Source organism: Balaenoptera physalus (assembly GCF_965194825.1).
Source record: "Balaenoptera physalus genome assembly, chromosome: 9".
In the NCBI taxonomy this organism is placed as follows: Eukaryota; Metazoa; Chordata; class Mammalia; order Artiodactyla; family Balaenopteridae; genus Balaenoptera; species Balaenoptera physalus.
In genome coordinates, this window is record NC_138888.1 from 960,064 (window position 1) to 1,031,290 (window position 71,227).

The following is a 71,227-nucleotide window of genomic DNA, read 5'->3' on the forward strand; positions in this document are numbered from 1 at the left end:
ACCTTAAACTTATACAGAGAAGTATGTCAATTATATCTCAATAAAACTAAAAAGGAAAAATAATTTTAAACTTGAAATGTGCATGAGTATCTAATGAGGATTGCTTATAACAAAAAGAAATAATAACATAAGCTATAACATTAAAAACATACCTACAGAAAATGAACTGCATTAAAAAATGTGCAGAAACACTATGGAACATTGCATCTGACGAAATTCTAATATTACACATTTATGCATACTTTACTGTGTTGTTTCATAGAAAAGGATTTGTTTAAAACTACAGAAAATGTGGTTGCTTTTACAAATGCTGCTTGGTATTTTCAATCATTAATCTGCCATCAGCTCAACAAATCACTTGTACTTAATGCATGTGTCACCAATGTTAACAAAAATAAATTTAACCATCAAAATTAAAAATATTCTATCCAAATCCTGCACAAAGAAGTAGTTTTCTTTTTTTAACTGATCTTTTTCTTACTTATTTGGCATGTATAAAGCAATAACAGAACCTGCACTGCTATTGAAAATGTTAAATTTTACCATAAAGTAAGAAAGTAGTTTAGGTAGACAAGTGTTAAGAATTTTTTGAGGTTTTTCTATGTAGAAAAATACATTTATATACTTAGCATATAAGTAATTTCTATAATTTAAAAATAATAATTAAAAATAATTATATCTTTCCCTAAAGAGCTTAATAGTTATCAAAGACTTTTGCCTATGTTTTGTCATTTTAAGCCAACCAGACTCTTGGATGAATATTTATTAAAAATTTACTTTATTGAAGTATATTCGATTTACAATGTTGTGTTAATTTCTGCTGTATAGCAGAGTGATTCAATTATACATATGTGTATACTCATTCATATTCTATTCCGTTATGGTTTATCACAGGATATTGTACATAGCTCCCTGTGCTGTGCAGCAGGACCTTATTGTTTATCCATTCTCTACACAATAGTTTGCATCTGCTGACCCCAAACTCCCACTCCACCCCATCCCTCCCCCACCACCTCCCCCTTGGCAACCACACGTCTGTTCTCTATGTGAGTCTGTTTCTGTTTTGTAGATAGGTTCATTTGTGTCATATTTTAGATTCCACATATAAGTGATATCACATGATATTTGTCTTTCTCTGTCTGACTAATTTCACTTAGTATGATAATCTCTAGGTCCATCTCTGTTGCTGCAAATGGCATTATTTCATTCTTTTTTATGGCTGAGTAGTGTATTCTATCGTATATATGTACCACATCTTCTTTATCCATTCATCTGTCAGTGGACATTTACGCTGCTTCCATGTCTTGGCTGTTGTGAATAGTGCTGCTATGAACATAGGGGTGCATGTATCTTTTTGAATTATAGTTTTGTCCATTGAATTATAGTGTATGCTCAGGAATGGGATTGCTGGATCATATGGCAACTCTATATTTAGTTTTTTGAGGAATCTCCATAGTGTTTTCCATAGTGGCGGCACCAGTTTACATTCCCACTAACATTGTAGGAGAGTTCCCTTTTCTTGGATGAATATTAAATCATTCATTCATCTATGGTTCCGTAAGAATATATTAAATCATCACCACATGGCAGGCACCTGGGGGGATGCTGACTTCCCCTGGAGAAGAAGCATGACTTCTACCCTCAAGAAACTTACAGACCAGTGTAGTGGGCGATTCGGAAGGATAAATCAGGGTGAAAGGGTGACTACAAGGTGATGTGGGATCATGAGAAAGTGACTCTAACACAGTCCAAGTGGTCTGGAGAGGCTTGTAGGAAAGAAGTCTCATCTAACCTGAGACCCAGGTCAACCAGGCATGGGTTCAGGTGACTGGAGGGACAAGAATATGGATGGAGAACTTTCTAGGCAGAGAGACAAGATGTCCAGATGACCACAGGGTGCTTCAGGACTTGACTTTGAACTGCTGGAAGGAGTAAGAGGTGGCCTAGGGTCACTGCTTTCAAGGCCCACTTTTCAAGAGAGAGCAAAAGAAGGCAAGCGCTCCATGACCTTTTCCATTAATATTTTACCAAATTTAACCTGATAGAAGATTAAAGTTCAATGTTTGACGATTTAGTGAATTATCGCCATTGAATTAATTAATATTATTCAAATGTATAAATAAATGTGTTAGTAGAATACCTATATGTTCTTAAACATCAATAGGGAAAATATTTCTACAGGTAACTCCATTCTCTGACCATACTCTTATACTCTCAGTCCAGTGATGCACTGGTAAATGTTTGTCAACCAGCTTTCAAGAGAAATAGACACAAACAAACACCCTGATTTCCATGATGTAGCCTCTCCCAGTGTGGAGAACTACAGTCTGCCAGTTTGGCACTAACTGGTTCATGATATTCTGAAAATTTTACAGCTGGCTTTCACACAGTGGAACTAGCCAATTCTAGCATGTTATTCAGTTTCTGCTATTTTTTAGACTTTAGTGAGTTATAATTACATGTAATAAATTTCACGTATCTAAACTGTAAGATCTGATCATCTGTGACATTTGTACAGCCACAAAGCCATCATCACACGCACACAATATCCCTGACATATCCTTCTCCCCAGACTCCTCCCCCTGCCTCTTTGTAAACCCAACCTTCTCTACCCCTCCATCCACTTTCCCCTCCCAAGGCCACTGTTGACCTTCGTTCTGTCACTATTGATTAGTTTGCACTTCTAGAGTTTATGTAAATAGATTATGAACTTTTTTGTCTGGATTTTTTTCACTCAGCGTGACTATACTGAGATTCATCCATGTTGTTGCATATATTATTAATTCATTTATTTTTATGAATGAGTAGAATTCCACTAAATGGATATACCACCTCTTTACTTAACCACTCATCTGTTGATAGACTTTGGGTTGTTTTCTGTTTGGGGCTATTACCTAGAGCTGTTATGATCATTCTTGTACAAGCCAAGTGGAAATTTGCTTTCATTTATCTTGAGTAAATACCCAGGCATGAAATGGTCAGATAGTGTGACAGGTGTATGTTTAACATTTGAAGAAATGGACAAACTGTATTCCAAACTGTTTTCCAAAGTGGGACTTTACCTTCCCAACAGTAGTGTATGAAAGTTCCAGTTCATTTCTTCCACACCTTGCCAATACTTGGTAGGGTCAAGCTTTTTAACTATTCTGATAGGTACATAGTAGAATCTTATTGAGATTTTAATTTCCATTGACCTGGTGACTGACAGAGCTGGGCATCTTTTCAACCATACTTAGGGGGAACTATTCAGTCTTTTATCATTAAGTATGTTGTTAGCTATAGATTTTTATAGATGCCCTTTATCAGGTTGAGGAAGTGTCCTTATATTCTTATTTCCCTCTTGTATTTCTATTTTCTTTCTGCCTGATAGACTTCCTTTAACATTTTGTATATTGCAGGTCCATTGGCAATTAATTCTTCCCAATTTTGTATGCCTGAAAAAGTTTTTGTTTTACTTTTGTTTCTGAAAGATATTTTGTCTGGGTATAGAAGTCTAGGCTGATATATATAATATAAATTAAATATATATATTTAATTTCAGTACTTTAAATATTGGACTCCATTTTCTTCTCAATTACATTGATTGTTTCTTATGAGAAATCTCCTGTCATTATTAGTTTTGTTCCTCTGTATGTAATGCGTTGTTTTTCTTTGGCTCTATTTACATTTTTCTCTCTATCACTGATTTAGACAATTTGACTACTATGTGCATTGGTATAGATTTTTTTGGTCATTTTACTCATGATTAGGGTTCATTGGGCTTCATCAATATGTGGCGTCTTACTCAACACATTGGGAAGTTTAGGGAATTATAACTGTTTTGCTCTCTTCCTTCGGGGACTCCAGTTGCAAGTATGTGAGTCACTTCAGGTGCCTTATAATCCACTATGCTCTGTTAATTTTTCTATATCCTTTGTTCTCTGTGTGTTTTCTTATAGATAGTAGCTTTGCTAGGACTTCAAGTTCACTAATCTCTTGTTTTTTCCCCCCAAATAAGCACACATGTATTTTCATCTCACACATAGTTTTCATGTCTAAAGGTTCTATTTGGATGCATTTTATACCTTCAACGTATCTACTTAACTTTTTGAACATGTGGAATACAGTTATAAAAACAGTTTTACTGCCATTTTCTGCTATTTTCTAACATCTGCATCAGTCCTGGGGCAGTTTTATTGAGTCGAATTTTCTTCTTATTGTAGGTTCTATTTTTTTTCATTATTGCGTATACAGTACTCTTTGATTATATACCAGATGTGAATTTTACTTTGTGGCATGTTGGATATCCCTATATATATTCTTATATTCTATTCTAGTTTGGGATTCATTTAAGTTGCTTGAGGACAGTTTAATCTTCTCAGGCCCTGCTTTTAAGATTCATGAGGTGGGATGACAGCAGCACTTGGTTTAAGGCTACTTAAGGCCAGAGCTTTCTGATCATTGTACTCAATACACCATGAAACACAAATAAAACTATAATGACATATCACCTCATGCTCATAGTATATATATGCATATATATGTATATATATATACACACACATACATAGTCACTATAGAGTGACTATTATAAACAAACAAATAGAAAGTAACAAGTGTTGGTGAGGATGTAGAGAAATTGTCACCCTGTGCACTCTTGGTGGGAATGTACAATGGTACAGCCACTATATAAAACCAGGATGACAATTCCCTGAAATTAAAAACAGAATTACCGTGTAATCCAGCAATTCGACTCAGTATGGTTCTTTTAAGTCCTAGCCAGAGAGATTAGGCAAGAAAAAGAAATACAAGTCATCCAAATCCGAGAGGAAGAAGTAAAATTATCTCTGGAGATGACATGATCTTATATGTAAAAAACCCTAAAGACTCCACACACACTCACACACAACTGTTGAAACTAATAAACAAATTCAGCATAGTTGCAGGATACAAAATCAACATACAAAAATCAGTTGTGTTTTTATACACCAAATAAATTATTTGAAAAAGAAATTAAGAAAACAGTCCCACATATAATAGACTCAAAAATAAAAATAATAAAAACGAAATTGTATAGATAGGAATATGAGCATATTTTAAAGATTCCTAGAGATAGCTGTAGATGTGTGTACTAGGTATTAGGAGAAATACAAAGAAAACATTGAAATTTGAGTTAAATTGTATTATTGTCATATGATGCTCTTATACCATTGGCTTGCTTTGGGTGTTGGAGAGTCCAAAACTTATTTTGTTTTACCCAATTTTACTTAGGTTTTGGATCACCAGCTTTACTTTTGAATTGACAATTTCAGTTTAAAATATGTACATTACTGTACTTCTAGATTCTTTTCACCATGCTAGGTGCTTTATCAAATTAATAGAAATTTAAGTTAAATCAATTAATTAAGAACTTCTTATGTGGACTTTTTTTACTGCTCTTCTGAATGGGGAAAATAAAATATTTTATACAAATTTACAAGCAAAGAAAATTTCTATTATTTTCCATTTTTCAATAGCTTCAAAAATTGAAAGAGTGAAATTCATAGGATAAGAAACACTTTCGGGATCAAATGTTTGAATTAAAAGAGTTTCCTTTTATACTGCCTTAATAATATCAGCTCACTTTTGATTCATCCTGTTCACTGAAGGGTCAAGATAGTCATTGAGGAATAAATTCATTCTCGGTGTGAGTATTGTTAGACAGCTCATTACTAACCCGTACCCAATGAGAAATTCCATTGATCAGAGGAATCCTTTGGCTTTCTCTTCTTTCAGTCTTTAATTTTTGTCCATGTAAGTTGTGATAGTTAATTTTTTGTGCCATCTTGACTGGGCCATGGGGAGTCCAGACATTTGACCAAGCTTTATTCTGTGAAGGTATTTTTGGATGTGATTAACATTTGAATCTGTAGACTAAGTAAAGCAGATTGCCCTCTCTAACGTGGGTAGGCCTTAACCAATCAGCTGAAGGCCTGAATAGAATGAAAATGCTGACCCTCCCTTGAACATGAGGATACTCTCCTCGCCTGACTGTCTTTGAAGTGGGACATCGGCTTTTTCCCCCTTTTGGACGTGACTGAAACATCAGCTCCTCCTGGGTGCCCTGAGTGGAAAAGCACCCTCAGTTCTCCTGGGGCCAGGACTCTGGACAAGGACTGGACTTAAACGATCAGCTCTCCTGGGCCTCAAGCCTGATGACCGCAGATCTGAAACTTGTCAGGTTCCATAGTGGTGTGAGTCAATTCCTTATAATCAATCTTTCTGTATATATGTACCTCCTATTTGTTCTGTTTCTCTGGAGAGCCCTGACTAACACATAAGGTTTGCCAAATACTATTTGAAATGATCCAAAACTGAGTAGAAAACGAAGACCCTGACCCTTCTTATGAGGTCATGCAGCTTAGGACATCTTGCAAAATTTGGCCTTATCACTAACTTGCAAGGGCATTGAAAAGAAAGGAGATGCTTCTAAACTCTTTTCTGTGATTGCACTTTGCAAAAGGTTAATCTTGCTCAATACTGGGAGCCATATTTACATCTGTCGTGCTAACTGGGATATTTTATAATCGCTGGGATTCTTCTGCCCTTCCTGACTGAATTCCACAGCAACAATGCATGCACATGTGCACACACCAAGTGAGCGGCGAGCACAACGCCGGTTGGCCTGAAAATCTTTCCATTTCGTCTCTTTGCTCAGATTCCTGCTCCCTAATTACAAAAACATTGTACGAATGTCAGTCACGTGCATCTGTTTGTGGAGACCCATCGCCAGGCGTGCATTCTCCAAGGACACAGCGCACACTGATTCGGCACAAGTCCTTTCCCCTGAAAGACGTTGAGCAAAACCCTGAAGAAGTGAAGCAAATTCAGGGAAAACTCTGCAGAAACACCATGTTGACACAACGCCCTTCACTGACCCTTTGTGTTGACGGCCCAGGGTGTCTGTGGTGGTCATGTCCATTTGGGGCCCTGGTGCGGCTGGGAGACCCTGGTTTCCTGTGTATCGTGTATCAGAGTTTGGCCATCTTTAGGGTTTGAGGAAAAGAAAAGCACCGGTTGTCTGTATGGAGTTACTCGACATCAATGTGCGTGATAAGATCCTTATCAAAGGAAACTAAGCGGATACTTTGTCCTTGCCGCTCTGCTGAGGGCGGGGGTTATTCTTCGGCATCAAGAACGGGGGACCTGACAGGTGGATCGGGGGCAGCTTTTATCGGAGGTTCTGGGCGGAACAGAGACAGCTGCAGCCACCTTCTGGAGGGTTCCTTGGCAGACGCCTCGGTGTCCCGTGTGGGACCAGTGACAATGCTCCCACGGGGCAGTGGGTGGACCAGCGTCTGCCTCCCTGAGGGGTAGGACCCTCCTCACTGATGCCGGGTTTCCCCCCGCTCCCGAGGAAACGCCCCCAGACTGTCTTCCGCTCCCTTTTCTTTCTCCCTCTCTGCATTCCCTGCTTTATCACAATCCAATTATGCACCTGCTGACTGTCCCCCAGGATCTCGCTTGAACATTGGTTCCTCGTTAAGCAGCTTTCTGGTGCTGGCTGCGGGCTGATGTGGAGCCTGGGCTGAGAAAACGGCATTGCCGGCGTAGTTCTGAGGCAGAGCAGCCCTCACATCGCTTTAGATTCTTCCTGATCAGCAGTAGCAGCGGCTGAGACTTGGCTTTCAGGCCTGTAGACCGCCTCTCCACCAGGCGCAGCGAGGAATTCTGTAGGAAGTAGCCCTTTGGAGCCTGTCAGCCTCTTCAAGCCTCAGCCTCACGCCTGCAACATTCCCAGAGACCAGCCTGGTCCAGGCACAGGGTGTATATTGACTTTATACTGATTGACTTAGCAAAAGAAAAAAGATGTTAATCAATGAACTTCTGCTGGGTAATCAGAAGTCCTCCTCTGACGCACAAGGCAAGGATAGATGGGATTCAGGATGGAGTCACCAGGGGAGCCCCCATCCCTCCCGCAGTGGCGCCGAGAGTGGGCGTCTGTGCCCACACCCCTGGGGCACGTCTCCCAGGCTCGGGCCACAGCCCTGGAGAGGGGGTGGGTGAGCCCCTGCTGTCCTGGACCCTCTGTTCTCCTGGAGGTCACAGGCCAGTGAGAGGGAGGCACCCCCTCCAGGAATCCGCAGATAAGCTCAGCGTAAATGGCGTCCTGAGAGATAAGAGGACAGTGGGAAGTGGCGGGTGCAGAGAGGGCTCTTGGCTGGGCCTGGAGGAGACTTCGAAGCTGAGACCTGAGCTACTTTAGCAGAAAGAACCAGCCGTCTGACAGCTGTCGGGTAAGTGTTTCGGGCAGAAGGGGTAGCAAGTTCAAGGTCCCTGAGAATAGCATTTGAGGCACAGAAAGGTGACGGGGTGGGGGAGGGGAGCCCAAAGGAGACAAGAAAGGGGGAGGGGGAGGGGAGGCGACGGAAGTTGGGGAGGGAGGTCACTGGGGGGGATGTCAGCAGGGCACTCCGGGTGTCACTCCTGCAGTGTCCCTCCAGTCACTCTGGGAGATGACTGCAGGGGGGCAGGCACAGCGGTTGAGGCTCTCTTGCCCCTGCAGGTGGCTGAGGGTTTGCGGGGCACCAGGCACTTCCCCAGCCCCCTGTGGGCTCACAGGTCCCTGGAGAGGTACTGGGGCTCCCATTTCGCTGTCATTTAGTCGGTGCAGAAGGGCTGACTCCTGGGAGCTGCGCGAGGTGTGGGGCCCCGGACTCCGCATCCCAGCGGCTGGCCGGCCTGGCCCTCGGCGCCAGCGGAGTCTGGGGCTTCTGCAGTGGGAGGGACAGACGGGGAGAGTGACGTCTTGGCCCAGGCTGGGGGTGGGCTGCTGCCAGCCTTGCAGATGTGGGATCCGGAGTTCCAGGGAGAGGTGAGACCAGGATAACTCACCAGCCTGGGCTCGAGGAGCCACGTCCTCCGTGGAGGGTGGATGAGGAAGGCTTCTGTGCACGTGGGTTTCCATCCGATGGCGCGTTTGAACAGAAGTAGGACAGGTGAGTCTACAGCCAGACGGGGCTGGGCCTGGCTGGGGTGAGGCCTGAAACCCGACAGGATGGCCGGATGAGTGAGCCCGGAGGCCAGGGGGCCAGCCAGGAGGAGACCTGACACCGGGAGCTGAGCGTCAGGTGTGGGAGTGCAGGACACAGCCGAGGGAAGGGGTCCAGCACGCTCGGAAAGCGCCGCCTGGCCTCACCCGGCCCCGCGCTGCTGCAGCCAGGTCCCCGTGATCCCCGGGGTCCCCCACTGGATCAAGAACCTGCAACATCTGTCTTTTCACAGTGTCTCGGAGGGTCTGTAAAGCAGCAAACACGGGGAGAGTGCAGAGATGCGGCGTTTCGTAGCTCAGAACGCTGATGGGAGGACAGAGCACAGCCCTGGGCCCAAGAGCAGCCCCGGCTCCCTTCCGGCTGTGCGGTGGGACTAGAGCTTCGGGGGTCACTGTGGCCTCTCTGCCCTCTGGCCTGGAGCCATAAAGTGGTGTCCCCTGCTTGGTAAGCATCCCCACCGCGTGCTGGGGACCCTGGAGGGGGACCTCGTTCCACCTGCTGACGTTGCCAGAAGAGCACAGAGCCCTGGGCCGGCGCAGAACCGGGCTCCGACTCGGTGCGTTTTGCAGTGTGCCTGTCTCACGGGGAGGAAGCCGAGGCCCAGGGCGGGGCGTTGGCGGTGTCGCAGACGGCTTGGGGCTGGATCCAGGCTTTCTGCTCTCGCTGCCTCATTTCACGGCCTCCCCAGCTTCTGCCCGGCCTCACGTGGGCCGAGGCCGCTGGCCACCTCCTCAACCCCTAGCATTTCTGGGCGGCTGCTCCCTTCCCACCGGGACTGGAAATAACCCGCGACCTCGTCCTGTCTGGCCTCCATTCACGGGACCCTTTGTTCAGGAATCCTCTCCTGCTCCCGGCGCCCGCACCCTCATGTCAGAATCACACGTGGTTGTTTCTCCTCTGCTGTCGGGCAGGGCAGAGCGAGTTCCAGGAACCCTCCGCCCACAGGAGGGTGAGAAAGCCCTTTGCTGACTCAGGGCCAGGAGAGCATAAGAGGAAACAGATGCCTGCAGCCGCGGTGTCTCCATCCAGGGCTCCCAGCTCCCTGCGCCCGGCTCCGGTCCTGCGCCCTCGCCAGCTCCGCCCCTGCAGCCCCACCGGCTCAGCACTGTGAGGGTCAGGTGGTCCCGGCCCCCCGCCCTCACCTCCAGACCCCCTCGGTTCCCGCAGAGACCAAGATCCCGGAGCGAGGGGTCCTCGGAACGCCCCAGGGGGCCGCGCTGGGCTGACCCTCCTTCGATTCCACCCAAACCTCACCTGCTCAGAGTTTTCACGTCAGAAGAGCTCAGAGGTCATTTTGTTGGTTTGTTTGTGAACCCACTGGCTCCTTCTCTAGCTCAAAAGGTATTTACGGCGCATCTGCAGCACTTGGTACAGAGCAGACCCCGTCCTCTGGCCAACGGGCCCGCGTGTGCCAGGACCGTCCTGCATTCCTGGTGTATCCCCTGCCGCGTCTCCTTCAGGGTCCATGGCCATCAGGTGACGCTCAGGTGTTCATTGTGACTGGAAGTCGCTGACAAACAGGGAGCTGCCAGGAACGAGCAGGGATCTCACCCTGTTTCCTTGGTACGTAAATTCTAGTTTTGCTCCAGAGACACGAAGACACCTTTTCCAGAGGCTTCTCCAGGCATCTGGAGTCAGCGGCGTGGCCCCCTAGGCGTTTGCTCTGGTCCCCTCTCCATCCCATCCGTCCTTCCCCCTCCTGCCCCAGGGGCCACGTCCATCTAAAGTCCAGTGTCTGGAGCTGGGCACCTGCCCGGTGGGGCTGGACGGGGGGAATTATACCTGCATTGGGCACTTCTGTGGGAACACAGCCCGGCCTAGGCACCTGGGGTGAGAGCTGCACCCCATACCCCACCCTCTGTGTAGGATGCCCTAAACAGGGTGATGTTTGATCCTGTTGCAGGAACCTGCCTGGACCCCCATCTGTCTTCCTCATCCCAGAGCCCCTGATTCCCAATCAGATTCAGAGTCATCGCCAGGTTGACCCCGTCCCCAGCTGGGGATGGCCACTGGCCCAGTCAGTAGCTGGTCCTGCTGTCCTGACGTAGCTTGCCTCACTCCACTCCCCCTGGGCCTCCCACAATGACTGTGAAAATGAAAGTTTCTGGAACCTGGCAGTGTATCTGCGTTGGTCTCCTGGGGCTGCTGTAACAAAGTGCCACAAACTGGGTGGCTTGAAACAACACTGGTGAATTCTGTCACCATCTGGAGGCTGGACCTCTGAGGTCCAGGTGCAGGCAGGCCTGTGCTCCCTCCGGAGGCTCTGGGGAGGTCCTCCTGCTTCTGGGGCTGCATGATCCTCAGGTTCCTTGGCTTGTGGCCGCACCCCTCCCATCTCTGCTTCTGTCCTCACATGGTCTCCTGTGTCCCAATGTCCTTCTTGTTATAAGGACACCAGTCACTGGACGTAGGTCACCCTCCTCCAGTACGACCTCATCTGCAGAGACCGTGTCTCCAAACAGTGTCCGGTCACAGACTCCAGGTGGGCACGCACTGGGGGATGTGAACCAGCCTGCTTTGGCCCTTCGTTCCCCTCTTCTGTTAGATGCACACTTTCCTCATCCCCGAACACTGATATTCTGCTCAAGTGTCTGTTAACTCTTCAGAATTCCCGTTTGCTGGCTGTGACCGACTTTGCTTTGTGGTTCGTGGTCACACGTCCCTCTGTCCCGTGGTGACCGCCCAGGACCTTCTGTGCCTGCCCCACCCTCCAATGCGCCCTGTGCAGCGGAACTGCCGAGTCCAGCTTCCCCTTTGGAAGAAACCTCTTCTCTGGAGCCCCAGCAAGGTGGTCCCCCTGGCCAAGCGCTCCTCTGACCTGGCGCTGCTTGTGGTCTGTTCTCCTCATCAACCACGAAGGTGCTGAGACTCCTGCTCACCCCGTGTGCTCCTGAGGCGCTCAGCACAGCAGGACTTCCTGTCTTAAAGCTCGTTGGGTGAGTGGCTGTCAGACGGGTGGGTAGATAAAGAAAGGCACTGACGGCTCCGTCTGCTGGCAGATGGGGCGTGAGGGTTTAACCACCGCTTTCTGGACAAGGAACAGCCAACCTGTCAGCAAAGTCAGGTCAACTAGCAAATCAACAATTCTCCACTAAAAAGGCTTTAAGGGAAACTGGGTTATACATTCTTCTTTGGAGTCTGAGATAACATCAACTTAGTTACATAGAGTCCAGATTTTTTAATTTAAATGATGACTGTGTCACCAATTAGTTGACCAAAAGCAAGATATCTTACCTTGAACAAGACATATACTATATATTCTTTGAGTCAAGTTTCTTCTTTCTCTGTACATCAGAAATTGATATTGTTTACCCGGTAATAAATGTACAGTCACCATAAACAAAGGCTTTCAGAAAATGCAAACAGTGGGCAAAGGTCATGGTCCTGCTCGGTTACAAGCCCTCTCCCTGCCCCACTCCATCCTCCAAACCCCCAACGACGCCCTGGCTAGACTGCAGTGTGGTTGGCTCTGTGTGCACCTGCTGCCCCTCTGTGGCCCCCACCTGGCAAGGACCCAGGTGTAGAGGGTGCAGGTCCCTCAGCAACGTTACCCCATCAGATTCCAAGGTGGCTTAGAGCAAACTCCCTCTAACACCCTTTAGCTGAGACTTGACCTGTTGACTGCTGGCCACACCGCTGCCCGGTACCTCGGAGGTCGTCAGCCCATGCAGCCGACCACACCTCCTCTTCTGTCTGCGGTCCAGCCTGGCCTTGGGGATGCCTCGCCTCCTCCCTCCATCCACCTGCTCCTCATCCAACCCCTCCTCCGCCCATACCTCCACCACCCAGCCCTCTTTCTGCCCACTCCACCCCTGACCCCCTCCTCATCCACCCCCTCTCCCATCCATCTCCTCCCTCCATCCAGGGTCCAGCCTGGCCTCAGGGGATGTGTGAGCTCTGGGAAGTGGCAGGGAGTCTGGCTGTTGCTATTCTTCCTTCTCGAGGCTTCCTCCTGCACGACCCGCTCATCGGGCTGTCCTGGTAAGCGAGCTTGTGGAAGCTGACCACGGCTTGTTCATGCCGCTGGGAAAGTCTGTGCCGGAGGCTCTTGGCCGCACACTGGGCGTCCCCAGGGAGAGGCCATCCTAGGGGGTCCAGGCTGAGCTCATGGAGTAGAATTTGGATGAAAATAATTCCCCATCCTGTTTCTCTGTCATCTAGGTGATGTGTTGACTTCCTTTTAGATTAAATATCGTACTTTCCGCACATGATAAATGAATTCATCCATATAACTTCATCAGTAGGTGGACTGATCATTTCCACCCACTTACTCTTTTGCGTTTTATTGATTGTTACTTATTTGGTTTAGAAAGACCATTCTCACTTTGGGTAATGTGAACCAGATCTGAAGCCTACAACTTGCATTCTTTCTCCTAAGCAAAAAGGGGAGTTCCAGCCAATCTTGCTGGTTTTATTTATAGCATTTTATTTCCTGAGAGAAGACAGGAAAAGTCAGTCTTCCCCTCACTCATCTGGCTTCTCCTCTGTGGTCCCCCAGCTGCGGGTCGGAGCAGGGGCGGGGCTACGGGTGTGGGGGGAGGCTGGACCGGACCGGTGCCCGGTGCTCCAGCAAATGCGAGATCAGAGGAGGAATTATGTCATTTCTCCGAAGGAGTGAGTTCAGCGTGCTTCCGCGTGTGTCTGACTGACAGCCCCACACAGGACCCAGCGCATATAAGGAGCGCCTGCTTCCCGGCGGGTGCCGAGCTCTGAGCCCAGGTCCTCTGCTGAGTGAGGCTGGGTCTCCTCCCGGACCCTCATACCTCCGGGACCCCATTCCCAACTCCGAGAGAAGTCATCCCTGCAGGATTTCCACATACCAGGTAAGAGCTTTTTTAAAATTTACCAAAACATTTCATTGTAGTTTAATTTTCAGAAAAGGCTCTTTTTGATTCTAAGAGGGGAGAAGGAGAAAGTGCAGAATAGGTTTAAAGTAAGGAGGGGGCATGCCTATTAGCACCTAAACAGCAAACCTGTCTTCACCGTGTATTTGTGCTGCTCAGTTGGAAAACTGAGGCAGGTAAACTCCTTTTGAGCGCTTTATTTGCAGGAATGATGCTGTGACCTTCCCGGGCTTTCACATCACCTGAGGATTCTTGTTACTTTCGTGCATGTACCTGCCTGGAAACTTGGGCAGAGGCTTCTGTTTTCAGCTACAAAATAAGACGTTTCCACATAAAGTTTGTTACTGAGGTGCGGCCATGAGAAAGAAACTAGAAAAAAATTGTTCCTCAGAACGTGGAAAATAAGCAGAGAGGTTATAGAGACAAATCCTAAACATTTTTCACAGCTGACAAGTGTTTTTGAACGTTCTTAATGAATAATATTTAGTAAGTCTGTGAAGAGTGTTCTGACTGTCCGTGGACTCCAGCTGTTCTTGAAAGTTTGGGGAATAATTTGCAGATGAAAAGGCAGCGGGGAATTAGCGTGACTTCTGTAAATCCGAGTTGGGTTCCTTTGGGGAAATCACGGCACTCTCGACCGAGGGAAGGAGGTATTTCTCAGTGAAGTTATGTTTGCTTTGATTGTTGATATAAAACGAATTTTAAAAGATCTTTACAAGTTCTAATGATATTCTGTTGCAGACGGCTTTGGAAACCTTTCCTTTGGAAAAAATATGACCTTAAGCAAGCACTAAATGTGTGAAGCGAGGCGTAGGATATGGGAGTGTGTGTTCCCATCCCTATGGCGTGTGTCACAGGATATCATACGTGTTGCCTTCTAAGAACACAGGATTTGATAAGGCTGTACCAGCCATACCCGTGACTCCGACCCTGCTGTGTTCTTTTTTGCTGTCGCGACCGCCTGAGATAAGATGGGACAGATGGCAGAGTGCCGCTACTTCTGCTTAGAATCAGAGGATTTGATTTTGTTAGCAACAGAGTTCAGTGTACTCCCTTGAGGCTGATAGGAAGCTGAGTCTCCAGAATTTGGAAATTTACATTTTGGATGGAGCTTGTCTTTGCCAGAGGCAGTGGTCACTGCTGTCTGCAGGGGACAGAGGTGCACATGTGGCTGAAAGGGGAAAAGACCCGAGCTTTGCAGACGTGCCTGCCCACCGTTTACTCTGAAACACTTGCGTAGTGTTCACTGAGTGCCAAGTGCTAGTCTAAGTCCCTTACGAGGGTTCACTCGTGCAGCTCAGCCCTCTTGAGTCCTAGTAACATCCTTACTGTCACTCGTACTGCGCTGGGTGGTCATGGGACAGCGCATTCCAACTAGCAGCCATGCGCCCTGTGCTTGCTGGGCTTCATAAGCCTTTACAGACACTAACTGGCTTGATTTAGTTCTCACAATAACCCCATGACTAGAAAATTTAAATGCCTATTCTTCATTCTACAGAGGAGGAGACTGAGACCAGAGAGGGTAAGTAAGTTTCCCCAGGTTGCACAGAGGATGCCTGACAAGGCAGCTCTGAGCCCGGCCCGGCGGGGGCTTGCATGGGTACACAGCTGGCTCCTTGATGTGCAGGTGGAACTCAGCGAAATCTGGACTTGCTGTGGAAAGACTGAAAGAAAGTGTCTGGATCCCAGGGGGAAACCTGAGGGTCCTGCGTGGACCCCGCTTCCCCAGCGGATGGTCCCCATCTTGGGGGGAATGGGTAGTTCCAGGTTCCCAGATCCTTCTGGAGAGGGGACTCCTTGGATTTCTTCGTCACTGAGGAGCTCAGGATCTTTGAAGCCCTAAGCAGGGAGGGGTGAGGGTCTCAGCTTGGCTTCGTCTCAGCGGGACGCAGCGTATCGCTGGAGGGGCGTTGGGACCACGTGCTCAGCGGGGAGACCAGGAGGCCGAGCAGGGGTTAACGGTGGAACGGGCTCCTGGCCAGTCTCTGACTTCTGGGCCAGTGTCTGCTGAGCCTGCCAACTGAGAATCCTCAAGAATGGAAAAACAGGCCTCAGGAAAATAGCAAAGCAAAGTAAAAATGATTACTGAGTAGAAGGCTATTTTTTTTTTTGTAATTATGATCCACCAAACTAAGTTTACTTCTGACTCATATACAGTTAATATTTATTCTATTTAATTAAGTCATGTGCAACTTTCTTCTTGGCTATTTACACAAAATGTCTTCATAGGTTATTTTCCCCAAGCTGACATTTTTCTGAATTCAAACTTCCTGGGTTTACATCCTGGCTACACCTTTCAGCAGCATCATTGCTCTGGGCAAGCACTTAACTTCTCTGAACTCCACTTACCCGTCAGTAAAATGGAGATGATAATAATAGTTGTTGCCTCCTAGGTCATCATGAGGGTTAAATAATATGAATATTTAGGACGCCATTAGCACAGTGCTTGTCAGCAAATGCTAGACCAGTGAATACCAGCTACAGTTAGAAGAATCCATTGGAAAAGCACATTTCCTATCTAGCTTTAACTGACCACAAATCCATGTGTTTCGGATTTTCCTATACAAATTCTTTTTAAATGGTCGTATGAGTAAAAATTCCGATGTACACTAGACGTTGAGGTTATGTATTCAGAAGTAACGGGTCTGATTTATCTGCAGGGGTCCAGCTGGGCAGAGGCAGGATGCTGTGGCCGCTGCTGGTGCTGGCCTTCTGGCCCTGCGCTCGGGGTGAGTGTGGACCGCCCCCCCCCCCCGGTGACCTGGGCTCCTGGAGCAAGCCTCACCTGCGGGAGGAGGATGGACAAAGTGGAGGCCTGGATGGAGCACCTCACCTCTTGGAACCTTCTTAACTTAGTTTAAGATAAATCCTCAATTACTTTTGAGTCCATACACCAGGAAATCATTTATTTTTGGAAAATCCAGGTGGTAGAGAAAGATACCCTCCGACCTGGAGATGCAGTCTTTTGCTGGGTGCTTTTCACCTTTTTTCGTATGTGATATTTACAACATACTAAACTTTTTGGTGTTTTATAACTTCTTTCCTTCCCACTTTTTTTTTTTTTGCTCTTAAAAATGTATCAAAAATATTTTTCCATGTGTTTCTTTTCTTACAACATGATTTTTAATGACTGTATAATATTCCATTAGAAGGTAACCCCCAGTATTTTTAGGTCAATTCCCGTTTCCTTTACACATCCCATCTACACTAGTATAAATGACGCCTCATGGAATACTGTCGTGAATACATATATCCTAGAGTTTGTGATTATGTATTTAGGATAGCTTCCCAAAGTAAAATTGCTGAGTCAAAGGTTTTAATTATTTTAAGGATTTTTGATATATGGGCAAATAGCTCTATCGCAGGTAGTAAAATGACACTTCTATCAACAACACTATGTATTATAATGCTTTAATTTGCCAAGTATTAGATGGAAAGTTATTCTCTGTTTAAACTTTCTGTTCAGAAAATCATTGTGAATGACTTAAAGTGTTGGGGTTTGGTGAGGTCTGACAGCGTCTCTTTCCAGTAGTTTAGACGGTGACTTAAGACCATTCATTTGTGGCCTAATGGCTCATTGCCTCTCAGATGCCCCCCTGCAGGGTGAGCTCTGAGTGGGAGCACGTCTTCCTACAAAATGAGGGATTCCCACGTGACGAGCTCAAGTCAGCTGATCTGTCTAAGAAAGCGACATGAAATGTAATCGCTTTCTAGTAACGCGCCAGTGGCAAGACCGGAGGTGCACGTCCCTGCAGGATGTTCTTCTGGGCAATCAGATGCTAGAAAGAAGGTCGCCTTCGAGCTTCAGCTCTGGGTGGAAGACAGGGAAAGGCAGGCGGCCAGGGTCCTGGTCCGGGAGCAGGGGGGACCGGGCATGACCCGGACGCTGCATCCTTCCTGGAGGAAGGCTGGCTGGGCAAAGCGTCAGCTGGTCTGAAGAGAGGGCCCCTGACTGGTCAAGGGTGGAGCCGGTCCTGCGGAAGCAGATGTCTGGGGAGGGAGGATAGCGGGGGGTTTCGAGGAATAAAGCCCTAGCACCCCGGTGAGGAAGCGGGGGGACTTGGGGCCCCGAGCTGAGGATGCCTGCACCTCCTGCTCCCCGTGACCTCCTTGCTCTGCTCCCCGGGCAGCCGGCGACCAGGACGAGGACACCGCCTTCGATCTCTTCAGCATCAGCAACATCAACCGCAAGACCATCGGGGCCAAGCAGTTCCGGGGGCCGGACCCCAGCGTGCCCGCCTACCGCTTCGTGCGCTTTGACCACATCCCTCCGGTGAGCGCGGAGCATCTGGATCGGATCGCCGAGGCCATGCGGCAGAAAGAGGGCTTCTTCCTGACGGCCAGCCTGAAGCAGGACCGCAAGTCCAGGGGCACCCTGCTGGCACTGGAGGGCCCAGGCGCCGCACACAGGCAGTTCGAGATCGTGTCCAATGGCCCCGCCGACACCCTGGACCTCACGTACTGGGTGGATGGCACCCAGCACGTCATCTCCCTGGAGGACGTGGGCCTGGCTGATTCCCAGTGGAAGAACATCACCGTGCAGGTGACCGGAGAGACCTACAGCCTCTACGTGGGCTGCGACCTGATGGACAGCTTCACGCTGGACGAGCCCTTTTACGAGCAGCTAAAGACAGAGAAGAGCAGGATGTACGTGGCCAAGGGCCCCGCCCGAGAGAGTCACTTCAGGGTAGGTTCTGCGGGCCGCAGCCTAGGGCCTGGGGACCCCAGTGAGGGCCCCGCTTAGTGCGTTGCCTTGTTGAGGGGTCGGGTGTGGCCTTGGCGAAGCAGACACACGTGCACCTACCTACAACAAGCTCCACGTGCACAATGCACACCCACTGGCACATGCAATCATGTACACGTGCACACACTATACACGTATACACACGCATGCACACACACTCATAGACACTCTTACGTGCATACACAGCACACACGGCTTTCTGCACCAGGAATGAGCAGAGCCAGCTGTCACAGGTGCCTTTTCTTAGCTGCACAAATGGTCACCGATTTCCTGATTGAAGATTGATTTGATGATTGAGGAATCAACCCCATTCAAATGTCTCTATAATCCCAGACCCCCAGATTCCAGTTCAGTACTGACATGACAGGATGACAGGAGAGCAAACTATGTTTTCTAAGGAAGGGGCTATTGATTTATGAGGGAATAGTTCCATGTTCACCTCAGTTAAAAATATTTTTTACAAGAGGATCTTTCTAAATGCAAGTGTTTAGAAGCTGCAGTGGAGGGTTAGTAACTATTCTCCCCCAGGTGTGTGTGTATTCTTTGGAAATAAATGTATGGTTAGACTCAGTTATTTCAGTAAAGGCTTAGAGATGCTGGTCGTGGTCTCTGGCCATTGTCAGGAAGCCCCCCAGGCCCACGTGGCCGACCGGCCTGGCTGGGACGAGCCCCTCGCTGTCACAGGGCAGACGGCCTGGTCTCATAGCTGTACCGTGTTTTCCGTGGTTGGAGCACTGCACGTTCCCGAGACCGACGGCCGCGTGCGGGAACACCAGGCACCCTCAGAGTCCCCTGCGGAGAGAGTGTGGCCCCCGCTGTCCCCTGAGCGTGTTCAGAAGACAACCCTTGCCATCCCTCTGGGGGCCACCGCCCCTTCTCTAAGACACTCTTCCTTCTCCTCGGGTCAACCCCACTGTCTGCCTCTTGCCTCAAACGAAGCTTCAAAGTAACATATACAGATAACCCATTAATGAGATTTCAGACCTGCTGAGGGTAAAAGCGCAGAAGAAAATGTTCTCACTGCTATAAGGTTACATCTTGTATTTTTGAAATATCGTTTAATGTGGCATCGAACATTTGCTGTTTATCCAACTCTGTTTCTTTCCTTGTACATTTCAGGGTTTGCTGCAGAACGTCTACCTGGTGTTTGAAAACTCTGTGGAAGATCTTCTGAGCAAGAAAGGTTGTCAGCAAAGCCAGGGAGGTAGGTGTCTGAGCTGCGTGTGGTGCCCCATGTCCCACCTCTGATGGGTTCCTCCTTTGGTGTGTGGGGAGGGGCCGGTGGCACATAAGTAAACATGTTGGAATATGTTTCAAGTGCCGCCATGGCCTTGAATGAGTTCGCTGGTCAGCTTGGATGTGTTGGCCTCTGAAACAATACATTGCTTGAAGGATTAATTATGAATATATTTTAATTATCCAATATAATCCATTTTACATGCCAAAAAATAAATCCCTGGCATTTTAACATGATTTTAAATACATGCAACTATTCCAGTTTACTGATGTGTGAAGATCATCTTAATAAGATAACACCACAGATGTTTTTCCAACCTGGTTTATGGAAGTTTTTTATACTATTCACAACTGTTGATACAGCCTTATTATGAAAATGGACGCCACTTGAATCATTGACAGATAATCCCACGCTGTCTGTTGATTGCATTTTGAATTTACATTCAACCATAATTTGTCAACATTGTCTTGAGCATTTGATATTTGAAGGTCACTATGCCGGGCTCTTTGAATGCAATGTGTCATTTCATCTTCAAAACCCCTTGAGCTGGGCTCATCCACTTTCCTCACTTTACAAATAAAGAAGCGAGGTGCCAGGAGGGCCCGCTAATTGTCGGGGGAGTGGCCTGTGAGCATCGGAGCAGCGCACCTCCCGCCCCCAGGCTGAGTCCCACACAAGGGGCTCTTATCTGCCACGTGATCCCATTTTCCGATTTACTTCCATTAAAAGCCTTCTTCATGTCAACTGTAAGCAAATATAAATTGTCCTTGTATGGATCCTTGCGTAAGGACACGTAGGATTTGATGTCTGTAATGCGCAGTTGTGGCTTTGTGACCCAGCCCTTGACCCCGGAGCGGGAGTGCTGGCTTGACGTTTCAGAGCCCGGAGCCCCGAGCGCTGGCACCGCAGGCAACACCCGAGTCTTTCCATCCAAGGCCGTGCACCTTTCAATCTGTGCGTCTTTCAACAGTTGGCCAGTTGAGTTCAGGGAAGGAAAGAAATTAAATTGTGACTTTTGGTGGCCTGCGCAGTGAGAGGACCTTATAAGGCCTCCTGTCACACACCCTCAGCTCCAAACTCGCTGAGCACCACAGCCTCTGAAGCTCTGGACCACATCCCATCCCAAACCGCCAGCTCCGGCTGAAATGCCAATATCAGCCCCTTTGGATTAGGTCATAGTCTTTTTTTGTAGGGAGGTGAGGTCATAAAAAAGCAAAAGTTCTAAAAAGGCTAAGACAGTACTAACTGACATCCCACAGGACACAGAAAGAGGAGGTGGTCCCGGGGGCCCTGATGGAGGGAGACTTGCTTGTCTCTAGATAAGAGCTTAGCATCCTTGGAAGTGGTCACCCGGCGGGGTGGGCACGTCTCTGTGACAGAGAAAAGGAAAGGGGCCACTTGACCCTCGATGGGGGGCGGAGAGTGGACGTGGCCCTCACCCCGGTCCCTGCCCTGCATGCCACGAACGGGGGGTGTCCTATCCTGAGGAAGGGCCCTGCCCATCTTCCATGAGACAGTCGTGGGACTTCCAGGCACTTTTGTTGTTGCTGTATTTTTATTCTTCTACATACATGTAGTGATTAATATGCTTATGTCTGTGTGGTTATATATGGTTTTAGGTCTGGTGAGTCTGAGGTATCAAGGTGAGTTGCAACAAGGATTTACAACCAAGTAACAAAACTCGATCATAGACTGACAGAATTATAACATTGACAAGTTGTAACCCAGTAATGGAACGTATCAGACAAGACAGCTGAGCATCACTGCGGAGAGGACACTGGGGCTGGCTTGTCGGCCGCACCCCAGCTGGCCAGGCTCCCCCGAGGGCGACACCCGTCTCGGCACTTGCCCAGATCACTTTTGTAACTAGTGGCATAGCCGCGTGTGTCCCACGTTCAGGGACTTGCAGGGGCTTGTACTATTTCTGGGGTAGTGAGCTCTGAGCCCATGGTTGGGATTCTGCCTTTCGGGGGTCTCGTGAGGCCAGCAGAGAAATGACGAAATGACTCATTTAGCAAGAAAAGAACTGAATTTGCCTTAATGCAGTAGCCAAAAGAAAAGGTGTTTGGGATGGAAAAATGGGATAAATGAGGAGTGAAAGGAGTTGTCGGAATTTATGGAGAATACGGGGCTGGAAACAGGTTTAGGGTGGGGGACCAAAAGAAGGAACTTATCTTAGATAATAAATTATATAAATATTTATATAAAAACAAGAGAAACAGGAAATTGTTGCCTCTAATGAGTTTGAACACGATGCAGGATGCAGATGTACGTCTCCGAGGCGTTTTGCATTTTTCCATCCCTGAGCTGAACTTTCGCTCTGCTGATGGGTGGTGTCTCAGGCTCAGTCCCCACGGTGCTGTGCGGTGGGCAGTGTCCTTTGGTACAAGCAGGGCCGTAATGGGAAACACCCCCACCAGCTCTCGGGTTCTTGGGCACCACGTAGCTCAAGTGCTCTGGATAGCGCCCTGCGGGCCCGGCCAGGCTGTGGCCAGAGGCCGGCGGGCTCACTCTTCCGCGTCTTCCCCGCAGCCGAAGCCAACGCCATCAGCGAGAACACGGAGACGCTGCACCTGAGCCCCCCAGTCTCCATGGAGCACGTGGGCCGGGGCGAGGACAAGGGCCCGGAGGTGTGCGAGCAGTCCTGCGAGGAGCTGGGCAGCATGATCAGGGAGCTGTCTGGGCTGCACGTCATCGTGAACCAGCTCCACGAGAACCTGCGCAAAGTGGTGGGTGCCCGGGGACCCTCCTCGAACCACGAGTAACCTCGGCTGTCCACCATTAGCCAGCACTATCCACCACGACCCCCCACTAGCCACTGCTAGCCAGGAGTAACCACCCGGCTCCCTGGATGAACAGGCTGGCGGTCCCGGATGTGTGGTTAAATGCCGTGTGGCTAGAGGGCGGGAGAGGGATGCTTCTGGAAAATGTGCTCACGGGCCACGGCCTTCCTCTCAGTCCTTCAGCCCTGGGGATTCGTCTCCCAGGAAACAGAAAGCCTGCACACGGAGGGAGGCATGTTCATTTAAAGAATGGCGTTCAGAGTGGACCTGTCCCCGAAGGCACGAGGTCATAACAGGCAAATTGGTTTTCCTCTCCACAGCACGTCTAGGGGGAGAGCACGTGCCTCGTCTTAGGAAGCATGCTTCAGGGCTCAGAGCAGGTTGCTGGCAGCAAGCAGCCTCTGCTGGCCCATCCTCCCGTCATGTCATCCTCAGGCTGAGCTCAGCCCGAAGGAAGCTTGTGCCCTGGGGTCGGGGGCACAACCGAGGGAAAGAATAACAGAGGGGAGGGGTCCCCAGGCCCCTGAGGCTCTGCTCCACCCAAGGGCCCTGAGCGGGTTCTGACTCGAGTCCTGGATGGGGCACTTCCGCTCCAGCTAGGGCGCTGGCTGGGCAGTACCCATGATGAGTGTGGCTTCTGGAATGTTCTACCATGTGCTGGGCAGGGACAGGAGCCAGAGTGGGAGTAAGACCACCCTCCCCGCCCAGCGCTCACCACTTCATGGAGCCTCCAGGGCTGGGGGCGCCGAGACCAGGGACACCTGCAGGCGGGGGCCCTGCCGGGCGGGAATCTTCATAAACGTGGAGGACTTTCCCCCGAGCTGCACGTGGCGTGCGACCTGCAACTCTCCGGCTGCTTGGGCCGACGCAGCGCCTCGGCCCTGCTGGTGCCGGTGGCATCCAGGTGGTCCTGGCGGGGGAGGGGCTGCAGACGGGAGGCCGAGACAGGAGCGGGGGAGCCTTTGCCCCCGACGCTTCTCTCTTTCAACTGGAAAGAGCTTCGGGAGAAGTTTACCTACATTGGAGTCGGGGATTAAGGACATTCGCCAGTTCCCTGAATCACACAAAAACATCAGGATGGTGTGTTTCTGTCCATTTTGCGCCAGAGGTGGGGGTCCATATCTTTTGGGTGATTCTCAAAGCGCCCAAATCAGAAACGTTAGCGGGAGCAGGGTGCCTAGAAGGAGGGAGGTGACCACACACGTGCTCAGGGGACAAATGGTGTAACTTTCACTGAGTTGATTTTTTTTTTTTAAACTTTGCATTGTTTCCTGCAGTCTGTAACCCCCAAGACAGCAGAGCTTATTTATGTCTGTTTGCCTTTGCCGTTGTGCTATCAGAGCCGTGTCTGTCACGCTTGGAAGAATGGATGAATTCAAGAATTGAAGCTTAGTTTTCAGCTGCAGGTGGCGGGAGGGACCCCACCCCCCGTGGTCCAGCATGAGGCTCCTTCACGGCTGGACGCCCTCCATCCGCCCGTGTACGATGGCTGCATAGCCGTGCTGCGGCTGTGCTGACCCCTTTCCCTCCTCTTTGCAGTCAAGTGACAACCAGTTTCTCTGGGAGCTCATTGGAGGACCCCCCAAGACCAGGAACATGTCCGCCTGCTGGCAGGACGGCAGGTTCTTTGCGGAGAATGAAACCTGGGTGGTGGACAGCTGCACCAAGTGCACCTGCAAGGTGAGAGGGGCACACGGTCTCCTGGCGGCGGCCCGGGCTGGGGGCCTCCCGCGCGCTGCTCCCCGTGCCGCGCGTGGGGCGTGGGGAAGGGGGCCACCTCCAGGGAGGCCCGAGTCGGCCCCGTGCTTCTGCGCCCAGAGAGCCGGGGAGGGTGCAGCCAGTGTCACCCGGTGGCTGGCCGGCCCCCCGCTTGTTTGTGTTTGATGCCACTCCGTCCTGCGAGGGCCTCGGGTTTGGCACAAGCCGATGGGGGTGGGGTCACTGCCCACGACACGACATGCCACTTGGTTTCCTTATGTCCTGCCACCTGGTCTCCACCGCTGGGGGCCTGGACACCGGACGCCGCTGCGACCTTGCGCGTCCTCCCGCCCGCAGCGCGCGGAAGGCCCGGTGCCCGCGGCTCTGCGGACGGAGAAAGGAGCTTGCGGGCCCGGCGAGAGACGCGCCCGCGTCCCTGTACCCAGCGGGGTCTGCGGGCAGAGACCTCCAGCCTTCCTGCCGACCTTCCAATCCAGCCCTGGGTCAGTGTTCACGTTCCTAAATGAGTGACATACACGCCTCTTTTCCTTGTAGAAATTTAAAACCGTTTGCCACCAGATCAGATGCCCTCCCGCCACGTGCGCCGACCCGTCGTTTGTGGACGGCGAGTGCTGTCCCTCCTGCTTCCACGGTGAGCGCCCGGCGGGCGGGCGGGCGGCGGCCTCGGCTCCAGCGGCCCCGGCCGTGTGACCGTGCGGGTCTGTGTCGGACGGTCCCGCAGGGGCCGGGGCTCCGAGGTCCTCCCGAAGCGCCCGGATGCTCGTGGCTCCGGGGTCGCGGCGCCCCTGCTCCCCCTCAGCCTTCCCTCCTGCGCTGGTCCAAAGCCACAGCCCCCGCCTCTGTTTGGAGACCCCGTCCCCCTCCCCTAGCTGACCCTGGAGCATCTGCGCCTCCTTCACACCCGGCTCCCCGCCCCTTCCTCGTGGTGTCATCAGCAGCGTTGACTGAATTGGGTGGTTTCTCTGAGAACTGCTCCGCGTGTCCTGTCTGTCTTTCGCTGTCTGGTCCTCATCCTGGTCTGGGGGCCTTGAGCCTGGTGACCAGGGTGGGGCTGGGCAGCTTCCCTGTTCGGGGAGCCCACGGACATGAGCACAGGCTCCGCCCCTCCATGAATCCGAGCAAAATGTGGCTTTTCCAGGTTTCAGATTCTTAATCTGTAAAATAGAGAATGAGTGTCCCCATGACACAGGGTTAGTTTTAGGATGAAAATAAACAGCACGATATGTACAAAAGTGCCTGACATATATTAGGTGTTAAACAGAGACCAAACCGGACATGCTACAGAGAGTAACAGTGTAATTGCGGGAGCCTGAGGGTCCACGTTTGCCCAGAGGGAGCCGTTTCATGTTGTTGAGTAAAAGCCCAGGAAAGGTCTCCTCAAGTTCTTCTCTTCCTGCTTCTGAGACGTTGAATCGTAGCATGTTCACAGGGTTCTTTCCTCGCTGAATGTGACAGCAGGGTGATGGTATCTTTACTATTTACCAGAAAGATCTCTTGCATTAAGGTACATCTTTTCTGTTATTTAGAGATTGATAATTTCCTGTGAAGAATTTCTTGGCAAGAAATTGCCTTTTTATTTAACTTGTTCCAATTTAAAGTATTTGGGATGAAATTTAGTGTCCTGTAATTTCAACCAAAAATTGAAGTTTCATCACCATATATAAATCAGCACACGGAGGTTCAAGCGGAAGCAACTCACATCTTAGCAACTCCAGCGAAACCTTGTGCAGGCAGTGTTCAGCGCTCTCCTTTGTGAAGCCGTTAGAAACATCCACAGACCCCTCTCCTGCCTGTAGACACTGGGTTTCTGGCCAAGCTCCTCGTACACCCCCCTGCTTCCCCTTTCCTGGGAGGGCAGCCCCTGAGCTCCGACCCTGGCACAGACGTGGGGTGGTCTTGGTGTCTGCCCCCTGCCAGCATCCACCTGGGGCATCCAGCTTGGACCCCAGGGCTGGGCTCTGCTGTGTGGGGCAGTCCCTGGGGAGGTCTGATGGGCAGTGGTGTTCCCCCCAGCAGACGGCGAGGAAGGCTGGTCCCCATGGGCGGAGTGGACCGAGTGCTCTGCCACCTGCGGGCCTGGCACCCAGCAGAGGGGGCGGTCCTGCGACGTCACCAGTAACACCTGCCTGGGGCCATCCATCCAGACGCGGTCGTGCAGCCTGGGCAAGTGCGACCACCGCAGTGAGTGTCAGAGGCCGGGCCGGCCCGGGGTGGGGGACAGGGCCCAGCCCCAGGGGTCTTGGGGGTCCTGAGAACCCCTGCTGCTGCCCTTTCTGGGAGGTGCTCCACCCGGCCCAGGCATCCTGCTCTTCCCCACCTGGGCTCCCCGCTCCTGCCCGGTTGATGAGCAAACTCCCCGGACGGGTCAGCCCCGGCCTTTCACTCAGCGCCCTGAGCCTCTGATGTCCTTGTTCCCTCCACGCGCTAGTCCGGCAGGATGGTGGCTGGAGCCACTGGTCGCCTTGGTCCTCCTGCTCTGTGACCTGTGGGGCCGGCAATGTCACCCGCATCCGGCTCTGCAACTCACCAGTGCCGCAGATGGGCGGGCGGAGCTGCAAGGGGAGCGGCCGCGAGACCAAGGCCTGCCAGGGCCCGCCCTGCCCGGGTGAGTGCACAGCGGCGGGGACCGGGCTCGGGGCCGGGCTTCAGCAGGACACAGGCGCGGCGCGGCCCCGCGAGATCAAGGCACTGGGATCCCCTTGGTCGGCTGGTTTCTGGAAGCTGGGCCTTGGGGTGGATACCAATCGCGGTGCTCAGCTCTGACCTCCCCTGAACAAGCTCCAATTAATCCACAATGGAGCAGAAATAGGCCAGGACCGAGGGGGAAGCGACAGCAGGCATAGGAGGGGGTCTCAGGAGGCGGCCTCCCCTGCATCTGGGGCATCTGGGGCCTGGGTTTGGGAGAACACGTGCTCCCCGCACCAGGCCTGCTCTGGGACTTGGGCAGGGTCTTCACCCGGAAAAGGCTGTGCTGTGATTCTTCTCCCTACTGAGTTATCCATACTGATGATGAGTGACAGCCATTTAAAATGAAACTCAGCTCCACACAGCTTTTCAGACGTGAGCACCTCTTTTCCGTGGCACGGGTGGACCCGTAGCCAGAAGTCCCCGGTCAGTGGACCCAGGTTCTGGGCGCAAAAGATTGTGTGATTTCCCTTCCCGGAGACAAAACAAAAACAACTGAACTGTCATCATCTGCATCCCTCCCTGGCCATACGGTCCCGAGAGGACTTTCCTACCAGGTTTCCTCCACGTGTGGAGACATGGCCTTATCCCAGGCTCTTTGTCCTGAGCCCCCAGCACAGGCCGCGCCCCCCGAGTGACCCCTCTGTCCTCTCTCCCCCAGTCGACGGTCGGTGGAGCCCCTGGTCCCCATGGTCGGCCTGCACGGTCACCTGTGCCGGAGGGATCCGGGAACGGACGCGCATCTGTAACAGCCCGGAGCCCCAGTACGGAGGGAAGGACTGCGTCGGAGACGTCAAGGAGCATCAGATGTGTAACAGGAGGAGCTGCCCCGTAGGTGGGTGTGCACGGATGGGCCCACAGCCTCCAGCCTTTCGGCCGACGGGCGTCTGTCGTGGGGTCTGGACGCTCCAGCCGCAGGCGTCTTTGAAGACACCACTGGGTTTTAATTCTGATTAAATGTATAAAAATCCTTGGAAAATACAGAGAAGAGAAATCAGTTCTACTCACATGAAGTTTTACCCTCTGCTCTATGTCCCTCTGGCATTTTTACATAAAAGCAGAAAGCATGCCGTGCAGAGTGGAACATCGTAGGTAGTGCGGTCACAGTGGACGCGTGCCCCGTGACCCCCTACATCTCCGATGCTTTATCCTTGGGGGTGGTGGCTTTGGGTGGCTGTCCCCAGCATCTTCCTAACCCACTCAGTTTCGCCACAGCTGAGCCCCAGAGTGTGTGAAGGGCATCACCCGGGCCTGGCGTGTGGCTTCATTACGGCGCCGCCTGCTGGCAGCTGCTGACTCTGCCCTGCTTCCTCCACGCAGACGGCTGCTTGTCCAACCCCTGCTTCCCCGGAGCCGAGTGCCGCAGCTTCCCTGACGGGTCCTGGTCCTGCGGCTCTTGCCCGCTGGGTTTCCTGGGCAACGGCACCCACTGCGAGGACCTGGACGAGGTGCGTGCCCCCTCCCCCGGCGGCGGGGCGTCCCTCGGAGGTGGGGAGCGCGGGCTCACGTCTGGCCTGCTGGTCCCCGCAGTGTGCCGTGGTCACCGACGTGTGCTTCACGACCAGCAAGGCGCACCGTTGCGTCAACACCAACCCCGGCTTCCACTGCCTGCCCTGCCCCCCGCGCTACAAGGGGAGCCAGCCCTTCGGCGTCGGCCTGGAGGCGGCCAGGACGGAGAAGCAGGTGAGCGGCTCGGCCTTCCGCGCTCCTGTGAGAGACAGCAGGGCAGTCAGGCGGGAGCTGGGACTGGAGCGTGGACGGGACGGGAGCGGGCACGGCGGCCGGGGGGAGAGATGGTCTCACTCTGCCGGCTAGCGCGACCCCACCCGCAGGGGCCACAGGGCTGAGTTTTCACTCACAACATCCCAGAGGGCCAGGGTGGGGACTCGTGGTCTCCCCGTGACCCCAGGCGCCACCGGAGGCCTGACGTGACCTTGCTGTTGCTCGGGCCCTTCCAGGGGAGCAGAGCCCCTGGTCTCTGGACGCTGCCCCCTCCTCAGCGTCCCGTGGGCGGGCGGGAGCCCTGCGCCCTGCACGCGGCCCTCCCGTCGGGGTCGGGGTCAGGGTCAGGGTCAGGGTCAGGGCCAGGGCCAGGGCCAGCACGCGCCCTAACCCGCTCGGCCCTCCCGCAGCTGTGTGAGCCTGACCCGTGGGCGGGCGGGAGCCCTGCGCCCTGCACGCGGCCCTCCCGTCGGGGTCGGGGTCAGGGTCAGGGGCAGGGGCAGGGCCAGGGCCAGGGCCAGCACGCGCCCTAACCCGCTCGGCCCTCCCGCAGCTGTGTGAGCCTGAGGAGCCCTGCAAGGACAAGAGCCACAGCTGCCACAGGCACGCGCAGTGCCTCTACCTGGGCCACTTCAGCGACCCCGTGTACAAGTGCGAGTGCCAGACGGGCTATGCGGGCGATGGGCTCATCTGCGGGGAGGACTCGGACCTGGACGGCTGGCCCAACAAGAACCTGGTCTGCGCCACCAACGCCACCTACCACTGCATCAAGGTGAGGGTGGGGCGGGGCCTCCCGCTTCCTCAGGCCCCAGTGGTTCCAGCTCGGGGCACCTGTGCCCCTGGAGGCGCCTCTACGGGTCCAAACAGTCGGAGGCTCCCTGTGGGCCCTGCCCTCCGCGTGGTCCCCACCCCAGAAGCTGACGGGAGCCGGGGTGTCACTGCCCACCCACTAGCCCCTCCAAGGCGTCTGCCTAGTGGGTTTCTGCAAATTCCAGGATCACTCTGGAGAAGCAGCTGATCGTGGGGAGCTGGGAGAGGACGCGGCACCTAATACATGTTTGTTAACTGAACACAAAGAGAGGCTTGAAATCACTGGGGGCGGGGCGATGTAAACAGGCCCCACCCTCCTCCAAGGCTACGGGGGCCTGAGGTCTGCAGGTGGGCCGGGCTATGGTCACGCAGAGTCTAGCAAACAGTTTTCTTTGCAAAGAGCCCCGTGTGCTGCACACAGGAAGCGGTTAGGGCCCCTGGGTGAGTGGGGCTTCCTTAAGGCCTGTATCAGAGTGGGGTCCTTTCCTGGGGCCACTGCAGCCAATGACCACAAACCTGGTGCCTTTAAACGGCAGGACTTCATCCTCTCACAGTCCAGAGCCAGGAGTCTGAGGCCAAGGTGTGGCAGGGTTGAGCTCCCCTGGAGCCGCCAGGGGAGGGTCCTTCCCGCCCCTCCCACCTTCTGGGCCCTCCAGGTGTCCGTGGCTTGTGGACACATCGCCCCAACCTCTGCTTCTGCCTGCTCGTCTGTGCGTCTGTCTCAAACTCCCCCTGACGCCCTTATAAGGACACGCGTGGCTGTATTTAGGGCCCATCTGGATACTCCAGGGTAAACTCGTCCTTTCAAGACCCTTATATCAATCGCATCTTTTGCATATAAGGTGATATTAACTCTACCATGTAAGGTGATAGTCACTCTTTTGCTACTTAAGGTAACATTGACAGCTTCTAGAGGTTAAGACATGGCATATATTTAGGGGATCACCATTCAGACCACTAAACAAGGTGTACCAGAACGTTGTAGTGAAGTTTTATACCTTAGAAGCTTCAGAAATATAAATACTACAAACTCACGAAAGACATTACTTGCAAATGTAAATATATTAATCTATTTAATATTTATTTATTCTCGTGAATTTTGAGTAAGAGAGTTTTAAATTTTTTCTTTCGCCCTCTTGATTAAAAATGGCAGATGTTGACTGAAACAAAAAGTGAATCTGCTTTGAAATAATAGAGGCAAAGTTTGCAACCTTCATTGTATCTCCCTGACCACCTTCCCTGACCTAACAAGGTCAGGTGTCAAGCTTGGAAATCCCCGCAGGAAGTGGGTGCTTATCGGATGCGATTATTGATGAAGATTTCCACTAGGGACCCAGGGTGCCCTGGTACCGTAGCAGGAACAATGGAAGGTGTCCACGAGGCAAAGGACAACCTTTTTTTTTTTTTCGTTTTTGTGGAACTTCAGACAGGAATTTAATAACTACAAAGGTGGCACATCAAAATTTGCACATTATATTTGCATTAAATATAACTTATGGGAACAAACAGATGCAAAAGCAAGACAGTTCATGAGAAGCCCCCTCACCCCGTCTGAGAGGGTCCCTCACTCATCCCTGCAAAGGTGCTGAATCCCTCCCTCAGGACCTGTGTTCACACCACAGGAATATGCTCTCCTCCTTCACGGGCTGGAGTTGAAGCTTGGCTCCAGGCATGGCCCTGGGCTGTGCTTCTGGTCAGACCCCTGACCCCCTTGAACCCCTGGGGCTTCTGGGACACCTGTGTTAATGGCATCGAAACACCTTCACGTGGACCCTCTCCTGGTGTTTCCAGCTCCCTCAGGCTGCAGTGTCTGTACAGCTCGGGTTTGAGTCCTTATATCATTGGACTGAAACAAAATGACTTTTTTTTCCCCCATTATGGGAATTCTCCACTTCTTGGGCAGAGCTGAATCAGGGAGATGGTTTGGGGCGCTGGGCCTCGGTTCCTGAACAGAGACTCTAGGCCACCTGTTGGCTAGTGAGGGCTGAAGGTTTATGACCTTGGCTCTTGGGTGGATGCTTGGAGTTTGTGGGAAGCAATGGGACAGGGGGCTCTGCCCTGTCCTGTATTTTCATTCTCTCCTGGTTCCCGCCGTTGTTCAGCTGCATACAGGGATCCCGAGCTCAGGACACAGGCTTCTTTTGCCTCAACTCACTGGTGGCGGCGATGTCGGTGCTAGAGCAGCATCTGCGGGGAAACGCGGGGCCCCCCGCCCCGCCACGAGGTCTCCGTTCTCCTGCTCCCGCGAGGACAGGGGCCTGGCGTTGATGTCGCCGGCTCCGCCCTCATGATCTCATCTGAAAGAAGGGCGCTCTTGGGAATGTTTCTGTAACTGGCCTGCTTCCTCTGCTCGCAGGACAACTGCCCCCTCCTGCCTAACTCTGGGCAAGAAGACTTTGACAAGGACGGCATCGGGGACGCCTGCGACGATGACGACGACAACGACGGCGTCAGCGATGAGAAGGTGGGGCCACGCGGCCTGAGCACGCGCCCTCGGGGTCAGGAGCAGGCGGAGCGCGGTGCCCTGCACCCAGCGGCCCCCGTGAACTGCCACCGGGTGTAGCGCTCCCGCGCGAGTAACGGAAAGTCACCGACAGGGACCGTCTGTCCTTCGCACAAGCAGACGAGGCAGCCAGAGCGTGGAGCCGCCTGGGGTGCTCTGCCAGAAGCGCTTTCAGTGGCTTAGTTTACCTTGAACTGCATAAAAGGGACTCATCCCCCCTGCTTCTGGGGCGGGCGCCAGCGATGGGGGCTGCGTGGGATGAGTGATATTGCCACTCCCTGCCTTTAGGGCAGAATTTGGATGTTACCATTTCCCGGGAGAAGTGTTGCAGACATAAGTGATCTGACATGTTAGTTCGTAATTCAGCACTAGCAGAGATAGAGAGGCCAACTTCTTATTCACAGGTTTACTGCATCTGGCTCCCATTGATCCATTAACTCATTCATTCGTTCATTCCCTTGACATTTATATTTCTATCCTCACCATGAAATATGTGCTAGATCACCTTTGCTATAGAAAATATCAAAATTTTTCATAGGGACAGATGCATAAATAATTATAAAATGATTTGATATCAAGAAAGTGTCAGCAAGGGCTACCTTTGCCGACACTTTATCGCTACCTTGATTCTCTTGATCTACTTTGAACACATAGCCTGTAAGTGCTAAGCCATTTTAGAAGCAATTCAGCAAACACCCCTACCCTATTTCTTAAATTCTTCCCTCGCTTTCTCTCTAGGACAACTGCCAGCTTGTCTTCAACCCACGTCAGTTTGACTACGACAAAGACGAGGTCGGGGACCGCTGTGACAACTGCCCCTACGTGCACAACCTAGCGCAGATCGACACGGACAGCAATGGGGAGGGCGACGCCTGCTCCGTGGACATCGATGGGGACGGTCAGTCCCGCGTCCTCCTGACGCGCTTCAGGGCTCGCGGTCGGCGGAGCTCCCAGACTCCATGCTTTATTCTGTGTTGCTGCATAAGCCCAGCTTCACCCGTGCACTAACATGAGACAACGTGATTCATGACGCTTGGCTCGCAGGGGCCCAGCCTCGTTCGGCCCCTTGTCCCCCTGGGTTCCTGGAAGGGGTCGCCGGCCTCAGGACCCCGCTTCGGAAAACTACGCGTTTGTCACCTTCCTTTCCTGACCCCGAGCTCTTGCCCTGTGTCCTTGTGCCCAGTCCTGGTGTCTTCTCTCAGGTCCACCTCCGTTCACAGCCCCCGGAACCCAGTTCCCTGTCCTGACCCAGCCGTGCTTCTGAGAAAGGCCTGAGGACAGCTTTGTCTCTCCTGTGTTTCCTCCCATTTCCCTCCATGCTGTATTTCTAGCCATTCATTGAATCATTCATTGCAAAGCCTCCCCGAGGGGTTCCAGGTATCCCCGGACTTCAGAAACCTGCGACACCACCAGGTTATTTAACCCTAGATGCCAGTGCCGCGGGCACGAGCTCTACAGCTCACGGCACAGCCTCGCCCTGGGTGTCTGACGCTCAGGAAGCAGCTCGGACAGACTCACACCCACTCCCTCTGACTCCGCCCACCCACCCCCACCTGCATTTGTCTCCTGGCTATTTTCTTGGTGTAACCTGGCATCACACTGACCAGCTTCCAGCAGCGCCAAGACAGCATCCGGCCGTGCTGCTCTCTAGGGCTTTCCAGCAGCCGGGCATCTCCTCCAATCCTCCGTCTGTGAGGTCTGACCCCCTGCATATCTCAGGGGTCCTTTCTCACTGCCTCGCCCCTGGCTCCCCCCACCTGCCAGGACCTCCCCATCTGCCAGGATAAGACAGCTGCCAAGCCTGGCTCAAGCTTTCCTGCTGACTCACTGATTTGTGAGGTTTTGCTTTGCCCTTCGAGCCTGATTACTGTTAACTCAGTTTTCATAACCCCAAAGTTGATGAAATTCATTATCTATTTTCAGATTTCTGGGTATAAGGCACTGTAGCTAAACCCCCTGTCAGCCTCTGCCATTGTTATTTTCCTGCTAACGTAGGGAACAGATGAGGCACTGGAGCCCCGGAAGCTGATCAGCGAGGCGAATTTCCTGAATGGATGTTAGGGCAGATAGTCAGCGTGTTTACACTGTGATGACTCACTCGTCAGCCCCCCGTGCCCATTGTCCTCCAGAGACCTCCGAGAGTTGGTTCTGCTTCAAACTGAGGGAATTTTAAGTTTAATGGGAAATCTGCCATGAATCTAATAATCTTTACATTTTATGATTTCTTAGATCATTTTTTATTAAACAAAAGTTTGGCCGTAAGTTGCTTACTGCCATAGGAAGATCAACGTGCCTTTTCTAAACTCCGTATACTTCCGTTTTTCCCCTGAATCCTACAGATGTCTTCAATGAGCGAGACAACTGTCCCTACGTCTACAACACTGACCAGAGGGACACCGACGGGGACGGCGTGGGCGATCACTGCGACAACTGCCCCTTGGTGCACAACCCAGACCAGGTAATTGACCGGTGACTGACCAGGTGTGGCTAAGAGCAGCGGGGGTGGAGGCGCTTCTCAGTCACAGAACATGCATGGCTTTGCAGCTTTCCATCCATCTGCCAGGACGCGACAACACAGGCTTTTCAATCATTGTAATTGAAAACATTGAACTCAGGTCTGAGCATGACTCGTATCTCCATGGCCACTGGCCAGATGAGTGGGGGCCTTTGTCCCACTGTCTGAAAGGAGAGAGTCTTCATCTAATTATCTCCGTATTTCCCTGATGCAAACATAGGAATTGGCTGCTTTTCCAGATTTGCCTTTGGAAGACACGGTGAGAACATAACATACTGATGTAGTTCCTAGAACGTGTTGCAGCAGATGTTGTCAGAAAGGACTTGATTCTGTTGCAGCTAATTCTTTCCAGTCTTCCTTAAAGAAAGTGAATCCCCGTAGGGAGGTGGGTTAGGATGGAGAGATCCCTGGACTTCAGTCCCGGTTCTGGAGGCCGTTTCCTCTCTGCGGTCACGGCTCACGTTGGGAGCGAGGGCGTACAGGCCACGCGTCCTCGGCGACTTTCAACCTGGCATCTGTTTCACGGGATGGATGCCCAATGCTGCTCTCCCCGAACTCTGTCTCCCAGACCGATGTGGACAATGACCTCGTGGGAGACCAGTGTGACAACAACGAAGACATCGACGAGGACGGCCACCAAAACAACCAGGACAACTGCCCCTACATCTCCAACGCCAACCAGGCTGACCACGACCACGACGGCAAGGGGGACGCCTGCGACTCGGACGATGACAACGACGGGGTCCCCGATGACAGGGACAACTGCCGGCTGGTGGCCAACCCCGACCAGGAGGACTCAGACGGTAGGTCCCGTGACAGCCGCCCCGCAGAGGCAGAGAGGTGGCAGGAGCGCGAAATGCCGGGAAAAAGAAGTATGTAGCCCGACTGCTGACGTGAGTAAGTGGTCCATGAGAACAGGATCTGGAGGGAGCAGGGACACAGGACGTGTTAGAGTCTCAGGTAGCGTGGCAGGTAACGCGGCAGGTGCGCAGCTGGGCTCAGTGGTGGCTTGGTTGTCCTCTGGTGTCTGCTGGAGCCTGTGGGTGCAATCCCGGCTGACCGGGGTGCTGCCTGGAGGATACACATCCACCGTGGATGAGACGGGGTGTGGGGTATTTGAGCCCACACGACCCAGAGGCACGTGGAGACTCACTGACTGAAGGGCAGCTCCAAGGACCACCGCCCGCACCCCGAGAGCAGCACAGAACTCATTCTTGACAGGAGGACAGATGGCTTCAGTCCCCACAGCGGGGCTTGGGGGCGCTTGCTGGCTACCGAGCAGCCTTTTACCAGGAGGGAGGCTGGGATGGAGGCAAGGCTGGCGTGCTCAGGGATGTCTTAGGGGTTTTGGAAGCTCCTTTTTGCGTGAGTGTGTGCCTGTCACCCAGTGAGTGGATGTGTGTTGCTGAACAGAACTGAAGGATAGTTTGAAGGCTGTGATGGAAATTCGGGTGAACTCGGTGTCCTTTTCTCCTAAAGCAGTAGGCACTGCAGTGGCCTAATTGCAGTGGTAAGTGGTCATCTGGATCGTCACTATCACCATGGACTGCACGGCCGTGAAGGCCTCAGCAGGCATCTCTCTGTGTGCCAGGCTGGTCCACGGCCCCATGGCCGCATCCCCACCTCATTAGAAAATTTGACAAGATGCTTCCAAAAAACAGAAGTCCACATCTCCCTAGGGAAATCATTTTTCATGAAAGAGTTCTGCTTTCAGTGCCAAACAGATTACAGGCAGGGGTGATTTAGGTAATAGTAGAGGTTCTGAAGACTATCAGAGGAAAAAGCTGGAAATTCAGCTTGATTTCACTTGGCAGCGTTCAGGTTTTGTACCCCCAGTTTCAAGTTCAGAAGGAAGTGAGAAATGACTCTACAGGACCCGGATTATGGCGTGCTTTGCTGCAGGGCTTATCACAGCAACGTTCTGAAAAGAGCATCCAGACTCCTCACAGCGCTGGGGTGAAATGTCAGAGATTACAGGCGCCGGCCCAGGAAACGCTGCCAAGCGCCTAGCCTTGAATTTTCAGAGAATCACGTGCTAAGTTTTCTCAGACACAGAGAGGCGGACAGCAGACCCTTACTTTGCGTGTTTCTCTGCTTGTCCTTGGTGGCAGGTGATGGGCGTGGTGATGCTTGCAAAGACGACTTTGACAACGACAACGTCCCCGATATTGACGACGTGTGTCCTGAGAACCACGCCATCAGTGAGACGGACTTCCGGAACTTCCAGATGGTCCACCTGGACCCCAAGGGCACCACTCAGATCGATCCCAACTGGGTCATTCGCCATCAAGGCAAAGAGCTGGTGCAGACGGCCAACTCCGACCCTGGCATCGCTGTTGGTGAGCCTTAGAATACGCACCGCCCCTTGCGGTTCCTGCCTGCAAGGTGCCCACGGAGCACGTGGGCGGCCCTTTAAGACCGAGTGGACAGGAGCAGTGGGTCTTTCTGGTAGCCCCCATCCTCCCTTGGTTTGTAAAACCACCTGCCTAAATATTTTTAACGGGAGAACCTGGGGAAGCACTTATTTGCCTCTCCAGATTCTCCGCGATTTAATATTCAGCAAGCCATTTCGTTTTATGGACTTGGTCTGTAAATTGTTACCTAGGGTGGTGAAGCTCTGCCATAACTCTGTAAGTGGGCTCTAAAGAGATGAAATTCCACAAGTGTTGTTAATCCCACAGGAACAGACCCTGAGTTAGATGGGAGAGGAGAGCCTCTTTCCACCTGCATCCAGTGGTCCCAGGGCTCATCCAGGAATTCCCTAAAGGGCTGTTTCTGACTTGGTTTTGTGACCAGATGTTCCCTCTGGCCCCCAGGCTTCGATGAGTTTGGGTCGGTGGACTTCAGCGGCACATTCTACGTCAACACCGACCGCGACGACGACTACGCGGGCTTCGTCTTTGGCTACCAGTCCAGCAGCCGCTTCTACGTGGTGATGTGGAAGCAGGTCACTCAGACCTACTGGGAAGACCAGCCCACCCGGGCGTACGGTTACTCAGGGGTGTCCCTCAAGGTGGTGAACTCCACCACGGGGACAGGCGAGCACCTGAGGAACGCCCTGTGGCACACGGGGAACACAGAGGGACAGGTGAGGAGGACGGGCTCTTCTGACCGAGGCCGGCAGCTGCTTTGGGCTTTCAGGAGAGCAGTACCTGCCCATTGCAAAAGTACCCCCACCTCGGTTTTTGTTCATTTTACCTCAAGTCACGGTGCTTTTAATAATCTTTTATTGGGTACCTTGCTTATTAAAGAGGCCAGGCCTGGTGATTTTATAAACACAATTGGTAATCCTCTTACACATGAAACGTAGGTGTACTCCCTTACAGAAATAGGGAGAACAGGGTTTCAAAAGTTTAAGTGTTTCGCCCAAGGTCCCACGTTGCGGAAGCAGAGAATCTGTGACTCGGCCCAAATGCCTGTGCTCTTTGTGCTGAACTCCATTGTTGCCTATCAGTGGATTTTGCTCATGCTAGAGATTTATAATATGAAATATATCGGAGGTAGGTGTGGCAGCAGGAGCCATAGGGATTACTTAGCAGAGTAATGTTTTCGTCTCCCCCCTTTGTGCCGTAAAACTGTGGTTAAGACTCAGGGTGCCAATTATACTCACAAGTGATGTTTTTCCTCAGGTTCGCACGTTATGGCATGACCCCAAAAATATTGGCTGGAAGGACTACACTGCCTACAGGTGGCATCTGACCCACAGACCTAAGACAGGTTACATAAGGTAGGTGAGAGGGTAGCTCAGTAGCAGCTGTATTTCTACCAAGTAATTTTCACATTCCAAGAACATCTTTCCACTGGATGGCAAGTTAGAACACTAACAGAGAAACAAGCCAAAGTGGGTTCTAATTTGTACGCTGTCCCCTGGATTCTTCCACTTTAAGCGCCTTCTCTTTTCTGTCCAGCATCTTCTTCACGTTTTTTAAAAAAGCAAAAAGCAAAAACAAAACTGTTGAAGAGACGAAAAATCAAACTTGTTAAAATAACCCAGAAGGTGATAAGCATCTCTCCTCTTAATGAACGTTATGGGCATGGGAGGGAAAGTGCAGTTAAAATAACTGCATCTTTGTGAATTAGCATGTGATTTCTTTGGTGCACAGGTTCCTATTTATTTCTGATATTGTGAATGGCTGAATTTAAAACACATCTTGAACAAAACTTTGGCAAATCAGTCCAACAGAATTTTGTTCTCTTGGCATGACAGCATTTGTAATCAACTTTTTTTATTTTTATTTTTTTAAGCTGGGACAATTTCTAATGTTATAAAATGAAATACGGATGATTTAAATTTAAATTTTTTGCAAAGTTAAACTTAGTCACTAAGAGCATGAGCCAGTCTGATTCTTCACCAGGAGTGTGTGCATGTCCTCGGTGACAACAAGCACGTCTTAGAAGGGGAGGTGCAGGCTGGTGCCAGGGGTGTGATGTTTCTGTGGAGTGTCCCTGTTTATTCACTCTTCTCCTACCAGGGAAGCATTAGTGCATCTGTACGTGTAGGGTGGAACCTGGTCCTTGCTATCACACAGCTCACAATTTGTGGGGAGGAAGCAGGTGAGCTCGTGGTTTTAGTGCAGTGTGAAGACCAGGAGCTTGCTGACACGGGGGAGGCTTAGAGTTAGGGTTAGGCAGAGGGAGGGGCCTCCTGACTCCACTAAACTGTTCCATGACTCCTGAAGGTGGAGACGACTTGGATGCTTGGGTGGATGATTGTCAGTGAGTCATGGGGAAGAAGGAGGGCTCTGGGGTGGTGCTGTGTTACTCTTGGCCAGCCTCGTGAGGAGAAGACTGACCTCCTGCCCTCTGGTGAATGTGCTTCAAAGAGCTGACATTCTCTTTCTTTCTCCTTTTTTCCTGTTTTCAGAGTCTTAGTGCATGAAGGAAAACAGGTCATGGCGGACTCAGGACCCATCTATGACCAAACCTACGCTGGTGGGCGGCTGGGTCTGTTTGTCTTCTCTCAAGAAATGGTCTACTTCTCGGACCTGAAATATGAATGCAGAGGTGGGTGTGAGAACGTTATTCATTGGGGCCGTGAGTGGCACAGAGGATGGGGAAGGAACACATATTTTACTTTTCCTTTTACAAAAGCTACACATCTGGGAAATAAGCTGGTGGCCTGTCAGGCAGATGTTTTGTTTTGGTCAGCTTGAGTTGGTTTTGTCTGTCAGTTTGTTTGTTTTAAATTCAGTGTGAATGTCTTTGGTAGGACAAACACTTTTAAGTTATTCACAGGCTCTACTTGTCCCACTCTACTCTATCCCATAGCTTTTTATATTTTCTACACCTTCTGGGCCCTTAATGACATTTTAGATTGCTATCTTTGCTAGAAAAAAAGAAAGAAAGAAAGGAAGGAAGGAAAGAAGGAAGGAAGGAAGGAAGGAAAGAAGGAAAAAAGGAAGGAAGGAAGGATGGGGGGAAAGGTTCTCTTGAGTTATCACTCTAGGAGCATATTTGAATCAAAATATTATAGATCTGGAAGGGAACTTGGCTTCTATGTGGTCTAAGCCTGTGTCTTCATGTAGATATGAAAATATCCCTATTCTACAGATAAGGTAAGTAAGGCTCAGAGATGCTTCTCAAAAATCACACAACAAGAGTGTTGATTTGTCTTCTTGATTCTGGTGAAGTGTTCTTTTCCCTATCCTTCACTCCATCCATGCACCCACCCATCCATCCATCCATCCTTCCATTTATCCATCCATCCATCCATCCACCATCCATCCATTCATTCAACCATTCACACATCCATCCATATTGTGGAAACCTTTTTTTAAAAAATAGAAATAGTGATATTTAGGTTATAGTTAAACAAAATAAAGCTAAATAAAATGCATGGTCCAATCTCCCAAATTCTGTTCACTGTGTTTTGCAGATGTCTGAACAAGATTTGCTGTATTTCCAGCAAAGTACTGTGGATGCTGTTACCCAGACACCTCAGTCCATCCCAGTTCTCCCAGCTTCTCTCTAGCAGATCTCCTGTCCTTGACCCCAACCTCGAGTGGTTCTTCACCTCCTGTCATCAACCCAAGCCCACGTGCCTTCAGAGGATGAATATTAATGGAAACGAAAAATGAACATCCAACCCACTGCAGGAAAAACAGTTTGATGATCCATGAGACTTTATGTGGAGTGAAAGTCGAGCATGATATTACATTGTTTTCTCTTGTGTGCTTAAAAAGAATGACGTTTACATATGAAATGTAAGTACTTATTTTATTTATGTGTATATGGAGTTGAAGGGAATATTGTGTATAAGCAATTATCATAAATTAAGCATTTATGCTTAATATTGCTACACTACTTCCAGTGCTTTAAGTTTGGTGCGAGAGCACCAAAATCCTGTTAGGTCAATTATAAAGAAGGGTCAACTCAAGTCTGAAGTAATGCCGTTATCAGAAAGAGGTCAGGAGATACCAGTCACATATGTGGGATGTCAAGTAACTAATTGGAACATCAAAAATAATTATGGGAATAAATGTATACCCCTCCCCCACTCTCTTGTCCTACAATGGAAGCCCTCACTGGTGCTGTCTCATCAAAGAAGGAATATCCTGGCAAAATGGCTCTAACGTGGGTCCAGTCGTGGGCCTGGCAAAGCCTCGTCTATGTGAGGGCTTAACCGAGCGAAGTGCTGTCACCGTGGTTGTCCCCTCCAGCCATTGTGGACCTGAGAGAACTCGTGGCCAGTTGTCACTTGATTCTGCAGTCTGATCCCTAGAATCCTTGCTGGAGCTCCTTTCCCAGCTGCTGGGGAGGAGTCGGCAGACAAACAAATCAGCAAATGCATTTTGGCATCTAATCCCTATTCTAGGCTTTGAAACTATGGACGGATTGCTTTTACCTAACTTGGTAACACATTCCATTAAGGTTCCAGTTATAAATGTTGTGCTAATATTTATTAAGTGAATATAGAATGCAGTTCCGTTCACCAATAACTTATTTTAAATATGACAAGTAGCACTTATGTAAGTATAATATCTAAAAGTAAACATATAACTAGCATATAATAATATAAAGATACAGTTACCGCAAAATATCTTCAAAATACAAGACTTTATAATATTATGTTGTCATCATAAAACATGCTGCAAAATGTGATAGAATAAATAAATAATAATGAAGAGTTTATAATGGAACCTTAATATATATTGTTGCCGGTGACTTTAATTCAATATTTTTTAGTGCTATCTATCTGCTGTACATAGGATTTTAAAGACTTGGAATGCTGAGGATAAACCAGTGTTGTCTCGGCAGACATACCCCTTAATCAGTCATATTGTCATATACACAGGTTTGATTTATTTTTTGCTTTAAGTTGCATGACCTTTCTGCAGGAAATATTAGTTAATCTCACTCCACATAGGGGTTTAGGAAGAAGACTTTGTCTTGTTGATCTGATGCGGACAAACTGTTCTCCTCTTCCTGTTAATAGCGATTTCACTCCTCTGTCAAGTAGGGAGAGGGTGCATGACTTTGTCTTCATTTGCTCGTGCCGTCTGATAAAGTTACATTTGTTGCTTCCTTTGAGGTTGATTTTTCTTTTCATTTTGCTGCACTTTTTACTTTTTTCGGTGGAACTGTATTCCCAAGACAAGGAAGTGTTGGGAGACTTCATTAAATGTAACAATTGTGAAGAGTGTGTAGGTTTTCTGTGTCGGTGGTGTTTGGCCGAACAATACGGTGGCGTGGGTTGATGATGATGTGAATATTTAGAATGTACCATATTTTTTTGTAAATTATTTATGTCTTTTTTTAAAAAACAAACTTCTCGTACAGATGGATAAAACTTCTTTTGTTTTGACAGACTGTAAATATTTATTTATTTGTTCACATGGTCAAAATTTCACCACTGAAACCCTGCATTTAGCTAGAGCCTCATTTTTATACTTTAAAGATTCATAACAGGAAATAAATTGTAAAAAGGTTTTCTATAAATGAATCTCTCTCCCTTTTTTAAAGAGCTAGCAGGGCTCCTGCCGGGGGGAAGGAGAGGGACCCCGGCTGACGCCTTGTCCCCTGGGCCAGGGACACAGCCTCCTCCGTGACAGTCCTTCCTCGTGCGTGTCTCAGGCTGAGATGCCGTTTGGGGTCTTCACGGAAAGAAGCTGTTTAAGGCAGGTCTCGTCATGGTTTGTGGAGCCGCCCGGGTCACGCGCTATGACACGACCTTAGGGAAGCCATCCTCCGCTGCTTCTTGCTGTGCGACAGGGGACAGAGCAGTGCAGTGAGTGCCAGCACCACTGAGATGACTCAGAAAAAGGGGGCAACACGAGGGGCCCCCCATCAATACAAGCGCTGCTTCCATGACCCAGTCTCGTTCCCAGCCGGAGCGAGAAGCAGCAGAAGACCCGGTGGGACACGTGTCAGATCATGACGTCACGTGGGCAGCCAACCAGCTGCTCAGGGGTGGGAGGAGAGCCACAGGGAGGCCTGGGGTGTCTCTGGCTGCCCCCCTGCTCTTGGGACTTCTAAGCATTACGGTGGCGTCAATTATAGGGGAAATGTGAGAGCGAGAGATGCAGGGGGAGCGGGGAGATGGAGGGGAACACAAGCGTGTCTGGCTGAAATAGGCTGGGAGGAGTCGGCCAGGGAAGCGACAAGATGTAGGGAAGGCCTCCCGAGGGGACGGGATGGAGCCGAAGGCCCCGGCCTTGATTGGGGTTGAGAACGGGTGGATTTGGAGACATGGAGATGGAGGAAGAGACTAGACCTGCAGAAGTGACCCAAGAGGCCTTTGAGAAGTTTAGAAACGAGGAGATGAGGAGAAGGATGAGGGTTGACTGTGGGTAACGTAACCACTGGGAGACCCTCACGTGCGCTTCACTGGTGAACCAGCAGGTATATCATGTGTTTAGTAACGATGCTGAGAAGTCAAGACATTAAAACAAGATACAGTTTTCATACATTCAGCTTTTGGGGGAAGTTTATTGAAAATACAATTTCTGACAGACTCCCTGTCAGCGGCCTGGTAGTCCCAGAACTAATTCTTAGTGTCTTTGTGGCCTGACGGGGGGCTAGGTGGCCCACGTGCGGGGCAGCTCTGTGGAGAGTCTTTTCCTTTTGTGTGAGCTTCTAACACACAAGGTAAAAACTGTGCATGGTCATTTTCCCTGAAAGAAGAGACGAAGAGCCCGGCCCTGCCCCAGCTGTGCTCCTTCAGGCCGCGCTTCCTGAGCCCTTATCTAGGGGAGCTGCGGGTGACTCTGAACGGGGGGATCCAGCCCGAGGTGCAGGGGTCCGAGGGCTCCAGAGGCCAGCTCGCCCTCCCACGGCACCGCAGCCAGGGAGTGTGGAGTCTGCAGCGGCTGAGGGTCCAGAGAGGAGGCACAGCCCTCCGCCACCCCCGGCTGCCAGCCTCTCGCACTGCCCGGGGGTCGCTGTGGGTCTAAACGTCTCAGGCAGGTTTTGCTCACTTAGTCTGAGCTTCACAAAGTGGCGTTTTGGCCACGGGAGCGGAGTGGTGCGTGGGCTTAGGGGACACGTAGGAGCTGCCACCGGACAGCTCCGTAGCCCCGGTCATGCAATCACGGATGCCTGCACGGCTCTGCTAAGGACTAAAGGATCCCCATCTGGACCCCACAGACCACGCCCCGGAATCCCGGGGCAAGAGGAGGGAACAGCGGGGCTGTCTGGGCCCGGCCAAGCCCGGGCCCCTGCTCCCAGGGGAGTGACTTGGCAGAGGGCAGGGGTCCAGAGATGACGGAGACTCCGGGCTGGGCAGACAGGGACCTCAGCTTTGGGGAAGCCGCAGAATTCCTGCCAAGACGTCTGGGCCTCGCCTTCACGTCTGACCCTGGCTGAACTCACCCCACTTGGGTCCTCCCCGTCCAGGGTCCCCTGTGTGTGGCCGCCTGAGTGGTGGACATGGAGGAGGCCCTGAGCCCCGTGGAGGCCACGCGGGTCCCCGCTCGCCAGGGCAGGGGGCCTGAGATTACAGGCTGTCTCCCCGACTGCCTTTCAGTTTAGGTCCCTCAGCTGTAAGGAGGCCTGGAAACTTGGACCACTTTCAGCCGTCACTTTTTCATAGAGTGGCTACGAAACACACCAAATACACATGAGAAGTGAGATTTTGACATTTCCAGCAAAGACACATTCTCCACACCATTGACACAACAGCTTCGGTCAGAGGCCATCCCAGCGAACACGCTTATATAAGTGCCTGAGTGCGGACGGGACCCGATGGTCAGCTTGGGGAACAGCCACCCACAGCATCTCAGACCCTGGCCACCGGCTCAGTTCCCAGACCCCAGGCTCTTGGGAGGTCAGCCTTTTTTGGCCAGAGGGGCCTCTTCTGGGCTATAGCCTCATGGTAAGAAGACAGTCTGACTGCAAGACAGCTGTCTGCACCCAGAGGGCTGATTCTTGAAAAACGTAGTGTAGGGAGAGGAAAAAAGTGTAGTCCACAATACCTGACCACACTTCATTTTGTGTACTATTAATTTACTTTCAAATTGTTGTTTATTATTTATATAAATGTGTTTTGTTGTTCAGTGGGTTTACTTTTCTACCTATGAAAATTGTTCAGTTATCCTGGGTTGGGATAGAATGCATGTAATTTTTCCCATTTAAGCTTTCAAATGATCAGCAACATGGATGGACCTAGTGATAATCATACTAAAAGTGAAGTAAGTCACACAGAGAAAGACAAATATCGTATGATATCCGTTATATGTGGAACCTAAAAAATAATACAAATGAACTTATTTACAAAACTGAAACAGACTCACAGACATAGAAAACAAAATTATGGTTACCAAAAGGGAAAGGGGGAGGGAGGACAAATTAGGAGTATGGGATTAACAGATACACACCACTGTATATAAAACCAATAAACCACAAGGATTAACACAGGGATCTATATTCAATATCTTATAATAACCTATGACGGAAAAGAATCTGAAAAGGTCTGAATCACTTTGCTGTACACCTGAAACTAACACAACATTGTAAATCAACTATAGTTCAATTTTAAAAATTTGAATTATTTTTCTTTAATATGGTTTCAGGAATAAATTACAATTATTAAACAAGATATATATCTGTATATACAAAACATATTCATGTACACTTAATATAGAATGCATGAATATATTAAAAATATTTAATGACATATATTTAATATTATACACACACACACACACACACACATACACATGCCTCATGAAGATACAGCCTCTCTATAAGGAGCCATTTCTTTAGAAACTACCATCTTGCACACAAGAATCATTGGCACTTCAGCTAAAGATTTCAGCTGCTGTGGAAGGAAGAATTAGGAGACTAGCATCAGGAGAATTCTACCAGACTTTGGAGTTTCTTGCTATGTTGGGGAGGAGAGACCTTCACCATGCTGTGGTGAGTCGAGCCAGTTCCAGAATAGGACATGCAACCCCAGATTGATCAAAGCTCGGGTCCTAAATAATTGGACAAGGAGACTTGTTAACATGGTCCATCCTGGCAGTTTCTTAAAACCTATTCATGTAGCTGATTATCCTTTTGGTCTGTTGCATGTTGTTTGATAAAGAATACAATATCAGACTATTCTAAAATCCATTACTGGAATGCCATGATATCTCATTCATAGGTAATTTCTCTTTTTAATTCCCAAGCTCTTTCTTTCTTAATGGATTGGGGGATTTAAAAAATGGATATGGGTGTACAAAACCCTAATGGATATGCGGGTACAACTTAAACTTAAAACAATGGTATCAATTATATCTCAATAAAGTTGGAGAAAAAAGGGGAATTCAGAAAAGTTGAAGAGTACAAGATCAACACACAAAATCAGTTGTGTTTCTTTACACCAGCAAGAAGTAATATGAAAATAAAATTAAGAAAACTATTTCATTTGCAATAGCATTTGAAACAATAAAATACCTAGAACTAAATTCAACTAAAAGGTGAAAGACTTGTATAATAAAAAGTGCAAAACATTGTGAAAAAATTAACAAAAACCTAAATTAATGGCAAGACATCTCACGTTTATAGTCTGCAAGATTTAACATTGTTAGGACAGTGATACTATGCAATGCAAACTACAGATTCAGTTCAATCCCTATCAAAATTCCAACAACTTTTTTTTGCAGAAGTGGAAAAGATGATCCTCAAATTCATTATGGGATTGCAAGGGCTCTGAATTGCCAACACAAAATTGAAAAATAAGAACAAAGTTGGAGGACTCACACTTCCTGATTTCCAGTTGTACTACAAAGGTACAGTGTTCAAAACAGTGTGGTGTTGCACTGGGCCGGACACATAGACCAATAGACTGGAACTGAGTCCAGAAATAAGCCCAGACATTCACGGCCAATTAATTTTCCACAAGGTTCCTGAGGTCGTCAGTGAGGAAGGAACAGTCTCTTCAACAAATGGATCTCCACGTGCAAAAGAATAAAGTTGACTCCTAGTTCACTCCATATACAAAACTTAACTTAAAATGGATCAGTGACCTAAATATCAGAGGTAAAACTACCAAACTCTCAGACAAAAACATGGATAAATCATCATGACCTTGGATTTGGGAACGGATTCTTAAATATGACACCAAAAGCATGAGCCACAAAAAAAAAAAATAGTAGATAAACTGGACTCTATCAAATTAAAAAACATTTCTGTATCAAAAAACCTTATGAGGAAAGTAAAAAGACAATCTACTGAATGGGAGAAAATATTTAGAAATCATAGATCTGATAAGGATCTGGTGTCCAGAATACATAAAGAATTCTTCTAACCCCAAAACAAAAGGCAAAAGAAAAATGAAATAAAAGAAAACAATTAAAAATGGGCAATGACTTTGAAGAGATGTTCCTCTAAAGACATACAAATGGCCATCAAATACGTGGAAAGTTGTTCAATATCAGTCACTAGAGAAACCACCACGAGGTACCACCTCACACCCACTATAATAACAAAAAGGACAAGTGCTGGTGAGGGCACGGAGAAGCTGGAGCCCGAGCGTATTGCTGCTGCAGCTGCAAAGCGGGTCAGCCGCTGAGGGAGACAGCTGGTGGCTCCTCCAGAAGTGGAGCACAGGGACATCACGTGACCCAGCAGGCCCTCTCCTGGGTATAAACCCAAGAGGACTGAAGACAAGAACTCACACAAGGACATGTCATGTGTGCTCTTTGCATCACTACTCATAACAGTCAAAACCTGGAAGCCGCCCAAATGCCCATCACAGATGAATGGATTCCAGACAAAGGAATATTATTCAGCCTTAAAGGTTTGAAGCTCTGACACTTGCTGTGACACAGTTGGACCTAAGTAATATTATGCTGAATACTGAGGAAACCAGGCACAAAAGGGTACATATTGTATGATTCCATTTATTTGAAATATTCAGAATAGGTAAATCTGTAGAGACATAAAGCAGATGCGTGGTGACGGAAGCCTGGGGCAGGAGGGAATGGGGGTGACTGTTTAATGGGTACAAGAGTTTCTTTCATGGGGATGAAAGTGTTCCGGAACTAAACAGAGGTGATAGTCTTACAACACTGTGAGTGCTCTAAATGCCCCTGAATTGTACACTTGAACATGGTTAATTTTAGGTGACATGAATTTCACCTTAATGTAAAAATGGGAACTACATGATCATATCTATAGTACATAGTAAATGAACTGGTCAGGTGAGAACTTAGATTGACGCTTTGTTCTGCATAAGCAAAGGTTTAAGGTAAACACATAGGACAGGACAGGGCGAAGCTGGGACAATGTCCGCGAGCCGCCCTCCACCCTCTGCCCTCTCTGGGTGTCTTGCTCTTTACCTCTGGTCCCTCTCCCTCCCAGGCCCGCCTGTGTCCCCTTCCTGCTGATCCCCGGTGACTTCGGAGCTGGAAACAGACCCTGGAGCCAGGGGACCCACGTTCTGACTTTAGCTCTGATGCTGCCAGCCGGGCAGGTGGGGCGTGCTCACAGAGTCTCACTCGTGCTCTGCAAGGTGGCGCTCCGTACTAGGCGAAATAATCACCGTGTAGTCACCTTGTAGCGTCCTGACCAATCACCTAATGCTATCCTGCCAGCAGGAATCTTCTTTGTCTTGAGGCCATAAAAGTTGGCTACCAGCCCGCAAAGGGGGTCGGCTCTCCCTGGTCCATTGGGAAGTCGGCTCTCCCTGGTCCATCGGGAAGTCGGCTCTCCCTGGTCCATCAGGAAGTCGCCCATTGGATTTGCAGCACCCCTCACTAACTCTGCTCCTTGTTCTCAATAAACTCACTCTTTTCTAGAATACTTGGTGTCTGGAAGTTCTTCTTCCAGCCTGACACCTACGACGCGTACCATTGTGTGGATGTACGTGGGCAGGTCCTCCCGGGGGGCAGCGTGCTGACAAAGGGACTTGGCAAACAGCCTTTGCTAATGTGAACTCTTACAGCGGGGACTCCCCTTAAATCTTCCGCAGGAATCAAACCAGGCCAAGGAGGCCTGGAGGAGATTCAGCAGGGCTCAAGTCACTTTCCCACGGCCGCCCTGCTTCTGGCCAGACGTGGGGGAGGCGTGAGAAATGCAGTCCCCCTGCGAGGAGCCTCTGAGCCTGAATAGAAGGTGGGACCCTCGGAAAATCCGGTCCTGATGAGCCGGCCTGGTCCAGGTGAGGCCGTCCTCACGGAGGGGAACCTCCCCAAGCCTTGACCTTGAAGGAGAAACACCCAAATCCTAATCAAAATGTCCTGGGTGCAACCTTCCAGAGGAATGCATTTTTAAAAGCTTGAATGTGTTCCCTGCAGTTTGGTTTGCTAAAAGCAGACTGTGCCATCAGAGCAAGGACAGCCAGCCCCGGGGCACAGACAAAGGGGCAGCAGAGAGGGAGACCCAGGGGCCTGTGCAGGACGAGGGCTTCCTGTGAAGTCTGTGGACAGCCAGACGGTTTCATTCCCGGAGGGCCGGACGGTCATGATGTGACGCTGACAGAGTCTGAAGGTTACGGCTTTTATGATGATACGATTAGTTTCTCTGTCGATTCTCCAGTAACCAAGGAGACTTTGTAACTGGGCTTTGTCTCAGCTTGGTTGCCCCAAAGGGGAGCGTGGCCATGGGCTTGGGATCAGGTCACTTATCTTGGAGGTGATTCCCGGCGCTGTAGTGGGATCCGGAACGTGACAGAGGGGATTAACGTGTCCGTCACCAAGGGGTCACTGCTGTGGGCAATTCAACCTCAATAGTCCTCGGGCCCATTTGAGGAAACAGAAGGTCCCTCTGAAAGGAAGGAGTCCAGGCCGTTTTCCCCCCAACCCCAAACCCCTAGTGCTTTTCATCGTCCCATGACTGGGGCTGCACCCACCTGTGGGCTAAGCAGGAAGAAGGAGGTCGTGAGGATGAAAATGGGAGACCATCGGTGCTTGAGGTGGGAAGGGTCAGAGAGGGATGGCCGTGTCCACCCAGCTGCAGCTCAGGCTGGGGCTGGTCTGAGGGGACGGGCATAGCTCAGGAACACGGGACATCTACCTTGGGGCCGTGTGTAGATGTTCCTGCAAAGGGGGACGGCACCACCCAGGAGGCCCCGTCCCGCCCGCAGGACAGCGCAAAGCCGTGCATTTACATTGTTCTTCTCCAAAAGCAGCTGATTCGCCACCAAAGAGATGGAGTGGACACAGAACCACAGTGATGTGACCAGGGCTGACGGTGTCCAGGATGTGTTTCTGCCACTTTCCTCGAAGGGCTGGAGTCTAACCTTCCCAGCTTAGAAGAGTCTTCTGAGAGGCTCACCATTCTGAGTTTGAAACAACATTTCATGTGATGCATTGGGATTTCCTGGAGCACACAGAATCTGCTTCTGGAAAGGATTCCCCAGTTCCTGGAAGAAACCCTGCATCGTTTGCAGAGGAAGTTTGACGGCCAGATGGAGAGAATAGGGGTTGACTTCAGGCGCAAAACAGACTCCACAAATGTCCACGTGTCTGCATCAGAGGCGTGTTATTTTTCTCTCTTCTTTCCTCAGGCCAACCTCTGATGGGGCATGACTGTCTCTGCAGCATAAGGATACCAAGGATTTTGTTTAAAAGAGTTCAAGACCGTTGGCAAAACGGAGTGAAACTGGGCACAATTTGAAATCAGCTCCCGTGGTCCCCACCATCCCCCCCCACCCCCAGTAGCCCATTTCCTCCTCTGCAGCATCTGGGGACCCATCAGGCAGGCCCACAAGGGGAGGAGGGGGAGGAGGGGGAGGAGCAGAGAAGGTCAGCTGACCCGGGCTTCCCTGCAGGGAGGCCCAGGAAAAGAAGTTAGCGGAGCAGCCCTCACATCTGGAGATGGGCACGCGGGCTCCGTGGGAAAGAGCCCAAGGGGGACCCGCGACCTGGAGCTGAGGGGAGACGAGAGAAGTGGGGTGTCAGCGTAGGCCACCTGTTCACAAGAAGCAAAAGCATCCGTGCAACAAATGAAGACGGGCCCTGTGAAGGGCCTGGGTACAGAAGGGTCCAATGCAGCAGGAAACCAGAAGAGCAGAGATGCTGTCCTCTGATTCAGGAGGTGCGACCGAGGGCTCAGCCCTCTGTTACGATGGGGAAATGGGGCTGTTCTTCTGAGCGGGAGGATGAGAGAGCCTGGGGCCACGAAGTCTTGTTAAAACTGCGGAAGGAGATGCAAGGACCTTCCCAGACTCGGGCATCACCAAGCAGATGGGCGCGGGCCACCCTGTGGCATCTTCCAGCTGGAAGTGTCTTCATGACCTGATCTTTGCATCAAGTAAGAGGGATGGAGGGCAGGGTGAATCTAACTTGAGTTTAATCAGAGGGCGGAGGGAGGTTCCAGTGTGTTTTCAAATGGATAAGGAGTCGGACCCCAGGGATCATCTGGGATCGTCGGGCGTGGATCAGGGTCGTCAGGCAGAGGGTCAGGGGTCAAGTGGGTTGGGGTCTCTGTAGCTTCTGTGCTTCTCGTCCCCCGCTCCACGCTGCTCATCCTGCTCAGCGGTAAAATGATGAAACAGAAAGTGCCGTCAAAATACATTCCAGATGGAGAAAAATAACATTTGAAACATGATTCATTTGTAAAAAGAAAAAGTAGACATTTTGGTACCTTATTTTCTCACTTAGTTCTGATAACGAATGAGCTGGTCCAGGAGGGTGGAATTGCCCTTTTCTGCAAACGAAAACCCTAAAAGGGGGTGGTAAGTAGCTTTGTAAGATCATAAAGCAAATATGTGAGGGACCCAGGGTCTCTGATTTTGACCCTGTGACTCTTGGGCTACTATTTTATAATCTTTCACTTAAAAAATAACTTGCATGCATGAACAGAAGTTAACGTTTGTAAAAGGCAGACATTGTTTTGTAATTAAGAAGCAGAGGTTTCAGGCACAAATTCTAGGTGTGTCATCTCCGAGCCGTGTGGCTCTGACTAAACAATCCAGTTTCTCGTCTGAGAAACGGGAAGACCCCTGCGGGCTTGCAGAGACCCTCTGAGTGTCTGACGGGCCCCGAGCCGTGCTGGTGGTCCGTTGCTTCCTGTCTCCCTTCCCTGAGCCCCAAACTCCACACTCAGGGACCGTTGTCGGGGCCACATCAGGGTTCCCTGGACCCCACCTGCTGCCGGGATTGGATGGTTCTCAGTCTTGTCTGTGTTTTGTTTTCAAGACCCACTTCCGTTCTTGCAACCATTATTTTGAGCTTATTTTGTTTGTGTTTCCCTTGCACCTTAATGAACTGAGAATCTGCATCTTTTAATGACACTAAGTTATACAGTGTTCATCTTCTCACAGTGTTTTGTAGGTTATCTTAGTTTTTAAATGGAAGTAGTCTTCAACATTTTGAGTCCAGAATTATTATTATTATTATTTTACATCTTTATTGGAGTATAATTGCTTTACAATGGTGTGTTAGTTTCTGCTTTATAACAAAGTGAATCAGTTATACATATACATATGTTCCCATATCTCTTCCCTCTTGCATCTCCCTCTCTCCCACCCTCCCTATCCCACCCCTCTAGGTGATCACAAAGCACAGAGCTGATCTCCTTGTGCTATGCGGTTGCTTCCCACTAGCTATCTATTTTACGTTTGGTAGGACATGGAAGCAACCTAAGTGTCCATCATCGGATGAATGGATAAAGAAGATGTGGCACATATATACAATGGGATATTACTCAGCCATAAAAAGAAATGAAATGGAGTTATTTGTAGTGAGGAGGATGGAGTTAGAGTCTGTCATACAGAGTGAAGTAAGTCAGAAAGAGAAAAACAAATATAGTATGCTAACACATATATATGGAATCTAAGGGGAAAAAAAAAAAGGTCATGAAGAACCTAGTGGTAAGATGGGAATAAAGACACAGACCTACTAGAGAATGGACTTGAGGATATGGGGAGGGGGAAGGGTAAGCTGTGACAAAGTGAGAGAGTGGCATGGACATATATACACTACCAAAAGTCCAGAATTCTTGTTCAAGAAAAGCTCAAAACCCAGAAAGAGCTACTACACTGGTTGCCAAAACATGACTTAAAAAATATTTCTATGAAAACAAATCAGCAAATAATTTGTGGTTCCCTTAATGGCTAGTGAGAATATATCCAGCTTTTACTTTATTATGAAATGGCGAGTTGCAACATTCACCTTCAATAAATAACATGAATTTTGTCAGACATCAAGATTCCAAGCTTCCCAGAAAAGTGCAATTATGATGATTCAAGTAAGAAGAACCCGGATCCTGGGGCTGATGGCCTCTGGCCGCCACAGTCCCCACAAGCACCCCAGTCAGGGGCCTTTTGTGAGGCTAATGACGTGGCAGGGAGCGCTGGCCCGGCAGGACGGGCCGGGGAGACACTCATGTCTGCGGCTGCGCAAATCCAGGGCGTGATGAGACCCGGCGGGCCGAGGATTGCTGGACCCCCCACAGATGTGCCCCTCCGCACTCCAGGGCTTGTGAGATGCCCAGCCTGTCGGAGGGGATTCTCCCTGTGTGTGCGAGCACGGGGCTGGGGAGTGGTTCCAGCGTTAGGAACTAGGGAACCCGAGAGGAGGAATGATCACTTGTGGCCTTAGAAAGGTTCATTCACTCACCGTTCAGCAACGTTTCCTGGAATCCTATATGTTTCAGACCCACTTAGGTGTGTGGGATGTGGTAGTGATGATGCTGGCAGAGGCCCGGCCCTCACGGATCTCACACTCTTAGGACCAGGGAAGAGAGGAGGGCACAGGTAGAGCAGAGGTAACTTCAGGATTTGTGACTGACAGCTATCAGGCCACACGGGCCCGTCCTGCAGGTGTTGTTGTTAACGGCAGTCACGTCGGGCACCTGCGTGGGTCCGTGAGAACCAGAGCACCTTTTCACCCTCTTCGGTAATAATTTGGACACTCACGCACAGAAAGTAAAGGAGGCAATCGATTTCACCTTAGAAATAGACACGCTTTGTAGTTCACCAAGCATTTCACATTAGATGACTCCATCCCCGCAACAAGCCTGAGGGCCCGTCCTACCCAGACGCAGGGCCTGACCTCCCCAAACTGGCTCACTGGGTGTTAATTGCACAGCCTGTGTCTAGTCAGTACCTCTGGTCCTGGGGAGGCAGGGTCTCCCTCTGAGCCCAGCCCTGTGTCCAGTGGAGGTAACCACAGGGTTTCCCCAGTGGCGGACTCATAGGTTACTATCTCCCTTCCAGTTTCTGGTGGAGACCTGAGCCCTGCCCTAAATGGCCTTCCCTTGTCTGAAGACCTGGCCTGTGATTTGGGGTGGCCTCTGTGCTCCCAGGCCTGGGGACCCTTCTCTTCAACAACCCCCCAGGAGCCCAGGGCTGTGCATGGCACCTGGAGACCCCTGCCAGGACCCCAGCTGCATCGGGGCTTTGTGTGTAAGTTGTGCACCTGGGTGATGGGGGGGTGGTGGGGTGATTCCCCTCCTCTTACAGCTGAGGGAAGATGGGCTGAAGAAGGACCGGGTGACTTTCCTGCTGCACCAGAGCCCCAAGCCCGACAATCCTCCCGCCACAGCAGAAACACCAGAGGAAAGCCTTTTCATGAAAAATAGACAAATCTAAGTACATGACATAAAATAAGCCAAGTATTAAACAAAACCCCAAAATCTTGAGTTCTTATTTCTTCATGTTGTAACTATCAAGACTTCTCCTCAATCGTATTGTCTATTTTTCATAAACATTACATTGCCTAAATAGGCTCATATTCTCTTTATATTATATTAAACTGTAATCATCACTGTTTTCCTGAAAATAAACTAAACTTATGGAAGCAAAAGTTTTGTCTACTTTAATTCCAAACATGCTGTGCTTTCTTTCAGAGAACTACAGGTTTAATACTATATATAGACGTTTTTACAAGTCATTTGAGACAATTACATTTTGTTTTTCTTTCGAATATATGCTTTGGAATAAAGGACAGTGTCTTTATGAAATATCTGTAGGTAACATACCTTATGGGTATGAGAGCAACGTTTACCCATGTGAATCATCTCCTCACCCCTGCAAACACACATACACGCACACACACGCCCACGCACACACGCACGCCCACGCACACACACACGCACACATATGCACATACACACACACACATGCACACACATGCACACACACGCACACGCACCTTCACAGGCACCTTGGGAGACACCCTCCCAGCACGGAACTCACAGAACCATCATTGAAGTTACAGTGTGCCCCTTTCAGACAGGTGACCATCTCAAAATAGACTGAGGTGACTTCACGTTTTAAAAGACACAAACCACATGAGAAATGAGAAATAAATCTTGCATTTCTGAGAGGGGCAGAATTGTTAGCTAATATGTGGAAAGGGATTTATATATTCTAGCTGTAGAAAGTGAGATCCCATAAGCCTAACAGCTTCTTTTGTTCCTAATGTTTTTCTTTTTTTTTGAAGTGTATCCTTTTATATATTTTTTTCTCATTAGTTATCTGTTTTATACATATTAGTGTATATATGTCAGTCTCAATCTCCCAATTCGTCTCACCGCCCCCGCTCTAATGTTTTTCTAACCTGAGCAAGAACCCATGGCACACACCAAAGCAGAACTCACCTGGGGGCTGGATGATTTTTGCGTGGACTTGCTGTGTAAAATCAGTATGGGATTTTGGTAAATTAAAGCATTCCTTTCCCACGTCCTCTGCAATTTCTTGTACAGCTAAATTATACAACATGACAGACACAGATAAAGGAATGTAGGAAAGACTTGGTGAATTGCAATATTTGTGCAAAAATAATATGCATATTACTATATATTTCCATTTGTGCCATATTTTCTTATTGCTATAATGATAAAGCATGAAGAATCCCAGATATTATTGGTAGAAAAATTGTGTATATAATTTGTCCATCCATATCACTTACTTCTTTATTGACAGACTGGAAAAAAAGTCTATTACTAAAACAGATGATAACAGTATTGGGCAAAACCTGTCTTATAATTTCAAGGCTTTTTCCTCAACAAATGCAATGAAATATTTACTGTGTTGCACTGAAAGTATCTGTCTGCGATTCTGTCCTTCACAAGACAGAAATTCATCAGGAACAGGGACCATACCTCACACATTTATGCGGGTACAGATGTCAGGAGTGAAACCGCTCCAGTCACCATAAGAAGACGGATTTGGTTGTAAAGACACATGTACCATTGGATTCCAGGGCCTGTTGGACTGCAAGAGTCCTGGGAGGAGGACCTGGGGGCAGTCAGGTCCTCGGGGGCCCCACCTGCCGTGAACAGAATGCAATGAGCAGCTTAACTTCCAATTCCCAACACAGACACGTCCTTCTTAGGAGAGGCTCTAGCAGGCTGGCACCATACACACGTGCTGTTTCCCATAAAGCAAGAGGAAAGACCAAACTTCTCCTGGATTTTGATTCAGATTATTAGGTGCATGATGGGAATTGTTGATGTTGAAACGCAAACTTGCATATAATGAACACTTTCCTTTTGGCTAAGAAGTCAAAAACTTCCCCAAGAGCCCAGCAGGGGGAGGAGGGGCCAGGAGAGCGTGTGAACTCACCTCCTGTGTCTGCTGGGGACAGAGGCTCCGGGCCTCCTGGCCCACCGAGCTGTGGCCGAAGTTCAGGGCCTGGGGTGCAGAGGCCCGTCCTTCTGTGCTTGTGCAGGAAGCTTCTCTAAGAACCTGCCATGGACTGGAGTAAGCCGGGCAATTTTGGGGCAATGCCCAGCGCCCAGCCACGCTCAGCCTGTCTCTGCCTTGGACTCTTGAGCTGGATTTTCTCCAACAAGTGCCTGGGCGAAATCTGGTTACGCAGAGTGAAATCTTTGAGTGAAATCTTTGAGTCAACTATGCTTAGAGCTACGCCATCAATAACGTTATGATGCAGACACGTGTCGGATAAAGGAAGTGACAGATTGTCAAATTCCGTATAGTTTATATCCAATAGCAAAGATGTCTGAGTTTAAAGCCGGGACTTGAAAGGGTCTGAAGAGGCTGTCACCATATTTGAGTCCCACATTTGGGAGGCACAAAGGTGGGTTGAACACAGAGCAGCCCTACTCATGGAAGGCCAGGTGCCGTCTAATCAGCGCAGACACCCTGCCGTGAACCCCAGCTGCTGGACGCCAGCACGGCCCACCCCACCGCGGTGGGTCGTGTAACGGGCCCTCTGCTGAGTGAGAGACTTGTGAACCCGGAGCAATAAAACAGAAGGAGCCGACAAGCCACAGAGATGATGGTCCCTCACTCTTGGCCACCGCCACGGTGCTCCTGCTGCACCTCGGGGGCGGCAGCGGCACACAGCTCAGCGTGGGCAGCTCAGGGCGGCCCGCTTCTGCTCCGTACTCCAGGCCTGGCCGCTCATGTCTCACTGTTTCTGTGTCGTTGTCCTCAAGGCTGAAGGCAGTGTCTGCCTTTCTGTATGAACTGCGCTAAAGCACACATGTGAGACTTTCTGGGAGGCTAAATGTGCAAAATGCCATCGGTATCTGTTTCTGATCATCTAGAACGGAAGAAGGATCATCGTTCCCGGAGGTGGCAGGATTTTACATCACCTTAACCGTGGGGATGTGTGTTTATGCAACATGTCCATGGGCCAGAAACACTGGGCACCGCCGGCTTTCCTTCAGTGCAGCTGAACGACACATGTTATAACCTCAGTGAAGGACCCCACAAGCAGGTGCTCAGTGAAGGTCAGGTTCTTTCCTTCTCTGCCTGTAGATGGTTTTAACATAAAAGCACTGAGTGTGAGGGAATGACTTACATTTAATCATCCGACCCTCTTGCCTATAAGTCAATGTTTATTATGAAATGTGCCACTGCTGGACTCCGTGTGACATCACTTCTCTAAGGAAAAGGCTCAAAAGGTGCTTTTCCTTGGGGATCTAGGACACCGCAGGTGGAGCTGGCCTGGCCTGCAGACCTCCTCACCGGCTGCCGTTCCCAGCCTGGGGGACCGAGGCCCGGCCAGCGCCTCCCGCCCACCTCCAGCTCTGGTCCACTCTGCTTCCCAGCAAACACGCCAGATTCCCTGCCCGCGTCCGCAGTCCTGCCCTGGTCTCCTGTCTTCCCTCCGTCTCCACCTGAAAGCAGACAGAACTCTAGGTTTCTTACTTGCCTAAGACCCTGGTGTGACTTCTACTGTCCCAGCTGAGTCCAAGCCTTCACGGGACCTCCGGTGCCCCTTTTGCCCCAGCTGTGCCCCCCAGCTGCCCCTCGCCTTGCTCCCGGCCGACTGACCACGCGGGCCCCTCATCCCAAGCAGGTCCGGACACCTCCTCCTGGAGCCCTGCTCCCCGAGCTCCCTCTGCTGGGCAGCTCTTGCCCTCGGGTCTGTGAGGATGTTGGGAAGCCGAGGCCCAGGCTGGGCCTTCCTCCTGCTGCCGTTGCTGGGACAGTCTCCCCTGCAGTCCTCCACCCCCAACCAGCACAGAGGCCTTGCTCCCCGTACAAGGTTAGCTCCTGCTACGTATTCTCAAGGTCGTCCATATTTTATTTGCCTTCACAACATTGAGTTAATATTTTAGTTCAATAATTCTTTAAGAAATTACTTATTTTTTTCCCTGTTATACAGACAGACCTTGCAGATACTGAAGGATTTAGTTCCAGACCATGGCAACAAGGCGAATGTCACATATAAAAGTTATGTGTACACTATATCGTGGTTATTAAGTGTGCAATATCACTGTGTCTATAAAACAATGGACATACCTTCATTAAAAAATACTTTATTGCCAAAAAAAATCTAACCGTCGTGAGTCAACAGCGAGTGGTAATCTTTTTGCAATAGTAACATCAAAGATCACTGATCACAGATGACCATAAGAAATACGATAATAATGAACAAGTTTGAAATATTGTGAGAATTACCAGAATGTAAGACAGAGACACGAAGTGAGCAAATGCTGTTGGGAGAAATGGCTCCGACAGACTTGCTCAATGCAGGGTTGCCACAAAACTCCAATTTGTAAATATTGCAAGATCTGGGAAGCTCAGCCGAGGGGAGTCTGCCTGCATACGTAGCGCCTGATGCAGTGTCTGGAGCAAAATGAGCAGTTGATAAATACCTGTTGCTGTAACGAGCAGTAGCTCTTTATGTGTAAGCAGGTGGGTGTAAGCAGAAGACCATTTCCAGGGTGCTGAGTGTCCTCTTTATGACCGATGGCTCTGGAGCTCTGGCATCTTTGTTGTCGATTCTGTGACAGAATAAATGTCTGTGTCCCCCCCCAGTTCACATGTTGAAGCCCTACCCCCCAATGCAAGGGTATTTGTAGGTGGGGTCACTGGGGTGATGAGGTGCAGCCCTAGTGAATGGGATTAGTGTCCTTATAAAAGGGCCCCAGAGGCTGCTTCGCTCTTTCCTCTATGTGAGAACCCAGCAAGAAGATGCCAGGAAGTGGGTCCTCACCAGACACTGAATCTGCCGGCACCTCGATCTTGGAGGCCCAGCCTCCAGAGCTGGGAGAAATAAGTGTCTGTTGTTTATAAGCTGCCCAGTGTGGGGTGTTCTGTTACACAGCCTGAGCGGACTGAGGCAAACGCCTTTGTTTACCTTCAGAAGATGGCATCCTCTCTCGTAGGTAGATGATGGGTAGATGGTTGCATACATACGTATGTAGACGATATATCGTTTGTCTATGGCAGGGGCTGTCGTTCCGCCCCACTGGCTGGCCCTGTACGTGCAGCTTCTCACCACCCAGCCTCTCTGCCGTCCCTCCTGGTCTGACATAGCGTTTGTCTCAGGTGAAGCTCCCCACCTTGTCATATTCTATGAATGCTGATACAGAAAACAAATTGTGCTGTTTCCACAATTTCCTCATCCCCCCCCCAACACAGCTCCCGACCCCCTGCATAACAGTCAGTGGTCATACAAACACACAGAAACAAGCAAACAAGCAAACCACACAGAGACCTGTGTGAGTAGCGGAGCACACAGGAGATCTGGGGACAAGAGGGCATTACTGCGGTACATCAGGCAGCTCTCGGTCAACGCCGAGGCGCTCGTTCCCCAGAGTCGTGCGGCCTCTGCCGTGGTCCTCAGGCCCCCCTTCTCCTCTGAACTGCATCCTGTTCCTTTACTTCAGTTCTGAGCAGCTCACCTCCCTTCCTCCTTGTTCCGCCAGCTCCTGCCCTGGAATCACCTTCGTCCTGGAGCTGCTTGTAAAGGAATCTGTCTTCCTAAGCACAGCTTTCTCCCTGAGAGGCTTTCTGGTAGCAGCTATCAAATACCTCTTCTGATTATACAGCGATATATAAAAATGCCAAAAAACAAAAAAATCACTCACTGCACCCATAGCAAATGGAAGATGCTCATTTGATCCGTCATCATTGGCAGGTACCAAACATAATTTTCGTTTTATGGCAGATTTTACTGGCTCGTGAGAAGAGAAAGCCCAGCCCTTGATCTAATGAGCTTAGCGCCCAGCTGGGCAGCCAAAGATAAATGCAGGAAGCAGCACACCCCGGCCACGAAGCAGTGCTGTCATATGGTCCAGGCTGTGGGCGGTGTCGGAGCTCAGAGGGAGGAAGGCAAGGGCCGCGGCGCATGGAGGACGCAGCACAGATGCCAGATGACAGCGCTGGGGACATTTCCCGGTGCAGGTCAAAGAGCATCTGACTCACACAGGCCCCATGACGCTGGGGAGGTATCAATCTGGTCCTTGAAGGGAGGAGGGCTTCCAGCTCATCGATGTCCCCATTTGTCCCTGTGTGTCAACAGGGCATCAGCCTCACTTTAGTTGATTTCCACTATTATTGCAACGTGGCCACAGCACCGAGGGTCCCTGCTTACATACCCACATCCAGAAACAAAGTGAGGTATCTGAAGCCCAGGGGAAACCCGATCGTCAGCTGCAAGGCAGTGAGGGTCCTGCGGAGGGACAGAAAGGGCTGTGGTTATGGAACAGCGGGAACGCAGCACTGAGTGACCAGGTAGGGGTCAAGATTTAAGTGGTGACAGAAAGAGGAGAAGGGGAGCTTGTGGTCACCAGGGCAGGAGGAAGGGCTCCGGAGCCGGACGAGTGGCCGAGGAGCTGGAGTGCAGTCCGTGCAGAGGAAGGACGGGCCCGGGGTGCCTTCCTCTGGGCTGGGGGCTTGGCTTGGTGCTCCCGACCCCAGAAGGTGTGATGAGAGCAGCTCTGCAGAAGAAACCACCGCGGTCGGGGTGCAGAACTTAGGGGGACCTGCTCAGGGGAGGGCAGCTGCCAGGAACAACCAGGGAGGAAGGGGGCCCCTTCCCCATCCCGCCCTGTCTCCCTCCAGGGGCCCCCGGGCCGCCCCGATAGGGGCCCAGCTAGGGAGGCAGAACCTGGTACTTACACCCCGAGTGCGACATCACCACCTCCACCCAGGGAAGAACTAGCCTGACTGACATGGGACCCAGGGCCTGAGGCCACTTCCCAGTCACTGACTCTGGAATCCGGTCTGATCACCCCAACCCTGAGCCTACGCCCTCCTGCCCCCCTGCCCCTCGTCCTCCCAGCGTGGGGGACCATCTCCGGGTCCACGGTGGGGCGAACGGGAGCCGCACCGGGATGACCATGGGGCCGGAGGTGGAGTCCTGTCTGCCTGGGTCTGCACCGGGGCCTCCCGGGGCTCCCTGGGTACCCACGGGACTGTGCTCCTCCCACAGGGAGGACGGTCCCCCCATGGCGTACTGCCACCACCCAGCGGGCAGGCCGTCAGAGGTGGGCTAGTCAGCAAGTTTGGGAGAAGGAAAAATAATAGCGAGGAGAGGGCTGAGTTTCTCTAATTTACCGGAAAGACAGAGGGCTGGGACGTCTGTCTGAGCAGCTCTCCAGAGGTGTCATAGAAACTCCGGGGTGGGACATCAGGGCAGCGGGGGCAAGTGAGCTGGGGCTGGTCCTCACGCGGAACTGGTGGCCTTTGCTAATGCTGCGTTTCACCCTTACACTTGACAAAGGGAGAGAGGGAAAGAAGACGAGCTGGCCAGGTGATTGAGGAGCAATCTGTTAGGGCCGGGTTTTCTATCTCTCGTGTCCCTGAAGACAGTTGGAAAGATCTAATTTGCAAGCTGCTGTTGTTGGCACACGCTCACTACCCTGATCCTCCGTTAGAAGCTGTTTCTGTTGAATGATATCCCCGAACGATTAATTCTGGGAGCTTGAAAACCACTTAGGGAAAGTCTTCAGAATAACATTAAGAGCTTGTATCCACAGGAAGAATCTGGGCCACACTGACAGATGATCCCACCCTGTTACCAAGGAATATTTGCATTTTAGGTGGTATTTCCCAAGGAGGAATCACGTTTTACAGCTTGCAAGAAGGAAGAATGGAAAACAGAATCCATGTGACATTTCAACTTTTCTGTGATTCACTATGAGTCTTTCTTTCAAAAGTTTGCTGTGAGTCCCTGTAAATTTTCCTGGGAAAATAAAATTAATACATGAGATATACGCATAAAATTAATCCATAGATGGATGCATAAGATGATATTCATGAAGGCCAGCAAGAAGCTTGCTGCCCAGGCAGTGCTCCAGAAACGTGGTGAAGGCATCACAGTGGGATCGAAGGCAGGCTTCACTTTTAACAAATTGCCTTCACTCCAACCAAGGAAGAGCTTCCAGAATATACATGCATGTGCCTGGCAGGAGTGCGGAGGGTAAGGTGAAAGATAATAAACATAGGGGGTCACAAATGCTAGACTTTGCTCATTGCCAGCTCCATTTAAGAGGTTCAGCATTAGAAGAAATTGGAAGTTTGGTTTAAGTGAAGGAAAATGTCATCAACAGCATTTCCCAAGATGGATTCTCTCAGGTCAATGATGTGCTTTTTCTGTGGGACGTGTGTGGCTGCAGCTTCACATTACATTTACTACTTGTGAATTTTATTCTCACGGGATGACAAGTAAGGTCAATGCTGCCACGTCTGTGGAGATGTTCTCTCCTTCCTTATCTGCTCACGACCGTGAGGGCAGTTGTCATCACACTGAATTTCCTTGTGAAAAGGGGAAGAAAGATCAGCTCTTGCTAAAACGTCTGCTTCCCAAGCGATGTCTTTATCCTGCCTGGTTTGGTTTCAGTGTCAGCAGGAAGCAGTTCCTACGCGTATGTGCCATGGGCGGGAGTATCGGGTCCTCGATGTCGGTACCAGGGACCAGTATCAAGGGTGTTGACAAGATCCCTAGTCATGGGCCACATGGGAATACATTTAACTACTTTCACGTATGTTACTTCCCCTCATCAAAACTCTGTGATGCAGTTTCGTTAATTTTATCAAGTAAGTCTATTTCATGATCCCGCAGGGATGCTCGAGATGGTTCAGGGCTCACCCCCTCCCTGCCTACATGAGCGGCGGACCCAGGACCCCTGGGGCTCCTGCCTCTAATTTGTTTCCTCCTTCTCAGCCTTTTCCACCCAACATCTAACTGAAGCCACGCAGCATGAGACGTCAGCCCACAGGCTTGCAGACTCTGAGATTAATCTAATAAAAATGCCTTTGGCATCATGTTCACGACCACATGCAAAAAGAAATCTTTCTGTACGTCATCACCAACAGTGTCTCTCTGAAATATTCACATTTTGGATGAGGGATCAGTCAGCATCAGGCTATTTATACCTGGTGGAACAGTCCCGAATGAAAACTCCCAAACCCTGAAAGGCCAGGTGGGGAGACCCCAGGACACGCACTGCACTGCTCTCATTTCTCCTGACTCGCTGCAAATAGGTGCAACATTTCCTATTTTGCAAACGTGTTAAAAATCACTACTAATCACTACCATCCCCTTTCAAATAAATTCAAAATACTGTCGCACTGTTTCCACAGAGAAAAAAGAGCCACTAAGATTACAGCAAACACTAGATTTAAAATGTTTTTGGCCCCAACAGAAAGATGGCCCTGGTTTTGTCCGACTGGTGATCAAGGGGCTCCAAGAGGACTCAGGGGCCTGAAGTATTAGAACCCAGGTTTTGTTTGTTTGCCCTGAGAGCCCTGATGACCGACACCCGGGAAAGGACCCCATTTCCCACCACCCGGCCCACACAGGCCCCCTCCCTGGTGGTGACGGGGTCGGGAGCTAAGCCCTCAGACCCCTGGCTCCCCGGAGCCTGTAGTGGGCAGGTCTCAGCTCCACGGCTTCTAGAGAACAAGACATGTGGTGTCTGGGCTCCGGGTTCGCATGAGGTCAGATCAGACGTGCACACGCACGGCTTGGAGCGTCTCACTGTGACAGGAAGCACAACAAGGGGCAGCCGCATCCTCGTTCACTTCGCAGGGACCACACCCCCCCGGGCGTCCCACCTGGCAGGTGGGCATCCGGCTCTCCTGACATCACAGCGGTAGGTGTGCAGCCCAGGCCTGTGACAGCTCGAGGTTACAAGGTGACCCAGTTTCTCTCAAAAGTAAAGAGACTTCATTCACAGCTTCCCATTTGTGAGGCAGGAACCCAGAGTCTATATTTCCTGTCAGTTACAGAAAGAGCTCTATTTTAAGACTAAACTTTAACTGCCAATGTAGGGAAGATGGTATGGATTTATTCTTGTTTAGGAGCCAAAAGTCTGCCATAATCACTGATTCCCAGATTATGTCGGGGCCCTGGCTTAAATGAAGAGAACTTCAGACAGTCACCCTGCAGAGACGCTCGGGGAGTGGGCCAGGCCACACCTGCGCTCTGTCACATCCAGCAAAGAGTCCGCCGTACGGTCGGTGATGCAGAGATGTTTGCAGACCGAGCGGATTGGTGAATGAGTGTGGCGTTTACTGTCAGCAGCATTACTGTGTCAGTCGCAATGGTGCCAACGATTCAGGATAAGGCGTTTCACGTTCACACTTGCAGGTACACTTGACTTGTCCTGTGTCGCCGTCCTGTTGTTTGTTCCTAACTCCCCCTCCCTCTTGGTGGAGGTTTCCTGGTGTAATTTATCAGGAGCAGCCCGTGAAATGTCAAGAACACTGTCAATTAGAGAGAATCTCCATCTGTACATGGAATTGCTCAGAAAACGCCCAGAATGTGATGCAAAACGCCCTTTGTTCACCAGGCCTGAGCGTTTCTCCCACGAGGCCGCATGTCGTCCTGAGCTCAGCTCTGAACTGAGGACACAGAGGGTCTGTGAGATGAACATGCATTAAAACTATGCTGCTAGCCCGTCTCCACAGGACACATTCTTTCTAGAATGAGCAAGCATTTGCTGCTTTGGGCTGGGTTGTAAATTATCTTCTGTGAGATAAATCTTTTGGCTAAAATATTATTTTTAAAGATTCTCAGATGCTTAGGTCTTCCTTCCCGCATTAATTAAATTACATGCAGCCCGTGTCTCCGAACGCTGCTCACATGATCTTAGCTCTTGAGGCCGCTCTTGTTATGTCATCCTGTTTACACTCATCGCTCATCTTCCTCGTGGGCAGGGAAGAGGAGGGTCCGATAAGTAAAGAAAGAGCCCTTCAGTCTCAGGCCCAGAACGAAGGCCTGTAGGCAGGGAGCCAGCCGTAAAGCCGGGCCACGCTCTCCAAGGCTCTTACGGTAAGAGTTCTGACCCTTCCCACTGGCCGACGAGGACTCCAAAGGCCTTGCACTGAGGTTTCAGATCTGAACTTTCTCTCAAACATACGTTGATTTATTGGCCTTAGCGTTCTCTTTTGCTCTTTATGAAGACCACACCCAGAAAGTATCTATCGTAAGTAATGCAATGTGATAGTCATTAAACTATGCAAAACTAATTAGAAGCAGAAAAGATGATATTTAAAAAGTGCATATTGTGTGTCCACGAATGAGGCGACTTACTTACACTTTCCATTCTTTATTCATCCACTTGTGTGTTCATTCATTTCTGTAACAGTGACTGGCCATCTGCCGTGGGCTTTCAAAGTGGCTTGGTTTTTTATTTCAATTCTCTTCCTCTTCTACCTAAATTTAGAAGCTTTTCCAAATTCTCACCATCCACTCACTGCCCCATCAATAGCCATCTTAGGAATGTGGGACAAGGAAGAGGAAAACTGGGGCAGCCCCGAGGAGCGGGGAGGGGTTGGGGTCCTGGCATGGGTGCAGCGAAGCGGGAAGAGCCCCGGCCCTGGGCTGGCCAGGAGGGCGGGCAGGGGTGTGTGCAGGCAGGAGGAGGGCTGCATGCGTCTGGCCGCTCTGAATCCAGCTTAGACGTGGGTACTGTCATCCGCTGATGGTGAATGTAGGAAACTGGACCTGCCTTTGTGCTGGAGGAAAAACCCGGTTGGAACAAAACTTCAGATTCATACCTTTTCTTCTTCAAAATTTTGCCAGCATTTCTCTTCTGGTATTAGAGTTGCTACACAGACCCCGGAGGCCAGCCTGGTTATCGATTTCTTCTAAGGACATGGACGGATACCTGAAATGTTCTTTCTTACTCCTTGAAATTCAATAGCCTCGTCAGTATACGTCTTGATACAGACCAAATTTTGTTTTCTGTAACACAGAGTGAATTTCGCTCAGTAGTCTCGATTCCTTACTTCAGAAACATCTTCTGAGCTCAGAGCGTTTGCTTGCTTCCCACGTCTTATCTTAGCTGGAACCTCTGTTGGGATGACAAACAGGGAGAGTTTCGGCAGCTACCACCCCAAGGGAAGTCCCCCGCAGCAGAGCAGCAGGTGATGGTGGGGAAGGCGTGAGCTGTGGAGTTGGGGGCTGGGCAGGTGGCGGAGGAAGCCAGACCCCGGGCACTTTCATCACTGGAAAGAGTGGTCGGGGATGGCGCAGCAGAAGCTTGGATAATTTACATAGTCATTCTTAACTGATGGAGAAAAAGAGAATTGTTAGGGCAGCATCACTAAATACTGGTCAAAGCAGTGTTTCATAGGGCGTCTGAAACAGTACACAGACGGTGATCGCTTACAAAGTTCAGAATTTAAAACAAATACGTGTAGGCAACCTTTATGGAGAACCTCCTGGGTACCTACCTGGCTCTGTGTAAGTGCTCTGCAACAGTTATATTATTCAAACCACCCAGAGCTGCCGTTACATCAGCTTTACAGATGAATAAACTGTGTCCGGAGCAGGTGATGAGATGAACCAGCAGAGACTGAATCTGACCTCGGGTCTCCTGACCTCAGGTCTCCTGACCTCAGGACGGGTGGTCCTAACCACTGCGCTACACCAATTCCAAAGACGGGAGGATCTAGATATTCCCACAAAAAGGAAACAAATGAGCTATTTTTATTATCCATTGTTAACAGATCCCAAAGTTTTGAGGAAAAAAAAAAAAAAAGAACAGGGAACTCAGAGACAGAAATCTAGAACTTTCTGCGCTGGGCTCCAGCATGAGGTGGGGCTGAGCCTCCTGGCCTGACTGGGCCACTGACCACCGTGTGGCCTTAGGGAGCGTCCCGACCCTGAAGAAATACAAGTGACAGCGGGACCAACGTCCAGGCCACTGACCAAGCCAGCACAGTCCCACCGGCTAGACGCTTTAACCTTCAACGAGGGTCTAGGCGGCCCACGCTTTGCTCTTCTTTAAACATGTCGGCTCGGTGGGCCGGTTGGGAGGATGAAGAGGGGTTATCCGTGTCAAACACTCAGTCTAGAGCCCTCCCGCCCCAGAGCATTTTTAAATGTTGTTTATAAAACGTACTTATCTCTTATCCCTTCTCTCTCCGACAACGACAACGGCGATGAGGAAACACAGTGGAAACACACCTTCCGGGGAAGAATGGAAACGTCGTGCTGATCCGGAGGTGAGAGAGAGTCCAGGGCTTTCAGCAGATATGCCCACGATGAGGACGGCGGTCTGGGAGTGGCCAGGGCTGAGGTCCTGCCGGTGTTTGGCATCGTCGAGGGACAAGGGGGAGGAGAGGGGACGGCCAGGACCGCCGGGGCCGGCGAGAGGGGAGGCAGCGCTGGGTCCCACCCCTCGGGCACAGCCCAGGGCACCTGCCAGAGAATGCGGGACAGACCAGCCACGGTGACCATGAGATGACCTAGGACAGGGACACGGGCTGCTGGGAGCTCTCTGCATGATGTGCCCACATGCCCTGGGGAGAAGCACCAAAGCCATTTTCCCGTCTCACAGCATCAACGACACCAGCGCATTCAAAAGAAAGGAATAGGCCACGTGCCTCCGAGGCCTGCAGCCCTGTGTGCCGTGGCAGCCGGGCCCCGCTCCTGAGGGCGCCGACGGTTAAACCCTCCCCTCAAAACCGCTTCCCGAGGAGGTACATGAAAATGATTCAGTGCTGATCTTACCCGGATAATATTTCTTTATCCAAAGGGAGGAAAAGGTTTTTAAATATTATGAAGGTTACAGTGAGGTTTTGAAAACAAACAACAACATGATGTATTTTCGGGAGATTACAAAATAATTTGAGCGTTTAAAATATAAAGTTATAGGCATGCGTCTAAAAGTATAATTTGGCCAGACAAAATTGCTGGGGATTTGCCTATTCTTAACTCATTTTGCAACATAAAACCGACCTCTCTCTCCACTTTGGTGTGGCTGGACTGGTGGCAAGGCTGCCACGTCCCCCTCGCCCTGCGCTGACTTCAGGATGGGGGACACGCCCTCGGCGCTCTCTGGCGGCCCCGGTGGGTGCCCGGAACCCCAGCAGACAGCTCGAAAGGCTCACAATCTGATGTTCAGTCACATAATCAGCGTCATGGTCCTCCTTTTCCAAATGGCTCTCGGCAGTAGATGTTTCCAGAATTCTTCCATCCATAGTCCACACGGAGCAAAACTTAAAGGAAAAATAGTCCCTTGAACCTTACGGCACCCTTACACTGCCGCTCTCCCGACCTCACTCCCAGCCCCAGCGGGCAGGTGCCGGCTTGGGCCCTGCTCCCTACTGCCACCCACTCCTCACCTCTTGGGGGACCAGCGCCCACCACGTTCTTCCCTCAGTGCTGAGCCTGCAGCCTAGCCCCTCCAGGCCTGAGCCACCAACCAGGAGCATTTCGAGGCCCCTCAGGCGGGACGAACCTCAGCACGGCCCCGCCCACTGCGGCAGCCTGATTCAGGACGTTAAATTTGGAAAGCATTGTTCAAGGACACAGTTACCTCTTCTTCTCCAAGCCCCCTCTACACATGTAGTAGAGGTTGTCAAGCACGTGGTGGAGACAGGATACCACGCAAAGTAAAAGTGCGCTTTTCTGGGCCAATGTCCTGGGAAAGGGCTCCAGGGGGACTTCCTGGGAGCACGGCCCACACCCCTCTCTCCTTTGTTCTTCAGAATTCTTTATTCACTCAAACTATGGAAGACTGATTGCAACCAGGTCCTGGCGGATTGAAGACACTGCAAACACTGCGCAGAAATGTGCTCACGTGTCCTTTACTTTCCACGGGCGTCAAACTCTCCTCTGGCTAATCATAATCACTTTCAAACAAATTAGTCTTCCTGGCTCCCACGTTTTCTTTCTCAGACTTTGATAAATCATTTAAAAATTCCTATTAATACACTGCTTTAAAATATTCCTCAGATAAGCAGAGTTTCCTCCTGCCCGAGTCCGCCAGCCGCGCCCTGACCGCCCCCGCCATGCACACAGCAATTTCCCTGCGGGCTCTCCGTCTCGGTGTGGGCTGTTCCTCTGGACTTGTTTTTTGCTTAAACTTTCAATTTCCCATTTGCCTGTGATACCATATCATTATTTACCACCTTATGATTTCTAGTTTGTTCAAATTTTTGTGGAGGTCGTGAGAGTGACTTAAGGGTGTACTTAGGGACGTCTGGGAACAGTGGCTCCGCCCTCAGGCCCTCCCAGGTCTCCGTGGGGCTGGGTGTCCAGCCATACTCCGCTGGGACCGAGATAAAACCGTCCACGATGAAAGAGCATTTTATCAGCTCTTGAACCAGAGGAGGAAATGCTTGTGTTGTGACTGGAAAGTAATAAAAATGAGCCCTTATTCCCCGTGCTTGGAAAGACAAAGAAGACAGCTGAGAAAGAGAACAGTAAAAGCCATCAGGTTTGCCATGACCTAAAAATAGAGAAACGGTTTCTGGGGACCAACTTGGAGGGCTGGAGGCCCTGCTCCGGGAGGGTACGGCAGGCCAGCTGGATGCTGGCGCCAAGATTGGATTTTATGAGCACCAAGGAAGCCACTTTAGTGGGAGAGACGTGAGCCTGACCCCACTGGTAAGTGGGCCACGCTCTCAAGCTGCTGGCAGTCGCAGCCTGAGCCCAGAGGCTGCCTGGCAAGGCCAGCCTGGCCCCCATGGAGTCCACGGGCCTGTTCTGGGTGTGGAGGCTGGACCCTCAGGCTGGGCCTGGCTCCCTGGATGGGGCCTTTCTCTCTGGCTCCCCGGGCGTGGCCCTGTTGGAACATCTGTCCTACTCGCTGAAGCTGAAGCCTAATTCACACAGACTCAGGGATCCATCTCGACATCCCCAAGAGCACATCCTTTCCTGGCACGTGAAGCTATTTCTGGGTTTAATTGGGGGCCTGGACTGCTGCCCAGTCACGAACTCATTTCAGAGGGCCCGGCTCCCCAGTGCTGGGGTCTCCTGTTCCCCGAGCTTGCCTGTGTGCACGCCCCCTGCACCACCAGGCCTGCTGGGCCTTCTCCGCCCTGCTGCATACCGGCTACGTCACATAGCGCTCGGTCTTGTCCTCACAGATGCTCCGCGCACTTGGCCCTGACTTTCACTAAGTCCCCGGAGCCAAGGCGCCGAGAGGTCGAGTCCTGTCTGCACTGGATCCTCACGGGACCCCGTCAGGTGCAGAGACAAAGCCCGGTGACTCCCCTTTGGCCCCAGAGAGGGCCTCCCGGGGGGACTCGAGCTCCGGCCGAATGCGGGGTCTTGGGTAAGTTCCCCACCTCCTGAGTTCAGTTCATCACTGAGCAAGGCAGAGTGACTGTGGGACCCGAGAAAACCTGTGTGAACAGGATCACATGAAGCCTGCACGTGGTGAACCCTCAGGAAACACACTTCACCGCTGTGCTGTCTATAAAACGCCTCCTGACCTGTGGGTGGATTTCGTCACTATCCCGACATCGTCCCCTTTTCCTCATGCCCCCAGGACTCCGCCGTCTTGCCCAGGCTCCTGAACTGTCCAGAGCCAAGCCTGGTTCAGCCAATCACAGCCCCATCACAGCAGACGTTTCCTGCTCACGTGGGGAGAGTGGGGGAGACCAGCAGCAGCTTTGGAGGACCCACGGGAGCCCCACAAGGGGAAGGTGGACTTCAGCTTTATTTTATGAACATATCCTGCGCGAGTTAACCTTTACAACTTTCCTCGTGGCCGAGATTCATACAATTTCTGCAGAGCTACAGAGATAGTCGATGAGACCCATGCGATGTGATGTGGAGTAGTTACAGCTGGGAGACCCAGGAGAAGGCAGGTAAATGGTGTCAGGAGGCCAGG

At 50.5% G+C, this 71,227-nt stretch overlaps 1 protein-coding gene across 2 annotated transcripts; it reads left to right on the forward strand.

The window, feature by feature from the left end:
• The first annotated feature begins 13,681 nt into the window (after window positions 1–13,681).
• Window positions 13,682–42,382, forward strand: THBS2 (thrombospondin 2). 2 transcript variants are annotated; one of them, XM_082475796.1, is made up of 22 exons: window positions 13,682–13,834; window positions 16,516–16,584; window positions 17,986–18,542; window positions 19,719–19,803; window positions 22,369–22,565; window positions 24,159–24,299; window positions 24,873–24,969; window positions 26,355–26,519; window positions 26,767–26,943; window positions 27,685–27,858; window positions 28,344–28,471; window positions 28,554–28,706; window positions 29,299–29,517; window positions 31,912–32,019; window positions 32,797–32,956; window positions 34,398–34,516; window positions 35,142–35,376; window positions 36,685–36,912; window positions 37,390–37,661; window positions 38,203–38,300; window positions 39,438–39,577; window positions 40,449–42,382. In XM_082475796.1, the coding sequence occupies exons 2-22, from the start codon at window positions 16,539–16,541 to the stop codon at window positions 40,454–40,456; spliced, it is 3,507 nt and encodes a 1,168-aa protein (XP_082331922.1). In that variant the 5' UTR covers window positions 13,682–13,834; window positions 16,516–16,538; the 3' UTR covers window positions 40,457–42,382. The 2 variants fall into 2 exon arrangements, with proteins under 2 accessions (XP_082331922.1, XP_082331921.1); XM_082475795.1 differs by having other exon boundaries at window positions 13,695–13,834; window positions 26,352–26,519.
• The last annotated feature ends 28,845 nt before the right edge of the window (window positions 42,383–71,227 follow it).

Coding starts and splice junctions, on each gene's coding strand:
- THBS2 (XM_082475795.1), top strand. CDS start 16,539: ATGCTGTGGCCGCTGCTGGTGCTGGCCTTCTGGCCCTGCGCTCGGG. Junction 22,566..24,158: donor ACGAGAACCTGCGCAAAGTG/GTGGGTGCCCGG, acceptor TCCTCTTTGCAG/TCAAGTGACAACCAGTTTCT. Junction 26,944..27,684: donor CCAGGGCCCGCCCTGCCCGG/GTGAGTGCACAG, acceptor TCTCTCCCCCAG/TCGACGGTCGGTGGAGCCCC.